The sequence below is a fragment of the Oncorhynchus mykiss genome, chromosome 29, assembly GCF_057628025.1.
Source record: "Oncorhynchus mykiss isolate SJ-2025 chromosome 29, ASM5762802v1, whole genome shotgun sequence".
Lineage (NCBI taxonomy): Eukaryota > Metazoa > Chordata > Actinopteri > Salmoniformes > Salmonidae > Oncorhynchus > Oncorhynchus mykiss.
The window spans coordinates 46,906,861-46,978,949 of record NC_143050.1 but is presented as its reverse complement, the minus strand read 5'-3'; the positions used below and the strand labels follow the sequence as shown (position 1 = coordinate 46,978,949).

At 43.7% G+C, this 72,089-nt stretch overlaps 1 protein-coding gene and 1 pseudogene across 1 annotated transcript; one reads left to right on the top strand and one right to left on the bottom strand.

Annotated features, from left to right (window-relative positions):
* Positions 1 to 29,271: 29,271 nt before the first annotated feature.
* Positions 29,272 to 30,280, top strand: LOC149970623 (uncharacterized; annotated as a pseudogene).
* Positions 30,281 to 31,784: 1,504 nt separating this feature from the next.
* Positions 31,785 to 63,369, bottom strand: LOC110509354 (3',5'-cyclic-AMP phosphodiesterase 4D-like). The gene is made up of 8 exons (XM_090226271.1): positions 63,327 to 63,369; positions 55,656 to 55,768; positions 37,714 to 37,807; positions 36,736 to 36,905; positions 33,597 to 33,696; positions 32,212 to 32,366; positions 31,922 to 32,044; positions 31,785 to 31,793 (listed from the first exon to the last, which is right to left on the bottom strand). Exons 1-8 carry the CDS (start codon positions 63,367 to 63,369, stop codon positions 31,785 to 31,787), a joined length of 807 nt encoding a protein of 268 aa, XP_090082397.1.
* Positions 63,370 to 72,089: the final 8,720 nt, after the last annotated feature.

The window sequence follows — 72,089 nt, the reverse complement described above, 5'->3', positions numbered from 1 at the left end:
CCTTACTCATTTACTAGAGAACCCACTGGCCCACGCTCTTAACCGCTAGGCTACCTGCCGCCCAAATGTCCACTTTAGACATTCTATAACATGGGGTGAGACATTCTTACTAATTTACTAGAGAACCCACTGGCCCACGCTCTTAACCGCTAGGCTACCTGCCTTACTCATTTACTAGAGAACCCACTGGCCCACGCTCTTAACCGCTAGGCTACCTGCCGCCCAAATGTCCACTTTAGACATTCTATAACATGGGGTGAGACATTCTTACTAATTTACTAGAGAACCCACTGGCCCACGCTCTTAACCGCTAGGCTACCTGCCTTACTCATTTACTAGAGAACCCACTGGCCCACGCTCTTAACCGCTAGGCTACCTGCCGCCCAAATGTCCACTTTAGACATTCTATAACATGGGGTGAGACATTCTTACTAATTTACTAGAGAACCCACTGGCCCACGCTCTTAACCGCTAGGCTACCTGCCTTACTCATTTACTAGAGAACCCACTGGCCCACGCTCTTAACCGCTAGGCTACCTGCCGCCCAAATGTCCACTTTAGACATTCTATAACATGGGGTGAGACATTCTTACTAATTTACTAGAGAACCCACTGGCCCACGCTCTTAACCGCTAGGCTACCTGCCGCCCAAATGTCCACTTTAGACATTCTATAACATGGGGTGAGACATTCTTACTAATTTACTAGAGAACCCACTGGCCCACGCTCTTAACCGCTAGGCTACCTGCCGCCCAAATGTCCACTTTAGACATTCTATAACATGGGGTGAGACATTCTTACTAATTTACTAGAGAACCCACTGGCCCACGCTCTTAACCGCTAGGCTACCTGCCTTACTCATTTACTAGAGAACCCACTGGCCCACGCTCTTAACCGCTAGGCTACCTGCCGCCCAAATGTCCACTTTAGACATTCTATAACATGGGGTGAGACATTCTTACTAATTTACTAGAGAACCCACTGGCCCACGCTCTTAACCGCTAGGCTACCTGCCGCCCAAATGTCCACTTTAGACATTCTATAACATGGGGTGAGACATTCTTACTAATTTACTAGAGAACCCACTGGCCCACGCTCTTAACCGCTAGGCTACCTGCCTTACTCATTTACTAGAGAACCCACTGGCCCACGCTCTTAACCGCTAGGCTACCTGCCGCCCAAATGTCCACTTTAGACATTCTATAACATGGGGTGAGACATTCTTACTAATTTACTAGAGAACCCACTGGCCCACGCTCTTAACCGCTAGGCTACCTGCCTTACTCATTTACTAGAGAACCCACTGGCCCACGCTCTTAACCGCTAGGCTACCTGCCGCCCAAATGTCCACTTTAGACATTCTATAACATGGGGTGAGACATTCTTACTAATTTACTAGAGAACCCACTGGCCCACGCTCTTAACCGCTAGGCTACCTGCCTTACTCATTTACTAGAGAACCCACTGGCCCACGCTCTTAACCGCTAGGCTACCTGCCGCCCAAATGTCCACTTTAGACATTCTATAACATGGGGTGAGACATTCTTACTAATTTACTAGAGAACCCACTGGCCCACGCTCTTAACCGCTAGGCTACCTGCCGCCCAAATGTCCACTTTAGACATTCTATAACATGGGGTGAGACATTCTTACTAATTTACTAGAGAACCCACTGGCCCACGCTCTTAACCGCTAGGCTACCTGCCGCCCAAATGTCCACTTTAGACATTCTATAACATGGGGTGAGACATTCTTACTAATTTACTAGAGAACCCACTGGCCCACGCTCTTAACCGCTAGGCTACCTGCCTTACTCATTTACTAGAGAACCCACTGGCCCACGCTCTTAACCGCTAGGCTACCTGCCGCCCAAATGTCCACTTTAGACATTCTATAACATGGGGTGAGACATTCTTACTAATTTACTAGAGAACCCACTGGCCCACGCTCTTAACCGCTAGGCTACCTGCCTTACTCATTTACTAGAGAACCCACTGGCCCACGCTCTTAACCGCTAGGCTACCTGCCGCCCAAATGTCCACTTTAGACATTCTATAACATGGGGTGAGACATTCTTACTAATTTACTAGAGAACCCACTGGCCCACGCTCTTAACCGCTAGGCTACCTGCCGCCCAAATGTCCACTTTAGACATTCTATAACATGGGGTGAGACATTCTTACTAATTTACTAGAGAACCCACTGGCCCACGCTCTTAACCGCTAGGCTACCTGCCTTACTCATTTACTAGAGAACCCACTGGCCCACGCTCTTAACCGCTAGGCTACCTGCCGCCCAAATGTCCACTTTAGACATTCTATAACATGGGGTGAGACATTCTTACTAATTTACTAGAGAACCCACTGGCCCACGCTCTTAACCGCTAGGCTACCTGCCTTACTCATTTACTAGAGAACCCACTGGCCCACGCTCTTAACCGCTAGGCTACCTGCCGCCCAAATGTCCACTTTAGACATTCTATAACATGGGGTGAGACATTCTTACTAATTTACTAGAGAACCCACTGGCCCACGCTCTTAACCGCTAGGCTACCTGCCTTACTCATTTACTAGAGAACCCACTGGCCCACGCTCTTAACCGCTAGGCTACCTGCCGCCCAAATGTCCACTTTAGACATTCTATAACATGGGGTGAGACATTCTTACTAATTTACTAGAGAACCCACTGGCCCACGCTCTTAACCGCTAGGCTACCTGCCGCCCAAATGTCCACTTTAGACATTCTATAACATGGGGTGAGACATTCTTACTAATTTACTAGAGAACCCACTGGCCCACGCTCTTAACCGCTAGGCTACCTGCCGCCCAAATGTCCACTTTAGACATTCTATAACATGGGGTGAGACATTCTTACTAATTTACTAGAGAACCCACTGGCCCACGCTCTTAACCGCTAGGCTACCTGCCTTACTCATTTACTAGAGAACCCACTGGCCCACGCTCTTAACCGCTAGGCTACCTGCCGCCCAAATGTCCACTTTAGACATTCTATAACATGGGGTGAGACATTCTTACTAATTTACTAGAGAACCCACTGGCCCACGCTCTTAACCGCTAGGCTACCTGCCTTACTCATTTACTAGAGAACCCACTGGCCCACGCTCTTAACCGCTAGGCTACCTGCCGCCCAAATGTCCACTTTAGACATTCTATAACATGGGGTGAGACATTCTTACTAATTTACTAGAGAACCCACTGGCCCACGCTCTTAACCGCTAGGCTACCTGCCTTACTCATTTACTAGAGAACCCACTGGCCCACGCTCTTAACCGCTAGGCTACCTGCCGCCCAAATGTCCACTTTAGACATTCTATAACATGGGGTGAGACATTCTTACTAATTTACTAGAGAACCCACTGGCCCACGCTCTTAACCGCTAGGCTACCTGCCTTACTCATTTACTAGAGAACCCACTGGCCCACGCTCTTAACCGCTAGGCTACCTGCCGCCCAAATGTCCACTTTAGACATTCTATAACATGGGGTGAGACATTCTTACTAATTTACTAGAGAACCCACTGGCCCACGCTCTTAACCGCTAGGCTACCTGCCGCCCAAATGTCCACTTTAGACATTCTATAACATGGGGTGAGACATTCTTACTAATTTACTAGAGAACCCACTGGCCCACGCTCTTAACCGCTAGGCTACCTGCCTTACTCATTTACTAGAGAACCCACTGGCCCACGCTCTTAACCGCTAGGCTACCTGCCGCCCAAATGTCCACTTTAGACATTCTATAACATGGGGTGAGACATTCTTACTAATTTACTAGAGAACCCACTGGCCCACGCTCTTAACCGCTAGGCTACCTGCCTTACTCATTTACTAGAGAACCCACTGGCCCACGCTCTTAACCGCTAGGCTACCTGCTGCCCAAATGTCCACTTTAGACATTCTATAACATGGGGTGAGACATTCTTACTAATTTACTAGAGAACCCACTGGCCCACGCTCTTAACCGCTAGGCTACCTGCCTTACTCATTTACTAGAGAACCCACTGGCCCACGCTCTTAACCGCTAGGCTACCTGCCGCCCAAATGTCAACTTTAGACATTCTATAACATGGGGTGAGACATTCTTACTAATTTACTAGAGAACCCACTGGCCCACGCTCTTAACCGCTAGGCTACCTGCCTTACTCATTTACTAGAGAACCCACTGGCCCACGCTCTTAACCGCTAGGCTACCTGCCGCCCAAATGTCCACTTTAGACATTCTATAACATGGGGTGAGACATTCTTACTAATTTACTAGAGAACCCACTGGCCCACGCTCTTAACCGCTAGGCTACCTGCCGCCCAAATGTCCACTTTAGACATTCTATAACATGGGGTGAGACATTCTTACTAATTTACTAGAGAACCCACTGGCCCACGCTCTTAACCGCTAGGCTACCTGCCTTACTCATTTACTAGAGAACCCACTGGCCCACGCTCTTAACCGCTAGGCTACCTGCCGCCCAAATGTCCACTTTAGACATTCTATAACATGGGGTGAGACATTCTTACTAATTTACTAGAGAACCCACTGGCCCACGCTCTTAACCGCTAGGCTACCTGCCTTACTCATTTACTAGAGAACCCACTGGCCCACGCTCTTAACCGCTAGGCTACCTGCCGCCCAAATGTCAACTTTAGACATTCTATAACATGGGGTGAGACATTCTTACTAATTTACTAGAGAACCCACTGGCCCACGCTCTTAACCGCTAGGCTACCTGCCGCCCAAATGTCCACTTTAGACATTCTATAACATGGGGTGAGACATTCTTACTAATTTACTAGAGAACCCACTGGCCCACGCTCTTAACCGCTAGGCTACCTGCCGCCCAAATGTCCACTTTAGACATTCTATAACATGGGGTGAGACATTCTTACTAATTTACTAGAGAACCCACTGGCCCACGCTCTTAACCGCTAGGCTACCTGCCGCCCAAATGTCCACTTTAGACATTCTATAACATGGGGTGAGACATTCTTACTAATTTACTAGAGAACCCACTGGCCCACGCTCTTAACCGCTAGGCTACCTGCCTTACTCATTTACTAGAGAACCCACTGGCCCACGCTCTTAACCGCTAGGCTACCTGCCGCCCAAATGTCCACTTTAGACATTCTATAACATGGGGTGAGACATTCTTACTAATTTACTAGAGAACCCACTGGCCCACGCTCTTAACCGCTAGGCTACCTGCCTTACTCATTTACTAACGGACCTATTTATTATTTTATTTTATTTATTTTATTTTATTATTTATTTTATTTTATTTATATTATTTTATATTATTTTATTTTATTTTTCATCCCCGGATTCCCATCGCAAACGGAACATTTTGAGCTCCTGGGCTACAATATCCAGACCCACGACCGGTCCATCGATGTCACTGCATGAAGAGGAATAAACAGATACCCCCATCGCGACGTCCCCAAAGGCTAACTCTCTAGCCCCTGCTATCTCCTTGCTTGCAAATTCGGCCTGCTAACTGCTAGCTTGTTTAGCCCGGTCCGCTAACTGCTACCGTGTTTAGCACCGTCTACTAACTGTTAACTTGTTAGCACAGGCCTGCTAACCGTCTGAATCGCCGCGTCCCAAACACTCACTGAACCCATATTTACTTTCTATCCCTTTTCGATTTTTAATTTGTTTATACCTTCCGGTAACCTGCCTCACCCAATGTGATACGGAACCGCTATTATCTTTACATTTTTAGAACACACTCAAGAACCTCCAGAAGCTAACCAGCTAACTGGCTACAAGCTATTTGGTCATTGTTAGTTTTCTAACCTGGATAACACTCGCCAGTCCAGCTTCCCTGCCCCATCCACCGCTGCCCCTTGGACACTGATCACTTGGCTACATAGCTGATGCATGCTGGACTGTCCATTAATCACGGTAATCCATTCTGCTTGTTTATGTTTTATCTGTCGGCCCCAGCCGCACTTAGGCTCTGTGTGTAGTTAATCCGACCCTCTCTGCCTAATCAATCGCCATTCTACCTGCTGTTGTTGTGCTAGCTGATTAGCTGCTGTCTCACCTACTGTTTTAGCTAGCTCTCCCAATTCAACACCTGTGATTACTGTATGCCTCGCTGTATGTCTTTCTCAAATGTCAATATGCCTTGTATACTGTTGTGCAGGTTAGTTATCATTGTTTTAGTTTACAATGGAGCCCCTAGTTCCACTCTTTATACCCCTGTTACCTCCTTTGTCCCACCCCCCACACATGCGGTGACCTCACCCATTACAACCAGCATGTCCAGAGATACAACCTCTCTCATCATCACCCAGTGCCTGGGCTTACCTCCGCTGTACCCGCACCCCACCATACCCCTGTTTGCGCATTATGCCCTGAATATATTCTACCATGCCCAGAAACCTGCTCCTCTTATTCTCTGTCCCCAACGCCCTAGGCGACCAGTTTTGATAGCCTTCAGCCGCACCCTCATACTACTCCTTCTCTGTTCCGCGGGTGATGTGGAGGTAAACCCAGGCCCTGCATGTCCCCAGGCACCCTCATTTGTTGACTTCTGTGATCGAAAAAGCCTTGGTTTCATGCATGTCAACATCAGAAGCCTCCTCCCTAAGTTTGTCTTACTCACTGCTCTAGCACACTCTGCTAACCCTGATATCCTTGCCGTGTCTGAATCCTGGCTCAGGAAGGCCACCAAAAATTCTGAGATTTCCATACCCAACTATAACATCTTCCGTCAAGATAGAACTGCCAAAGGAGGAGGAGTTGCAGTCTACTGCAGAGATAGCCTGCAAAGTAATGTCATACTTTCCAGGTCCATACCCAAACAGTTCGAACTACTAATTTTGAAAATTACTCTCTCCAGAAATAAGTCTCTCACTGTTGCCGCCTGCTACCGACCCCCCTCAGCTCCCAGCTGTGCCCTGGACACCATTTGTGAATTGATCGCCCCCCATCTAGCTTCAGAGTTTGTTCTGTTAGGTGACCTAAACTGGGATATGCTTAACACCCCGGCAGTCCTACAATCTAAGCTAGATGCCCTCAATCTCACTCAAATCATCAAGGAACCCACCAGGTACAACCCTAACTCTGTAAACAAGGGCACCCTCATTGACGTCATCCTGACCAACTGGCCCTCCAAATACACCTCCGCTGTCTTCAACCAGGATCTCAGCGATCACTGCCTCATTGCCTGTATCCGCTATGGAGCCGCAGTCAAACGACCACCCCTCATCACTGTCAAACGCTCCCTAAAACACTTCTGTGAGCAGGCCTTTCTAATCGACCTGGCCCGGGTATCCTGGAAGGACATTGACCTCATCCCGTCAGTTGAGGATGCCTGGTCTTTCTTTAAAAGTAACTTCCTCACCATTTTAGATAAGCATGCTCCGTTCAAAAAATGCAGAACTAAGAACAGATATAGCCCCTGGTTCACTCCAGACCTGACTGCCCTCGACCAGCACAAAAACATCCTGTGGCGGACTGCACTAACATCGAACAGTCCCCGCGATATGCAACTGTTCAGGGAAGTCAGGAACCAATACACACAGTCAGTCAGGAAAGCTAAAGCCAACTTCTTCAGGCAGAAGTTTGCATCTTGTAGCTCCAACTCCAAAAAGTTCTGGGACACTGTGAAGTCCATGGAGAACAAGAGCACCTCCTCCCAGCTGCCCACTGCACTGAGGCTAGGTAACACGGTCACCACCGATAAATCCATGATTATCGAAAACTTCAACAAGCATTTCTCAACGGCTGGCCATGCCTTCCGCCTGGCTACTCCAACCTCGTCCAACAGCTCCCCCCCCCCCGCAGCTACTCGCCCAAGCCTCTCCAGGTTCTCCTTTACCCAAATCCAGATAGCAGATGTTCTGAAAGAGCTGCAAAACCTGGACCCGTACAAATCAGCTGGGCTTGACAATCTGGACCCTCTATTCCTGAAACTATCCGCCGCCATTGTCGCAACCCCTATTACCAGCCTGTTCAACCTCTCTTTCATATCGTCTGAGATCCCCAAGGATTGGAAAGCTGCCGCATTCATCCCCCTCTTCAAAGGGGGCGACACCCTGGACCCAAACTGTTACAGACCTATATCCATCCTGCCCTGCCTATCTAAGGTCTTCGAAAGCCAAGTCAACAAACAGGTCACTGACCATCTTGAATCCCACCGTACCTTCTCCGCTGTGCAATCTGGTTTCCGAGCCGGTCACGGGTGTACCTCAGCCACGCTCAAGGTACTAAACGATATCATAACCGCCATCGATAAAAGACAGTACTGTGCAGCCGTCTTCATAGACCTTGCCAAGGCTTTCGACTCTGTCAATCACCGCATTCTTATCGGCAGACTCAGTAGCCTCGGTTTTTCGGATGACTGCCTTGCCTGGTTCACCAATTACTTTGCAGACAGAGTTCAGTGTGTCAAATCGGAGGGCATGCTGTCCGGTCCTCTGGCAGTCTCTATGGGGGTGCCACAGGGTTCAATTCTCGGGCCGACTCTTTTCTCTGTATATATCAATGATGTTTCTCATGCTGCGGGCGATTCCCTGATCCACCTCTACGCAGACGACACCATTCTATATACTTCCGGCCCGTCCTTGGACACTGTGCTATCTAACCTCCAAACGAGCTTCAATGCCATACAGCACTCCTTCCGTGGCCTCCAACTGCTCTTAAACGCTAGTAAAACCAAATGCATGCTTTTCAACCGTTCGCTGCCTGCACCCGCACGCCTGACCAGCATCACCACCCTGGATGGTTCCGACCTTGAATATGTGGACATCTATAAGTACCTAGGTGTCTGGCTAGACTCTAAACTCTCCTTCCAGACCCATATCAAACATCTCCAATCGAAAATCAAATCAAGAGTCGGCTTTCTATTCCGCAACAAAGCCTCCTTCACTCACGCCGCCAAACTTACCCTAGTAAAACTGACTATCCTACCAATCCTCGACTTCGGCGATGTCATCTACAAAATTGCTTCCAACACTCTACTCAGCAAACTGGATGCAGTTTATCACAGTGCCATCCGTTTTGTCACTAAAGCACCTTATACCACCCACCACTGCGACTTGTATGCTCTAGTCGGCTGGCCCTCGCTACATATTCGTCGCCAGACCCACTGGCTCCAGGTCATCTACAAGTCCATGCTAGGTAAAGCTCCGCCTTATCTCAGTTCACTGGTTACGATGGCAACACCCATCCGTAGCACGCGCTCCAGCAGGTGTATCTCACTGATCATCCCTAAAGCCAACACCTCATTTGGCCGCCTTTCGTTCCAGTTCTCTGCTGCCTGTGATTGGAACGAATTGCAAAAATCGCTGAAGTTGGAGACTTTTATCTCCCTCACCAACTTCAAACATCTGCTATCTGAGCAGCTAACCGATCGCTGCAGCTGTACATAGTCTATTGGTAAATAGCCCACCCATTTTCACCTACCTCATCCCCATACTGTTTTTATTTATTTATTTTTCTGCTCTTTTGCACACCAATATCTCTATCTCTACCTTTACATAACCATCTGATCATTTATCACTCCAGTGTTAATCTGCATAATTGTAATTATTTGCATACCTTCTCATGCCTTTTGCACACAATGTATATATAGACTCCCCTTTTTTCTACTGTGTTATTGACTTGTTAATTGTTTACTCCATGTGTAACTTTGTGTTGTCTGTTCACACTGCTATGCCTTATCTTGGCCAGGTCGCAGTTGCAAATGAGAACTTGTTCTCAACTAGCCTACCTGGTTAAATAAAGGTGAAATAAAAAAACTAAAAAAAAACTAGAGAACCCACTGGCCCACGCTCTTAACCGCTAGGCTACCTGCCGCCCAAATGTCCACTTTAGACATTCTATAACATGGGGTGAGACATTCTTACTAATTTACTAGAGAACCCACTGGCCCACGCTCTTAACCGCTAGGCTACCTGCCTTACTCATTTACTAGAGAACCCACTGGCCCACGCTCTTAACCGCTAGGCTACCTGCCGCCCAAATGTCCACTTTAGATATTCTATAACATGGGGTGAGACATTCTTACTAATTTACTAGAGAACCCACTGGCCCACGCTCTTAACCGCTAGGCTACCTGCCTTACTCATTTACTAGAGAACCCACTGGCCCACGCTCTTAACCGCTAGGCTACCTGCCGCCCAAATGTCCACTTTAGACATTCTATAACATGGGGTGAGACATTCTTACTAATTTACTAGAGAACCCACTGGCCCACGCTCTTAACCGCTAGGCTACCTGCCGCCCAAATGTCCACTTTAGACATTCTATAACATGGGGTGAGACATTCTTACTAATTTACTAGAGAACCCACTGGCCCACGCTCTTAACCGCTAGGCTACCTGCCTTACTCATTTACTAGAGAACCCACTGGCCCACGCTCTTAACCGCTAGGCTACCTGCCGCCCAAATGTCCACTTTAGACATTCTATAACATGGGGTGAGACATTCTTACTAATTTACTAGAGAACCCACTGGCCCACGCTCTTAACCGCTAGGCTACCTGCCGCCCAAATGTCCACTTTAGACATTCTATAACATGGGGTGAGACATTCTTACTAATTTACTAGAGAACCCACTGGCCCACGCTCTTAACCGCTAGGCTACCTGCCTTACTCATTTACTAGAGAACCCACTGGCCCACGCTCTTAACCGCTAGGCTACCTGCCGCCCAAATGTCCACTTTAGACATTCTATAACATGGGGTGAGACATTCTTACTAATTTACTAGAGAACCCACTAGCCCACGCTCTTAACCGCTAGGCTACCTGCCGCCCAAATGTCCACTTTAGACATTCTATAACATGGGGTGAGACATTCTTACTAATTTACTAGAGAACCCACTGGCCCACGCTCTTAACCGCTAGGCTAGCTGCCGCCCAAATGTCCACTTTAGACATTCTATAACATGGGGTGAGACATTCTTACTAATTTACTAGAGAACCCACTGGCCCACGCTCTTAACCGCTAGGCTACCTGCCTTACTCATTTACTAGAGAACCCACTGGCCCACGCTCTTAACCGCTAGGCTACCTGCCGCCCAAATGTCCACTTTAGACATTCTATAACATGGGGTGAGACATTCTTACTAATTTACTAGAGAACCCACTGGCCCACGCTCTTAACCGCTAGGCTACCTGCCTTACTCATTTACTAGAGAACCCACTGGCCCACGCTCTTAACCGCTAGGCTACCTGCCGCCCAAATGTCCACTTTAGACATTCTATAACATGGGGTGAGACATTCTTACTAATTTACTAGAGAACCCACTGGCCCACGCTCTTAACCGCTAGGCTACCTGCCTTACTCATTTACTAGAGAACCCACTGGCCCACGCTCTTAACCGCTAGGCTACCTGCCGCCCAAATGTCCACTTTAGACATTCTATAACATGGGGTGAGACATTCTTACTAATTTACTAGAGAACCCACTGGCCCACGCTCTTAACCGCTAGGCTACCTGCCTTACTCATTTACTAGAGAACCCACTGGCCCACGCTCTTAACCGCTAGGCTACCTGCCGCCCAAATGTCCACTTTAGACATTCTATAACATGGGGTGAGACATTCTTACTAATTTACTAGAGAACCCACTGGCCCACGCTCTTAACCGCTAGGCTACCTGCCTTACTCATTTACTAGAGAACCCACTGGCCCACGCTCTTAACCGCTAGGCTACCTGCCGCCCAAATGTCCACTTTAGACATTCTATAACATGGGGTGAGACATTCTTACTAATTTACTAGAGAACCCACTGGCCCACGCTCTTAACCGCTAGGCTACCTGCCTTACTCATTTACTAGAGAACCCACTGGCCCACGCTCTTAACCGCTAGGCTACCTGCCGCCCAAATGTCCACTTTAGACATTCTATAACAGGGGTGTCAAAGTCAAATGGACGGAGGGCCAAATAAAAAAATCAGCTACAAGACGAGGGCCGGACTGTTCGAATGTTCATTGAAAATTTTTTAAATGACGCATATAGTCTAGTGAACCTAATTGAACCTACTGAAAACCTAACAAATATATTACAATATGATCAGATAAATAAAGCAATATTTTCTTATGGCTCTGTCAGTAATCTTTAATTTTCAACAGACACAAAAGACAAATTTCCTTTATATAAATATCCCCATAACATGAACATTAAATGAAAGAAACCGGTATTCAAGGCACCATCAGTAGACTATATTTTCTATTTTAGCAAAAGTGGGCTAAATTTACTTCAAAGAAAAAACAATAATAGCAATTTTCTATCATCCACTCAACTGAAATATTTTTAAAATATAATTGGATTGAAATACAAAAAAATAAAGTGCAAAAATCTATTAATCAAAAACAACACTTTGTTTAAGGAGAAGTAACATGCAGTGAAAACAAATATTAAATTTTAACTTTTAAACTTGAACTGAGTAAAAACTCTAAATATGTGATTGCACAGTAATGTTCACTTGTTTGAGGTTGAGGGTGATACTTGGTGGTGTCCCATCTTTTCCACAAGTTCATCAATGTTCGGGGTAAGGCTCTGAGCTGAAGAAATCCTCAGAATTGAGTGGAGGTGTTCAGCAGTAAGTCGACTTCTGTGTGATGTTTTGTTCAGGTTCATCAAAGAAAACAGTTGTTCACACAGGTATGTGCTGCCAAACATAGACAACGTTTGAGCAGCCTGGATGCGCAGCTGGGGCATTGTGCCGGGGAGGAAACGGGCGAACTCCGCAGCACCCACTGCCGCATATTTTGCCCTCAGTGCATCATTGCATTGGAGGTCAATCAACTCCATTTGGAGGTTTGGTGGTGAGCTTTCCACGTCAACAGCAAATGGGTTACCGAGCAGTTCCAACCTGCTTTTTTGTGCTTCAAAGTCAGCAAATCGGCGTCGAAAGTCAGCGGCAAGCATACCTATTTTATCAGCCAACTGTGTGCTCGGGAACGCACTGGTAGAGAGCTTCTCTTTCATGGTCTGGCAGCTGGGAAAGTGGCTCAAATTTTCTTTCCGCATCTGCGTCTCCCACAGAGTCAGTTTGGTTTTAAATGCCTTCACTGTACTGTACATATCAGAGATGACACGATCCCGACCCTGCAGCTGCAAGTTTATTGCATTCAGATGACTCGTAATGTCACACAGAAAAGCCATTTCACACAGAAACATTTCGTCTCGGAGTTGTGTTGTGTCTTTCCCTTTGCTGTCCAAGAACAGACAAATCTCCTCACGAAGCTCGAAACATCTTTGAAGCACCTTTCCCTGGCTTAGCCATCGCACCTCTGTGTGATAAGGCAAATCACCATGCTCCGTTTCTAACTCCGTCAGAAATGCCTTGAACTGGCGGTGATTCAAACCTTTGGCTCTGATAAAGTTAACTGCGCGTGATGATGCTCATTACATGCTCCATTTTCAAGGCTTTACCGCACAACGCTTCCTGGTGTATGATACAATGATAAGCTGTCAGCTCACCTGTCGCGTTTTCCTCTTGCATCTTTTCCCGTATCTTCGCCACCAGTCCGCTCCTGTGTCCACACATCGCAGGTGCTCCGTCGGTTGTCAAACCCACAAGTTTTTCCCAAGGCAGCTCCATCTCATTTACACATCTTGACACCTCTTCATACAAATCATGCCCCGTAGTTGTGCCATGCATAGGACGTAAAGCCAAAAACTCCTCTGTCACGCTTAGGTTGGAGTCCACTCCGCGGATGAAAATTGACAACTGGGCAATGTCAGAAATGTCGGTGCTCTCATCCACAGCCAAGGAATATGCAATAAAATCTTTTCCCTTTTTCACAAGCTGCTCTTTTAGATTGATGGACAACTGGTCTACTCTCTCGGCAATGGTGTTTCTGCTCAGACTCACATTTAAAAAGAGTTGCCTTTTTTCTGGGCAAACTTCGTCACAAACTTTAATCATGCAGTTTTTGATGAAATCCCCCTCCGTAAATGGCCGGTCTGATTTAGCGATCTCTTCTGCCAAAATAAAACTGGCCTTTTGTAGCCTTTGTTCCATGTCCATATTCTTGTTTTTGTCCGCGTGTTTCGTTTCATAATGTCGTCTCAGATTATACTCTTTCAGTACCGCCACACTTTCTCCACACAGAAGACACACAGGTTTTCCAGCTACCTTCGTGAACATATACTCCGACTCCCACCTTGTTTGAAACCCCCGGTTCTCAGTATCCACCTTCCGTTTTGCCATTTTTGATGGGTATCTGAAAGTTAATTTTACTGTGATGCTGACGACTGCTGTGCCAATAAATATTGAAATGAAGCAGCCTACTGCTCGGTGCGTCACCTTTGCATTGTGGGAAATGTAGTATTGGTGCGTGTAAAAGATCTGCGGGCTGCCGGCTTGCTGCGGGCCGGTTCTAATAATAAATCAAGATCATCCCAGGGGCCGTAAAAAACCTTCTTGCGGGCCGGATGTGGCCCGCGGGCCTTGACTCTGACATATGTGTTCTATAACATGGGGTGAGACATTCTTACTAATTTACTAGAGAACCCACTGGCCCACGCTCTTAACCGCTAGGCTACCTGCCTTACTCATTTACTAGAGAACCCACTGGCCCACGCTCTTAACCGCTAGGCTACCTGCCGCCCAAATGTCCACTTTAGACATTCTATAACATGGGGTGAGACATTCTTACTAATTTACTAGAGAACCCACTGGCCCACGCTCTTAACCGCTAGGCTACCTGCCTTACTCATTTACTAGAGAACCCACTGGCCCACGCTCTTAACCGCTAGGCTACCTGCCGCCCAAATGTCCACTTTAGACATTCTATAACATGGGGTGAGACATTCTTACTAATTTACTAGAGAACCCACTGGCCCACGCTCTTAACCGCTAGGCTACCTGCCTTACTCATTTACTAGAGAACCCACTGGCCCACGCTCTTAACCGCTAGGCTACCTGCCGCCCAAATGTCCACTTTAGACATTCTATAACATGGGGTGAGACATTCTTACTAATTTACTAGAGAACCCACTGGCCCACGCTCTTAACCGCTAGGCTACCTGCCTTACTCATTTACTAGAGAACCCACTGGCCCACGCTCTTAACCGCTAGGCTACCTGCCGCCCAAATGTCAAATGTCCACTTTAGACATTCTATAACATGGGGTGAGACATTCTTACTAATTTACTAGAGAACCCACTGGCCGACGCTCTTAACCGCTAGGCTACCTGCCTTACTCATTTACTAGAGAACCCACTGGCCCACGCTCTTAACCGCTAGGCTACCTGCCGCCCAAATGTCCACTTTAGACATTCTATAACATGGGGTGAGACATTCTTACTAATTTACTAGAGAACCCACTGGCCCACGCTCTTAACCGCTAGGCTACCTGCCGCCCAAATGTCCACTTTAGACATTCTATAACATGGGGTGAGACATTCTTACTAATTTACTAGAGAACCCACTGGCCCACGCTCTTAACCGCTAGGCTACCTGCCTTACTCATTTACTAGAGAACCCACTGGCCCACGCTCTTAACCGCTAGGCTACCTGCCGCCCAAATGTCCACTTTAGACATTCTATAACATGGGGTGAGACATTCTTACTAATTTACAAGAGAACCCACTGGCCCACGCTCTTAACCGCTAGGCTACCTGCCTTACTCATTTACTAGAGAACCCACTGGCCCACGCTCTTAACCGCTAGGCTACCTGCCGCCCAAATGTCCACTTTAGACATTCTATAACATGGGGTGAGACATTCTTACTAATTTACTAGAGAACCCACTGGCCCACGCTCTTAACCGCTAGGCTACCTGCCTTACTCATTTACTAGAGAACCCACTGGCCCACGCTCTTAACCGCTAGGCTACCTGCCGCCCAAATGTCCACTTTAGACATTCTATAACATGGGGTGAGACATTCTTACTAATTTACTAGAGAACCCACTGGCCCACGCTCTTAACCGCTAGGCTACCTGCCTTACTCATTTACTAGAGAACCCACTGGCCCACGCTCTTAACCGCTAGGCTACCTGCCGCCCAAATGTCCACTTTAGACATTCTATAACATGGGGTGAGACATTCTTACTAATTTACTAGAGAACCCACTGGCCCACGCTCTTAACCGCTAGGCTACCTGCCTTACTCATTTACTAGAGAACCCACTGGCCCACGCTCTTAACCGCTAGGCTACCTGCCGCCCAAATGTCCACTTTAGACATTCTATAACATGGGGTGAGACATTCTTACTAATTTACTAGAGAACCCACTGGCCCACGCTCTTAACCGCTAGGCTACCTGCCTTACTCATTTACTAGAGAACCCACTGGCCCACGCTCTTAACCGCTAGGCTACCTGCCGCCCAAATGTCCACTTTAGACATTCTATAACATGGGGTGAGACATTCTTACTAATTTACTAGAGAACCCACTGGCCCACGCTCTTAACCGCTAGGCTACCTGCCGCCCAAATGTCCACTTTAGACATTCTATAACATGGGGTGAGACATTCTTACTAATTTACTAGAGAACCCACTGGCCCACGCTCTTAACCGCTAGGCTACCTGCCTTACTCATTTACTAGAGAACCCACTGGCCCACGCTCTTAACCGCTAGGCTACCTGCCGCCCAAATGTCCACTTTAGACATTCTATAACATGGGGTGAGACATTCTTACTAATTTACTAGAGAACCCACTGGCCCACGCTCTTAACCGCTAGGCTACCTGCCTTACTCATTTACTAGAGAACCCACTGGCCCACGCTCTTAACCGCTAGGCTACCTGCCGCCCAAATGTCCACTTTAGACATTCTATAACATGGGGTGAGACATTCTTACTAATTTACTAGAGAACCCACTGGCCCACGCTCTTAACCGCTAGGCTACCTGCCGCCCAAATGTCCACTTTAGACATTCTATAACATGGGGTGAGACATTCTTACTAATTTACTAGAGAACCCACTGGCCCACGCTCTTAACCGCTAGGCTACCTGCCTTACTCATTTACTAGAGAACCCACTGGCCCACGCTCTTAACCGCTAGGCTACCTGCCGCCCAAATGTCCACTTTAGACATTCTATAACATGGGGTGAGACATTCTTACTAATTTACTAGAGAACCCACTGGCCCACGCTCTTAACCGCTAGGCTACCTGCCGCCCAAATGTCCACTTTAGACATTCTATAACATGGGGTGAGACATTCTTACTAATTTACTAGAGAACCCACTGGCCCACGCTCTTAACCGCTAGGCTACCTGCCTTACTCATTTACTAGAGAACCCACTGGCCCACGCTCTTAACCGCTAGGCTACCTGCCGCCCAAATGTCCACTTTAGACATTCTATAACATGGGGTGAGACATTCTTACTAATTTACTAGAGAACCCACTGGCCCACGCTCTTAACCGCTAGGCTACCTGCCGCCCAAATGTCCACTTTAGACATTCTATAACATGGGGTGAGACATTCTTACTAATTTACTAGAGAACCCACTGGCCCACGCTCTTAACCGCTAGGCTACCTGCCGCCCAAATGTCCACTTTAGACATTCTATAACATGGGGTGAGACATTCTTACTAATTTACTAGAGAACCCACTGGCCCACGCTCTTAACCGCTAGGCTACCTGCCTTACTCATTTACTAGAGAACCCACTGGCCCACGCTCTTAACCGCTAGGCTACCTGCCGCCCAAATGTCCACTTTAGACATTCTATAACATGGGGTGAGACATTCTTACTAATTTACTAGAGAACCCACTGGCCCACGCTCTTAACAGCTAGGCTACCTGCCTTACTCATTTACTAGAGAACCCACTGGCCCACGCTCTTAACCGCTAGGCTACCTGCCTTACTCATTTACTAGAGAACCCACTGGCCCACGCTCTTAACCGCTAGGCTACCTGCCGCCCAAATGTCCACTTTAGACATTCTATAACATGGGGTGAGACATTCTTACTAATTTACTAGAGAACCCACTGGCCCACGCTCTTAACCGCTAGGCTACCTGCCGCCCAAATGTCCACTTTAGACATTCTATAACATGGGGTGAGACATTCTTACTAATTTACTAGAGAACCCACTGGCCCACGCTCTTAACCGCTAGGCTACCTGCCTTACTCATTTACTAGAGAACCCACTGGCCCACGCTCTTAACCGCTAGGCTACCTGCCGCCCAAATGTCCACTTTAGACATTCTATAACATGGGGTGAGACATTCTTACTAATTTACTAGAGAACCCACTGGCCCACGCTCTTAACCGCTAGGCTACCTGCCGCCCAAATGTCCACTTTAGACATTCTATAACATGGGGTGAGACATTCTTACTAATTTACTAGAGAACCCACTGGCCCACGCTCTTAACCGCTAGGCTACCTGCCTTACTCATTTACTAGAGAACCCACTGGCCCACGCTCTTAACCGCTAGGCTACCTGCCGCCCAAATGTCCACTTTAGACATTCTATAACATGGGGTGAGACATTCTTACTAATTTACTAGAGAACCCACTGGCCCACGCTCTTAACCGCTAGGCTACCTGCCGCCCAAATGTCCACTTTAGACATTCTATAACATGGGGTGAGACATTCTTACTAATTTACTAGAGAACCCACTGGCCCACGCTCTTAACCGCTAGGCTACCTGCCTTACTCATTTACTAGAGAACCCACTGGCCCACGCTCTTAACCGCTAGGCTACCTGCCGCCCAAATGTCCACTTTAGACATTCTATAACATGGGGTGAGACATTCTTACTAATTTACTAGAGAACCCACTGGCCCACGCTCTTAACCGCTAGGCTACCTGCCGCCCAAATGTCCACTTTAGACATTCTATAACATGGGGTGAGACATTCTTACTAATTTACTAGAGAACCCACTGGCCCACGCTCTTAACCGCTAGGCTACCTGCCTTACTCATTTACTAGAGAACCCACTGGCCCACGCTCTTAACCGCTAGGCTACCTGCCGCCCAAATGTCCACTTTAGACATTCTATAACATGGGGTGAGACATTCTTACTAATTTACTAGAGAACCCACTGGCCCACGCTCTTAACCGCTAGGCTACCTGCCGCCCAAATGTCCACTTTAGACATTCTATAACATGGGGTGAGACATTCTTACTAATTTACTAGAGAACCCACTGGCCCACGCTCTTAACCGCTAGGCTACCTGCCGCCCAAATGTCCACTTTAGACATTCTATAACATGGGGTGAGACATTCTTACTAATTTACTAGAGAACCCACTGGCCCACGCTCTTAACCGCTAGGCTACCTGCCTTACTCATTTACTAGAGAACCCACTGGCCCACGCTCTTAACCGCTAGGCTACCTGCCGCCCAAATGTCCACTTTAGACATTCTATAACATGGGGTGAGACATTCTTACTAATTTACTAGAGAACCCACTGGCCCACGCTCTTAACAGCTAGGCTACCTGCCTTACTCATTTACTAGAGAACCCACTGGCCCACGCTCTTAACCGCTAGGCTACCTGCCTTACTCATTTACTAGAGAACCCACTGGCCCACGCTCTTAACCGCTAGGCTACCTGCCGCCCAAATGTCCACTTTAGACATTCTATAACATGGGGTGAGACATTCTTACTAATTTACTAGAGAACCCACTGGCCCACGCTCTTAACCGCTAGGCTACCTGCCGCCCAAATGTCCACTTTAGACATTCTATAACATGGGGTGAGACATTCTTACTAATTTACTAGAGAACCCACTGGCCCACGCTCTTAACCGCTAGGCTACCTGCCTTACTCATTTACTAGAGAACCCACTGGCCCACGCTCTTAACCGCTAGGCTACCTGCCGCCCAAATGTCCACTTTAGACATTCTATAACATGGCGTGAGACATTCTTACTAATTTACTAGAGAACCCACTGGCCCACGCTCTTAACCGCTAGGCTACCTGCCTTACTCATTTACTAGAGAACCCACTGGCCCACGCTCTTAACCGCTAGGCTACCTGCCGCCCAAATGTCCACTTTAGACATTCTATAACATGGGGTGAGACATTCTTACTAATTTACTAGAGAACCCACTGGCCCACGCTCTTAACCGCTAGGCTACCTGCCGCCCAAATGTCCACTTTAGACATTCTATAACATGGGGTGAGACATTCTTACTAATTTACTAGAGAACCCACTGGCCCACGCTCTTAACCGCTAGGCTACCTGCCTTACTCATTTACTAGAGAACCCACTGGCCCACGCTCTTAACCGCTAGGCTACCTGCCGCCCAAATGTCCACTTTAGACATTCTATAACATGGGGTGAGACATTCTTACTAATTTACTAGAGAACCCACTGGCCCACGCTCTTAACCGCTAGGCTACCTGCCGCCCAAATGTCCACTTTAGACATTCTATAACATGGGGTGAGACATTCTTACTAATTTACTAGAGAACCCACTGGCCCACGCTCTTAACCGCTAGGCTACCTGCCGCCCAAATGTCCACTTTAGACATTCTATAACATGGGGTGAGACATTCTTACTAATTTACTAGAGAACCCACTGGCCCACGCTCTTAACCGCTAGGCTACCTGCCTTACTCATTTACTAGAGAACCCACTGGCCCACGCTCTTAACCGCTAGGCTACCTGCCGCCCAAATGTCCACTTTAGACATTCTATAACATGGGGTGAGACATTCTTACTAATTTACTAGAGAACCCACTGGCCCACGCTCTTAACAGCTAGGCTACCTGCCTTACTCATTTACTAGAGAACCCACTGGCCCACGCTCTTAACCGCTAGGCTACCTGCCTTACTCATTTACTAGAGAACCCACTGGCCCACGCTCTTAACCGCTAGGCTACCTGCCGCCCAAATGTCCACTTTAGACATTCTATAACATGGGGTGAGACATTCTTACTAATTTACTAGAGAACCCACTGGCCCACGCTCTTAACCGCTAGGCTACCTGCCGCCCAAATGTCCACTTTAGACATTCTATAACATGGGGTGAGACATTCTTACTAATTTACTAGAGAACCCACTGGCCCACGCTCTTAACCGCTAGGCTACCTGCCTTACTCATTTACTAGAGAACCCACTGGCCCACGCTCTTAACCGCTAGGCTACCTGCCGCCCAAATGTCCACTTTAGACATTCTATAACATGGCGTGAGACATTCTTACTAATTTACTAGAGAACCCACTGGCCCACGCTCTTAACCGCTAGGCTACCTGCCGCCCAAATGTCCACTTTAGACATTCTATAACATGGGGTGAGACATTCTTACTAATTTACTAGAGAACCCACTGGCCCACGCTCTTAACCGCTAGGCTACCTGCCGCCCAAATGTCCACTTTAGACATTCTATAACATGGGGTGAGACATTCTTACTAATTTACTAGAGAACCCACTGGCCCACGCTCTTAACCGCTAGGCTACCTGCCTTACTCATTTACTAGAGAACCCACTGGCCCACGCTCTTAACCGCTAGGCTACCTGCCGCCCAAATGTCCACTTTAGACATTCTATAACATGGGGTGAGACATTCTTACTAATTTACTAGAGAACCCACTGGCCCACGCTCTTAACCGCTAGGCTACCTGCCTTACTCATTTACTAGAGAACCCACTGGCCCACGCTCTTAACCGCTAGGCTACCTGCCGCCAAAATGTCCACTTTAGACATTCTATAACATGGGGTGAGACATTCTTACTAATTTACTAGAGAACCCACTGGCCCACGCTCTTAACCGCTAGGCTACCTGCCTTACTCATTTACTAGAGAACCCACTGGCCCACGCTCTTAACCGCTAGGCTACCTGCCGCCCAAATGTCCACTTTAGACATTCTATAACATGGGGTGAGACATTCTTACTAATTTACTAGAGAACCCACTGGCCCACGCTCTTAACCGCTAGGCTACCTGCCTTACTCATTTACTAGAGAACCCACTGGCCCACGCTCTTAACCGCTAGGCTACCTGCCGCCCAAATGTCCACTTTAGACATTCTATAACATGGGGTGAGACATTCTTACTAATTTACTAGAGAACCCACTGGCCCACGCTCTTAACCGCTTAACCATTTTGGATTTAAGGATAACTTTTGTATGACTGATGCCTTTAGTGAGAGGTCTTTTTTGTTCATATAATTTAAAAAGCATGTCACTAGGTGTAGGCAAAAATCATAAGCAAATAGGTAAACTGTGATATGACTAAAGATTTTTCCGTCCATGTTAGCAATAAAAATGGAGTGAGATAATTTCTTTCTTTTGGGATTTGTATACAGAGTATGTCCACATCCTCATCAGACCATTTATTTGCTAAACTACACGGTAATGTAAAATGTGCATTTTTTTGTGATCCAATACGTAATATAGTTACTTAATAGTTAATTCGGTTTTAATTCAGAGAAGTTAGCAAAATTATATCGATCCTCTATGAGGCCGTGGAGAGATTATATTTGTGGTTTTAAAATAAAACATGAATCATCAGCGTACAATGACACCTTAGTTTTTAAGCCACAGATTTCTAATCCCTTAATATTATTGAGAAACTCCCAAATACAGGTGTGCCAAGCGTCATACCCACGAAGAATCTAGGCTGTAATCGCTGCCAAAGTTGCTTCAACAAAGTACTGAGTAAAGGGTCTGAATACTTATGTAATTTATCCTTTTTAAAATTGTTATAAAATGAGCAAAAATGTCTAAAAACCTGTTTTTGCCTTGTCATTATTGTGTGTAGGTTGATTAAGGAAAAAAACTAATTTAATCCATTTTAGAATAAGGCTGTAACTGAACAAAATGTGGAAAAAGTCAAGGGGTCTGAATACTTTCCGAAGGCACTGTATGTATGTATGTATGTATAAATATATACATAAATATTATTACACCCTTATTATTTACGTTTTACACTAAAGAAATCATTAGCTCAAATCCCTTTGTACTTAAGTTTTGAAATTACGAAATATAAAAAATATAAATCATGTGACTGTACTCTAAAGTGTAACAGATATAATTGATAATAGTTTAGTTTAATAGATACAGTTTACCAAGCTAACAGTTACTTCACAATGGAATAATTAAGCTGCACTAAAGCTACCCTTTGTTACTTTGAATTAAAAAAAAATAATAATAATTCAGTTCATCCAAACTACTTGGTGAAAACTTATGTAAATCTGAAATTTCATAGATAACAAATTGCAAGGATATGTTAACCGGTTGTAGAGAATAGTGAACTATATGTAATTCAACTAGTAATTTAACTAGGTTTTGCAGTAGATTACTCGTTGGTTATTACTGCATTGTCGGAACTAGAAGCACAAGCATTTCGCTACACTCGCATTAACATCTGCTAACCATGTGTATGTGACAAATAAAATTTGATTAGACTTAAAACATTTACAAATTGTGTAAACTACAATTTCCTTTCTTTTTCGTCATCAGATCTGCACAATTCTCACTTTAAACATTGTTTTTGTGTTTAATAGGCAAAATTACACATTCTGTTAACACATGACCCCAAAGTGAACTGACCTTGCAATTTAGATTTACATATGATCAATCATCTTTCATAAATTAGTTTGGATGTAGTGAACTACATTTTCAAAGTAATTTTAGTTAAGTAAAATATATTTTATTTTAGCTAAACAAGTAGTGTGTAATTCCAGTAGTTTGCTACACCTGGCAAAAAAGTAATTAACTGCTGAAAATACTACCTAGATTTGAATTTAGTCATACTGCAAATTGTAGTTAAATTACTAGCTGAACTAATTGCAGTTCACTACTCCCCAATGCTGTTGAGAACTACAAATGTTTATGGAGGCTTACTGAAGGTCAATGGGGTTTATTCATAAACCTTAAAGATAGAGTCGGCAAAATGACATTGCCATGAGCAGCACCACAGATATTGCGATGAGCAAGATGCATGACTTCGCTCTCGCACAGTCACACATATTATCGGCGCATCTGCATGAGTTCGCTTCACGCGTTCACAACGTGGTTGCCAAGAGACCAAAACAGCGTTTCAACACTCTTAGTTGTTACGGAAATTAACCCACTTAGCTGTTTACTTTCTGCTTATTGCCAGCAGCATACCACCCTGCATACCACTGCTGGCTTGCTTCTGAAGCTATGCAGAGTTGGTCCTGGTCAGTCCCTGGATGGGAGACCAGATGCTGCTGGAAATGGTATTGGAGGGCCAGTAGGAGGCACTCTTTCCTCTGGTCTAAAAAAAAATATCCCAATCCCCCAGGACACTGCCCTGTGTAGGGTACTGTCTTTCGGATGGGACGTTAAACGGGTGTCCTGACTCTGAGGTCATTAAAGATCCCACGGCACTTATCGCAAGAGTAGGGGTGTTAACCCCGGTGTCCTGGCTAAATTCCCAATCTGGCCCTCAAACCACCACGGTCACCTAATAATCCCCAGTTTACAATTGGCTCATTCATCCCCCTCCTCTCCCCTGTAACTATTCCCCAGGTTGTTGCTGCAAATGAGAATGTGTTCTCAGTCAACTTACCTGGTAAAATAACAAATAAATATATGTCACATTGCTGACTCTACCTTTAACAGCTGAGAAACATGTACCACCTATTTCAAAACATATTTAACAATGTATAGATAGATTGGATAGTCTATTTGGATAGAACTGATCGCTACATGCATCATACTCAGGATGTTTACAAGACATATCATATTCAAATGGAAAAATGGCATACGCACATTATTCATAATTATTATTAGTATAATATTCTTAAGGTCAGTAGTTACCAGCTTCTTTCTGTTTTGAAAAATAAAAACAGGTGGTAAATTTAAACCTGCAGTAAAGTTACAGGAATAACCCCAAAGCTCTCAAGCAGAATACCACACGTTCATATAAGATACCACTATCTGAAATACCTGGGTGAGAAGTTATAAAAGACAACAAAAAAGCAGAGTGAGTGTAAAGACCTTAGTCATATCTACTCAGTACAAGCACACATTGCAGGAAAGACCACACCCATTATGATGCTACACACCTCTTCTCCAAATGGTTGCAATAAATTACAACGATTCTCAATTGAACATCTTCCTCTGCTTTTTCTCTTTCTGTTAGCAAAAGTACAATCTAGAAAAATGTCTGTTTTACGTACAAAACTGAGGTCAAAAACAGCGTTTTGGCTGAATTTTCTACCAGTACGTTTTCAAGGAAGTCGAACTTCAGAAAAAAAGGTATCTTTGAAATCATCTCGCAACATATGTCTTTGTCTCTCCTTATAATATAGGTTTTTATATAGGTTTTATATAGGTTTTAATTTAGGTTTTATATAGGTTTTAATATAGGTTTTTATATAGGTTTTTAATATAGGTTTTTATATAGGTTTTAATATAGGTTTTAATATAGGTTTTAATATAGGTTTTAATATAGGTTTTAATATAGGTTTTATATAGGTTTTATATAGGTTTTAATATAGGTTTTAATATAGGTTTTTATATAGGTTTTATATAGGTTTTAATATAGGTTTTTATATAGGTTTTTATATAGGTTTTAATATAGGTTTTATATAGGTTTTAATATAGGTTTTATATAGGTTTTAATATAGGTTTTTATATAGGTTTTATATAGGTTTTAATATAGGTTTTAATATAGGTTTTTATATAGGTTTTAATATAGGTTTTAATATAGGTTTTATATAGGTTTTAATATAGGTTTTTATATAGGTTTTTAATATAGGTTTTTATATAGGTTTTAATATAGGTTTTAATATAGGTTTTAATATAGGTTTTAATATAGGTTTTAATATAGGTTTTATATAGGTTTTAATATAGGTTTTATATAGGTTTTAATATAGGTTTTAATATAGGTTTTTATATAGGTTTTATATAGGTTTTAATATAGGTTTTTATATAGGTTTTTATATAGGTTTTAATATAGGTTTTATATAGGTTTTAATATAGGTTTTATATAGGTTTTAATATAGGTTTTTATATAGGTTTTATATAGGTTTTAATATAGGTTTTAATATAGGTTTTTATATAGGTTTTAATATAGGTTTTAATATAGGTTTTATATAGGTTTTAATATAGGTTTTTATATAGGTTTTATATAGGTTTTAATATAGGTTTTATATAGGTTTTAATATAGGTTTTTATATAGGTTTTAATATAGGTTTTAATATAGGTTTTTCAGATCGTGTTAGTGGACTGGGGTCACCTTGCAGTCCATCTTTCCCAGTCTTTGTCTGTCCTCCAATGATGCTACAGTTGGGACTGTTCCAAGCATCCTATTTGTTGCCCATGTGCTCAGTCAGGGAATCAAATAACACTTCCTGCACTAGAAGTGAGGAGCTAGAGGAGAGGTGGGAGGTGGAGTTTGGCCTTTGAACTCAAATCCACCGGGCATGGACAGACATACACCTCACTCCAGACAGGCCGAACAAACAAGAACGTAAACAAAAATGGAGGCAATAATGTTGACAAATTTTCTTGAGTGCAAAAGTGTGGGGCTCCAAGGAAGGGAGTCTTAAGGGGAGGGGAGGAGGGGGGTCTGTGCCCCCATATCGCATCTAGTCGGAGTGTAGTGAGGAGAGGCCTGGGCTTGAGCAGGGCAACGTGCGCTTTGGAACTCATGATGACTCAGTGTTACTGACATCATGGCAATTACTAGTATTCACCTCATCCCTTGATGTTGTTGTAACGTGACAGTCTCTCTTTCGCAGTTTGGCAACCCGCACCGTTTTACCTGCTGCTATGTATCAGCTCCTCCTCGCCCTTCTCTTTCCCTTTCCCCTCTCCCTCCACCAACTCCACCATACTCGGTACACGGCCTTCACCCTCTTCCTCCTCTTCGTCCGAGTCCTGCATGCAGAGCGTTTTTCGAGTCACAACTATTCTTCTCCTCTTCCCCCTCCTCCGGTTGACTCCCGCTGTCTTTCTCCGTGTCCGTCTCTGTCCTCCTCCAGTGTGAGCTCAAACTTAAATTTGGCCCCAGGGAGGCAGCCGCTGCTGTGGTCAGATTTGTTCAGGGCGGGCAAGGGGCTCTGGGCGATGGTGCTCTTGTACCACTCCCTGTTTTCCTCCAGAGTCTCCAGGATGTCCTGGGCGTCAGGGTGCACCAGGTCAGCCCAGGTCTCCCACAGTGGGTGGACGATGTAGTCGATGAACCCCACCTGGAGAGAAAATGTGTATCAGCTTGAGTTTGTACTGAAATAAATTGTCAGGTCAGATATTGACTTTCTTTGTGTGTGTGTGGGCGCTCTTGTGCACACTATACAGTGCCTTGCGAAAGTATTCGGCCCCCTTGAACTTTGCGACCTTTTGCCACATTTCAGGCTTCAAACAAAAAGATATAAAACTGTATTTTTTTGTGAAGAATCAACAACAAGTGGGACACAATCATGAAGTGGAACGACATTTATTGGATATTTCAAACTTTTTTAACAAATCAAAAACTGAAAAATTGGGCGTGCAAAATTATTCAGCCCCTTTACTTTCAGTGCAGCAAACTTTCTCCAGAAGTTCAGTGAGGATCTCTGAATGATCCAATGTTGACCTAAATGACTAATTATGATAAATACAATCCACCTGTGTGTAATCAAGTCTCCGTATAAATGCACCTGCACTGTGATAGTCTCAGAGGTCCGTTAAAAGCGCAGAGCATCATGAAGAACAAGGAACACACCAGGCAGATCCGAGATACTGTTGTGAAGAAGTTTAAAGCCGGATTTGGATACAAAAAGATTTCCCAATCTTTAAACATCCCAAGGAGCACTGTGCAAGCGATAATATTGAAATGGAGGGAGTATCAGACCACTGCAAATCTACCAAGACCTGGCCGTCCCTCTAAACTTTCAGCTCATACAAGGAGAAGACTGATCAGAGATGCAGCCAAGAGGCCCATGATCACTCTGGATGAACTGCAGAGATCTTCAGCTGAGGTGGGAGACTCTGTCCATAGGACAACAATCAGTCGTATATTGCACAAATCTGGCCTTTATGGAAGAGTGGCAAGAAGAAAGCCATTTCTTAAAGATATCCATAAAAAGTGTTGTTTAAAGTTTGCCACAAGCCACCTGGGAGACACACCAAACATGTGGAAGAAGGTGCTCTGGTCAGATGAAACCAAAATTGAACTTTTTGGCAACAATGCAAAATTTTATGTTTGGCGTAAAAGCAACACAGCTGAACACACCATCCCCACTGTCAAACATGGTGGTGGCAGCATCATGGTTTGGGCCTGCTTTTCTTCAGCAGGGACAGGAAAGATGGTTAAAATTGATGGGAAGATGGATGGAGCCAAATACAGGACCATTCTGGAAGAAAACCTGATGGAGTCTGCAAAAGACCTGAGACTGTGACAGAGATTTGTCTTCCAACAAGACAATGATCCAAAACATAAAGCAAAATCTACAATGGAATGGTTAAAAAATAAACATATCCAGGTGTTAGAATGGCCAAGTCAAAGTCCAGACCTGAATCCAATCGAGAATCTGTGGAAAGAACTGAAAACTGCTGTTCACAAATGCTCTCCATCTAACCTCACTGAGCTCGAGCTGTTTTGCAAGGAGGAATGGAAAAAATGTCAGTCTCTCGATGTGCAAAACTGATAGAGACATACCCCAAGTGACTTACAGCTGTAATCGCAGCAAAAGGTGGCGCTACAAAGTATTAACTTAAGGGGGCTGAATAATTTTGCACGCCCAATTTTGCAGTTTTTGATTTGTTAAAAAAGTTTGAAATATCCAATAAATGTCATTCCACTTCATGATTGTGTCCCACTTGTTGTTGATTCTTCACAAAAAAATACAGTTTTATATATTTATGTTTGAAGCCTGAAATGTGGCAAAAGGTCACAAAGTTCAAGGGGGCCGAATACTTTCGCAAGGCACTGTATGTGTGTACTGTACTTACCTGGTTCTTCTGGACAGACGTGTTGTGTTTGTCACACATGGGGCTGATCTCCATGCCTCTCTCCCTCTCCCTGTCCCCCTGGCTGAAGAACTCTTCCATAATGCGGTTGGTCCACTGGCGGTACAGCTGCAGGGGCTTGGTGGGATTACTGAGGTCTGCACAGTGCACTATGTTCTGGAGTACCTGGAGAGAGAATTAGAATAGAAAATCCCCTTTATGCAAACACATTAACAACCATCACATGTCAGCCCTCACATATGTAAAACAGCAAAAGAAGCAATGATTAAAAGATCAACTGTAAACCTCTCCTATTATCAACGGCACAAAAAACATTCTGCAGGCCCCAAGAGAGAGGAAGGGAGAGAAGGAGAGGGTCAGGTAAAGATGTAGTCACAAAATTAACATATGTTCTTAGTTTGACCCCCTCAAATTCAAGTCCCGGCAGCTTGACAACCACTGGCTAGCTACTTGAATGACTGAATGATGGAGAATGCTAGTGAGGGGCTTTTAAATGGCAAATTCAATTTCAGATCCCTCCCAGATGGCTCTCTGGATAAAGTACATCAAGTCTTCATTGTCATTTAGAAGCGATACACACTGTTGACGCCGGCAATACAAGTAATGTTACTAGTAGCAATGGAGGACGTCTATGGCAGGCTTAGCTAGAAATGTTTGCGCGCCGGAGGCCTATGGACATGTCGACGAGCAGCAAGCTAGCACAAGCTATAGACAAGTGGATAGCTACAGTTTGCAGGCCAGTCCACATTGTGGAGGACAAAGGCTTGAGGGACATCATTCAGATCGCATCAAACGACTCAACTTATGAGTTACCCTCGAGAGCCACCGTCGTTACAAGAACACACGAGCTGTACGAAAGCGGAGCAGTTGAAACATGCAACAGCTGTTGCTCTCATGGGAGAGCACTGGACTTTGGTGAGTAACCACAACTCGCTTGGGGTTACTGCGCACCACATTGAGGAATTCACACGCTCTGGCCGTATTCAAGACAGAAGAGAGGTACTATGCTGAAAAGTGTTCCGACCATTTCATGGATGTTGCAAAGCAGTCAAACATTGGAAAAAAAAGTTACCACACTTTGCACAGACAGTGCACGGAACATAATTGCAGCTGCGAGACATCTGCCTATTGAACACCTGTCCTGCACTGCGCACAGTCTCCAAAGGTCCATCACAATGTTGGGTTCGACAAGGCCTTAGTCAAATGCAGAAAACAATGTGTGCATTTCCAACACAGCCCACCAAATTCTGCAGAGCTAGGACAACAGCAAGTTACACATGGGTCACTCACAACAAGATGTAATTCCACTCTGGAAATGGTCAAGCGTGTCCACAGAAACCAACAACCACTGAGAGATGCTCTGGCCCAACAGAAAACAAACATCACCATGCCAACCACAGCTGAACTGGAGAAACTGCAGAACCTGGAGACACTACTGGAGCCCTGCAGGTTATCTTCTTTCTCACACTATTAATGTTCTAATATGATTGTGTGTGTCAGTGGAGGCTCTTCAGAGGCAGAAGGGGAGGACCATCCTCCTCAGTGAATTTCATAAAAATTTAAATTGTAAAACATTAAACAAGTTATTCAATACAAAACCTAGGAGGCTCATCGTTCTCACCCCTTCCCATAGAGTTACACAGTAAGAGCACTTGACATGTCCACCCAATCAAAGGATCAAATAATTAATCTAGTACTGAAAGCATAAGCCACAGATAGCTAGCACTGCAGTGTATAAAATGTGATGAGTAGTTGACTCAAAGAGAGAGAAAAACAATAGTTGAACAGTTTTGAGTAAATTCATTTCTTCCAAAATGAAGAAGCCAGAGAGAAAGATTTTGTCATTTCACTTATTTAGCTAGCAAATGCAGCTAGCTAGTTTAACCTACTGAAACACCCTGCTCAAACAGAGGGATGCTATGTTAGCTAGCTGGCTATGACAGAGGGATGCTATGATAGCTAGCTGGCTATGACAGAGGGATGCTATGTTAGCTAGCTGGCTATGACAGAGGGATGCTATGTTAGCTAGTTGGCTATGACAGAGGGATGCTATGTTAGCTATGACAGAGGGATGCTATGTTAGCTAGTTGGCTATAACAGAGGGATGCTATGTGAGCTAGCTGGCTATGACAGAGGGATGCTATGTTAGCTAGTTGGCTATAACAGAGGGATGCTATGTTAGCTAGTTGGCTATAACAGAGGGATGCTATGTTAGCTAGTTGGCTATGACAGAGGGATGCTATGTTAGCTAGTTGGCTATAACAGAGGGATGCTATGTTAGCTAGCTGGCTATGACAGAGGGATGCTATGTTAGCTAGTTGGCTATAACAGAGGGATGCTATGTGAGCTAGCTGGCTATGACAGAGGGATGCTATGTTAGCTAGCTGGCTATGACAGAGGGATGCTATGTTAGCTAGTTGGCTATAACAGAGGGATGCTATGTGAGCTATGCTGGCTATGACTATCCAACACAACACTGGAACCCTTCCAAGTCAAGGTAAGCTTTTGGTGTTACTCATTTATTTCCACCGGGGCCCCCCGGTGTAACTGCTTACTGACTATACACTTTAACGTTACTGCATGATTGTAGCTGGTTTACAAACGCGTTAGTTCTATTATCTATGCTGACTAGGACGTTACTTTAGCTAATATGGTGACAATGATGTAGGCTGTGTGTAGCGGTTTGGCTTGGAAAGGTTTTCGCCTGGTCACAGAGCTGATGTGTTGTGCATTGAAGTCCACAAGAGAAGGGACAAGGTGAGAGAAGGAGAGAGCATTGAAGGAATACAACGTGGCTACTATGAAAGTGAACTGCTGTGTTTACGTGTGATCAGGGGTGTTGAAAAAAATTCTGTTGAATTTTTTCTTATTTTTTTAAATCTGAAAAACGGAAGCAAACTGAACAAAACGGGGATAAACATATCTGAATTTGTCCAATAGAAACACTGGTTTGCAACTGTTGGACTAATGATTACACCCTATTTCAGCTAGAAGCAGGAAAGAGTGTGCAAGCGGTATTCAATGACACTTTCTACAACCTGACCATGACATTACAAAAGACGTAATTGCGACCAGTTTTGCCTGCAGGGTGACGATATGTGAAGTAGCAGCCAACCTGTAGCCTGTCATTGTAGTTATCTAGTAGTAGAACTCCAGAGCTGGTGACTTTCTTGGTCTCCACCATGGTCTTCAGGTCCGCCAGAAGATTCACGTGCTTGGACATGTCAGTAGCTAGTACCTACAGGGACAAACAACAACATGTTGAATTGGGTGCTAAACTGGAACTCACTCACTTTCATTTGACAAATATTTTGCAATATTCATATCTGTATCACTCACTCATTAATTAATTAATCCCTTTACTAGCTAGGTTCATCCACCCAACCACCCATCCATCCCACTCACTATGTCTATGACCATTTTCCGGAGCGACTGACGCTGTTTTTTGGTCAGGTTCTGGAAGATGTCACAGTTCTCTTCCTGCAGCAGCTTGAAGCCCACGGCCAGGTGGTGGTTCTCCAGGACTGACGAGTCATTGTACAGGAGGGCCAGCTCTGAGTCTGGAGAGAAAACACACAGATAAAAGCAAATGGTTAGAAAGCAGTTTTTCGGACATCATTTTGAATATTAGAGTAACATACTTCAGGGTAATATTCATTAGGTATTTCTAGAGAAGCACGTCCATTTTTGCGAGTGTGTGTGTGTCTGTAGATTTGATATCTCACTCCCTCTCTTTGCCACAATCATGCACATTGCATATTGAATAAAGTGAATCAAGTAGTCAAAGAAACATATTGGGACACTTTTACTACACACGCACGCACAAGCGCGCACTCTCAGACACAACACACAATGCCTACTACTCTGAGTAATCCCTACCTCATTTGACAGAGACAAGTCAAATATATATCTCTATCTATTGCACATACGCAGGCGCACAGTCACACACACAAAATCACACACACGCGTGTTCACGCAAGCTCACATGGATTCCAAAGGATGGGTCCAATTAATTTGTTGCCATGGTGGCTAGGCTAACACATGTTATGTCATATCAGGATTGCTTAACTGGTCAGGATCAAAATCCGCTCCCAGTCAATCAGCCTAGAGAACAGACAGTCCAATCCCAACATTGTATAATCTTATACTAAGACAATGAATCCGGTTTCAATATGAATCAATGTACCCTTCATTCTATCTACAATACCATTTAGTTTGAACTGAGTTCATTTGTCTTGCAAGGCAATATTTTCTAGCCTGGTCCCAGATCTGTTTTTGCTGTCTTGCCAACTATACGGTCATTGTCACGCTAAAGTTGTTCATGTCCATAGGAGATGATTATACAGCACAAACAGATCTGGGACCAGGCTACATGTTTTTCCCATTGGTAGATAACTGTATGTATTTATAACCGTGAGTACCATGTCTCCCAGCCAACTAACTCACTCACACTCTCGGAATGATAGAAATCTCTTTGTGTCCTCCACAATGAACTCATATGGAGTCATCGCCTCCTGTCTGCGTGTCTAATGAAGGGGATTCCCCGAAGTGCAATGGATCCAATTCTTTTACACACTATGTTTGTAAAATAATCACTCAAACACAAGCATTTCGACACACCCGCAATAACATCTACTAAATATGTGTATGTGAAAATTAAAAAATGTATTTGAAGAGAAAAGCTCATCTTAAAACAGCCATCTACTTTAGCACTGCGATAAAAGGCAAAAACGGCATGTCATGTGAGGTCGAAAAGCTCATAACTGCAAAGCATGGGAAAGACCACTCACTGGTACTGATGAGAAACTGGTTGGAGACCCCCGGGTGGTCTACGTCATGAATAGCACTGGCAAAGATGGCAGCAAGGATTTCCAGGTCTGTGAACACAGCCTGCGAAGACAAGAGGTGTAACATTACTATATGAGCACAACAAAACAATGAACACAATCTCACTGTATGAACTTCACTGTTCAATCCATCAAAACCAGGGTCATTCAAAAGGGAAGAAAACGGATTGGAACAGAGAGGGACTACCTGGACTTGTCGAATAAGAAACTATGATCTTTGTTATCCATTGCAAAATGTTTTAAACCGTTTTCTGTTGCCTGCCCTAATGAACACAACTTAGGTTACATTTAAAGCAAGTTTTAAACAAGACAAATATAAAAACAGATATAATTGCTGTGTTAAAAACACAATATTATTAACAGAACATAAGCAAAAAAGTTAAGAGGTGGCCATATTGACAGTATCAAATCCTACCAACAAAGTTTCCCCCCCATAAAGAAACGGAGATGGTACATTCCCCTACCTCTAGAACAGGCGTGGACAGAAGCACGTGAGTGGATTGGGTGACATCAGCAGCATGGATGTTATTGTGATAGGCTAAATCGCCATGGTAATAGTCTTCTAGAGTCATCAGGTAAGTTATAAAGGTGTCTAATGGTATTTTGAATGTTTTAAATAAATGTCTTTCCTGAAAATGAGAGAACATGAGACATAATGTCAGCATTATGGGTCAACTGACAGCTATTCACACATACTACTCCGACACACACACACAGTAAATTCGTATAAACATTCTTACCTGAAAAATTGTGTGCATCATTACTGTTAAAGGCCGGTTCCCCGAAAGCTCTGTGACTTTGAAAAGATTAAGACCCCATTTATTGATGTCCTCAAGCTCCTGAAATCAGACATCATGGCCCGTTTTAGACACACCACTTTCCTCCAAACATACACTACATGGCCAAAGGTATGTGGACACCTGCTCAGCAAATATCTCATTCCAAAATGATGGTTTCCACTAGATGTTGGAACATTGCTGCGGGGACTTGCTTCCATTCAGCCACAATAGTAGTAGGCTCACAGTCAGCGTTCCAATTAATCCCAAAGGTGTTCGATGGTGTTGAGGTCAGGGCTCTGTGCAGGCCAATCAAGTTCTTCCACACCAATCTAGACAAACCATTTCTGTATGGACCTTGCTTTGTGCACGGGGGCATTGTCATGCTGAAACAGGACAGCGCCCCAAACTGTTGCCACACAGTTGGAAGCACAGAATCGTCTAGAATGTCATTGTATGCTGTAGTGTTAATATTTCCCTTCATTGGAACCAAGGGGCCTAGCCCGGAACATGAATAACAGCCCCAGACCATTATTCCTCCTCCTCCAAACTTTACAGTTGACACTATGCATTGGGGCATGTAAGGTTCTTCTGGCATCCACCAAACCCAGATTCGTCCATCGGACTTTCAGAATGTGAAGCATAATTCAGATGGTGCAGCGTTTCCACTGTTCCAGAGTCCAATGGAGGTGAGCTTTGCACCACTCCAGCCGACGCTTGGCATTGTGCATGGTGATGTTAGGCTTGTGTGAGGCTGCTCAGCCATGGAAACCCATTTCATGAAGCTCCCTACGAACAGTTATTGTGCTGATGTTGCTTCCAGAGGCCGTTTGGAACAAGGGTGTTGAAACTGAGGACAGATGATTTTTACATGCTACGCCCTTCAGCACTCGGCAATCCCATTCTGTAAGCTTGTGTGGCCTACCACTTTGCGGCTGAACAGTTGTTGCTCGTAGACGTCTCCACTTCACAATAACAGCACTTACAGTTGACCGGTACAGCGCTAGCAGGGAAGGAATTTGATGAAGTGACTTGTTGGAAAAGTGGCATCCTATGACGGTGCCACGTTGAAATTCACTGAGCCCTTCAGTATGGGACGTTCTGCCGATGTTTGTCTATGGAGATTGTATGGCTGTGTGCTTGATTTTATACACCTGTCAGCAATGGGTCTGGCTGAAATAGCAGAATCCACAAATTTGAAAGGGTATCCACATACTTTTGACATCTAGTGTATTATAAGGAGAAATGATATACATTAATACACAATTACACATTTTCCATGACAAAAATGCATAACTCCGGTATAGTCTGGAATTCAACCAAAACAACATTGTAGGTTTATCCATACTGCGCTGTACAAAATCACATTCTAAGTAAAGATGTTTCGAGACAATGTCTGTATCACAGTCTAACAACAGACAATTAAGAGACAAATAACGCAAAGCCAGTATCATCACAGCTACTTCGTTACTTTTCTGGATTGGGTATTCACACCACATAGCATGTTTGGTTGAATCCAGCCAATCTCCCGTATTACCACATGCCCTGTATGCAAATCAGCAATCCACTGTGGCGTAGCATTATATAGGTGACCCTTTAATTAAAGCCATTCTATTTCCTGGATCTCAATAGAATCAATTTAGTCCATATCACTATATGGGAAATTTACTGAGGTGACACTTTTAGGCATCCTATCACCAGCAACTTGATTGATTTTGGCCTAAATCTGAAGTGGTGATCTGTGCTAGACGTTTAATAAGCACAAGAACATGGGTTAGCTCTGGTGGTCATCTCCAGCTAGCTACGATGGTGCTGTAAAGTACTATAATGGAACTATAGTAGGGAAAGTACTATAGTACTGTAGGAGGGAAAATGACTAGAATAAACATTTCCATACTAGTCCCCCGTGGGATTTGAACCCACAACCCTGGTGTTGCCAGCACCATTCTCTACCAACTGAGCCACATGATATGTTCCACATTGTAACAACAACATTAAATGTGTGTGACATGTTACAAATTCCAATTTGTACAATATGTTAGGATTTTGTAAGTGCTTAAGATCCCAGACTGCATCTTTAAGTTCCTTCCTCAAGGGCACAACAGTATTTCTTTCCTAAGTTCATAACAGATAAATAGTTGACTTTAGTCTGTAAAACAAAAGCGCCACCAAAAGACTGCTCCTATATCTGATTGTTTTATCTACCTTATTTGAATACCCTGATTGTAAGTCGCTCTGGCTAAGAGAAGCAAAGAGCGTCTGCAAAATGACTAAAATGTCAATATAATGTCAAAATGCTCCTTCACCGTTGCCAGTTTGTCGTCTGTCCCGGCCTTGACCCCAAAGGGGGGTATATTAGAGTTGGAGAGGCTAGTGGTCTTCACACCACTCATCTGAATCATGGGCTTGGCATTCTTCTTGTCCGTCTTCACCTTCTGCATCTCGGGGCATGGCCTCTCCGCGCTATGCTGCTTGTCTGGGGAAGAGTGAATGAAGGAGGGGATAGATATAGGACGAGAGGGAGGGACTGTTAGACAATACACAAAGTTATTTGTTGTTGTTAAATATTTAATGCTTGTTGGCTGAAGCCTAACTTGAGATCACACTCTCCAATAAATCATGTATTGATGTCAATTGGGGACTTGATTTTCACACCCTGATCTCAGGTTAGGATTGGTCCTCATTGACTAAACAAACATGTTTACATTTTATCAAACGATATGGATTGTTATAGGGCAATTCCGTAACGGATTTACACTGAGAATGGTATACCAAAAAGTATACCAAACAAAAAACATTGATTTCAAAGTTTAACAAACCACAGAACTCTACGGACTACTTAACAATTTCACCGATTTAAAAAAAAATGAAAAACACATTTACAGGAAGAACTGTGCAGATACAAATTTGGGTAACAGATTAAAAAAAGGATATTTTACCATCATTCTGTTACTAAACTTTGCATCTGCATATTTTTCCTGTAATTGTTAATTTGTTTTACTGTGTAAAATGTTGAAAGTAGTCATTGTGCATAGAGTTGTATGGTTTGTTAAACTTTAAAAGCAATGTTTTTTGTTTAACATACATTTTAAAGTGAAAAATCAGAGTCTCAGTGTAATTCTGTTATCGTGGAATTGCCCAATACCCAAATTATTTGGAGGCTTTTCGGCTATTGGGAGTTTCAGTTTCAGGGGACATTTTTGTGGACTGAGTGATTGAGACTCTTTACATGTACTTGTTGTTATAAGTACTGACAACCAAACAGCAAGGGCAGTCAGTCTTACCTAAGAAGGTTCTGGAGATGAACTCAGAGACCTGGGTCCCCGAGCAACTCATCTGAGACAGGTTAGACAGCTCCCTGTTCAACATCTTCTTGAACTGGACACAGAAAGAGGGAAGAGAAAGAAAATGAGATAGAGAGGGGGGGATTGCTCCTGTGCATATATGACATTGTGTAGAATATAAAAGGTAAATAATAGCATACTTAGCATACATACAGTGGGGAGAACAAGTATTTGACACTGCCGATTTTGCAGGTTTTCCTACTTACAAAGCATGTAGAGGTCTGTACATTTTATCATAGGTACACTTCAACTGTGAGAGACGGAATCTAAAAAAATCCAGAAAATCACATTGTATGATTTTTTAAGTAAATAATTTGCATTTTATTGCATGACATAAGTATTTGATACATCAGAAAAGCAGAACTTAATATTTGGTAGAGAAACCTTTGTTTGCAATTACAGAGATCATATGATTCCTGTAGACCTTGACCAGGTTAGCACACACTGCAGCAGGGATTTCGTCCCACTCCTCCATACAGACCTTCTCCAGATCCTTCAGGTTTCGGGGCTGTCGCTGGGCAATACGGACTTCCAGCTCCCTCCAAAGATGTTCTATTGGGTTCAGATCTGGAGACTGGCTAGGCCACTCCAGGACCTTGAGATGCTTCTTACGGAGCCACTCCTTAGTTGCCCTGGCTGTGTGTTTCTGGTCATTGTCATGCTGGAAGACCCAGCCACGACCCGTCTTCAATGCTCTTACTGAGGGAAGGAGGTTGTTGGCCAAGATCTCATGATACATGGCCCCATCCATCCTCCCCTCAATACGGTGCAGTCGTCCTGTCTCCTTTGCAGAAAAGCATCCCCAAAGAATGATGTTTCCACCTCCATGCTTCATGGTTGGGATGGTGTTCTTGGGGTTGTACTCATCCTTCTTCCTCCAAACACGGCGAGTGGAGTTTAGACCAAAAAGCTCTATTTTTGTCTCATCAGACCACATGACCTTCTCTCATTCCTCCTCTGGATCATCCAGATGGTCATTGGCAAACTTCAGACTGACCTGGACATGCGCTGGCTTGAGTAGGGGGACCTTGCGTGCGCTGCAGGATTTTAATCCATGACGGCGTAGTGTGTTACTAATGGTTTTCTTTGAGACTGTGGTCCAGCTCTCTTCAGGTCATTGACCAGGTCCTGCCGTGTAGCTCTGGGCTGATCCCTCACCTTCCTCATGATCATTGATGCCCCACGAGATGAGATCTTGCATGTAGCCCCAGAACGAGGGTGATTGACCGTCATCTTGAACTTCTTCCATTTTCTAATAATTGCCCTCTCACCAAGCTGCTTGCCTATTGTCCTGTAGCCCATCCCAGCCTTGTGCAGGTCTACAATTCTATCCCTGATGTCCTTACACAGCTCTCTGGTCTTGGCCATTGTGGAGAGTCTGTTTGATTGAGTGTGTGGACAGGTGTCTTTTATACAGGTAACGAGTTCAAACAGGTGCAGTTAATACAGGTAATGAGTGGAGAACAGGAGGGACTCTTAACGAAAAACTAGCAGGTCTGTGAGAGCCGGAATTCTTACTGGTTGGTAGGTGACTTTTTTCATTAATCTTTTTCACCCCAGACGCTTTATCTGGATATGGTTTTACAGGACTTCCCGCCAGTCGAAAGCTAAGTAGTAACATTAACATTATGCCGTCTAATTGCAGTCTCTGTACTCATAATATACGGCATAATGTTTATGTTACTACAAGAGGGCCACCATTGTCCCTGTTCCCAAGAAAGCTAAGGTAACTGAGCTAAACGACTACCACCCCGTAGCACTCACTTCCGTCATCATGAAGTGCTTTGAGAGACTAGTCAAGGACCATATCACCTCCACCCTACCTGACACCCTAGACCCACTCCAATTTGCTTACCGCCCAAATAGGTCCACAGACGATGCAATCTCAACCACACTGCACACTGCCCTAACCCATCTGGACAAGAGGAATACCTAAGTGAGAATGCTGTTCATCGACTACAGCTCAGCATTTAACACCATAGTACCCTCCAAACTCTTCATCAAGCTCGAGACCCTGGGTCTCGACCCCGTCCTGTGCAATTGGGTACTGGACTTCCTGACGGGCCGCCCCCAGGTGGTGAGGGTAGGTAACAACATCTCCACCCCGCTGATCCTCAACACTAGGGCCCCACAAGGGTGCGTTCTGAGCCCTCTCCTGTACTCCCTGTTCACCCACGACTGCGTGGCCATGCACACCTCCAACTCAATCAAGTTTGCGGACGACACTACAGGTGTAGGCTTGATTACCAACAACGACGAGACGGCCTACAGGGAGGAGGTGAGGGCCCTCGGAGTGTGGTGTCAGGAAAATAACCTCACACTCAACGTCAACAAAACTAAGGAGATGATTGTGGACTTCAGGAAACAGCAGAGGGAGCACCCCCCTATCCACATCGATGGGACAGTAGTGGAGAGGGTAGTACGTTTTAAGTTCCTCGGCGTACACATCACGGACAAACTGAATTGGTCCACCCACACAGACAGCGTCGTGAAGAAGGCGCAGCAGCACCTCTTCAACCTCAGGAGGCTGAAGAAACTGGGCTTGTCACCAAAAGTACTCACAAACTTTTACAGATGCACAATCGAGAGCATCCTGTCGGGCTGTATCACAGCCTGGTACGGCAACTGCTCCGCCCACAACCGTAAGACTCTCCAGAGGGTAATGAGGTCTGCACAACGCATCACCGGGGGCAAACTACCTGCCCTCCAGGACACCTACACCACCCGATGTCACAGGAAGGCCGTAAAGATCATCAAGGACAACAACCACCCGAGCCACTGCCTGTTCACCCCGCTATCATCCAGAAGGCGAGGTCAGTACAGGTGCATCAAAGCAGGGACCGAGAGACTGAAAAACAGCTTTTATCTCAAGGCCATCAGACTGTTAAACAGCCACCACTAACATTGAGTGGCTGCTGCCAACACACTTACTCAACTCCAGCCACTTTAATAATGGGAATTGATGGAAATTGATGTAAAATATATCACTAGCCACTTTAAACAATGCTACTTAATATAATGTTTACATACCCTACATTACTCATCTCATATGTACAGTGGGGAGAACAAGTATCTGGTCTTGGCCATTGTGGAGAGGTTGAAGTCTGTTTGATTGAGTGTGTGGACAGGTGTATTTTATACAGGTAACGACTTCAAACAGGTGCAGTTAATACAGGTAATGAGTGGAGAACAGGAGGGACTCTTAACGAAAAACGAACAGGTCTGTGAGAACCCGGAATTCTTACTGGTTGGTAGGTGATCAAATACTTATGTCATGCAATAAAATGCTAATTAATTACTTAAAAATCATACAATGTGATTTTCTGGATTTTTGTTTCAGATTCCGTCTCTCACAGTTGAAGTGTACCTATGATAAACATTACAGACCTCTACATGGTGGAAGTCGGAAAACCTGCAAAATCGGCAGTGTATCAAATTCTTGTTCTCCCCACTGTATATGCATATGCTGTACTCTATATCATCTACTGCATCTTTATGTAATGCATGTATCACTAGCCACTTTAAACTATGCCACTTTGGTTTACATACCCTACATTACTCATCTCATATGTATATACTGTACTCGATACCATGTACTGCATCTTGCCTATGCCGTTCTGTACCATCACTCATTCATATATCTTTATGTACATATTCCTTATCCCTTTACACTTGTGTGTATAAGGTAGTAGTTTTGGAATTGTTAGGTTAGATTACTTGTTGGTTATTACTGCATTGTCGGAACTAGAAGCACAAGCATTTCGCTACACTCGCATTAACATCTGCTAACCATGTGTATGTGACAAATACATTTGATTTTGATTTGATTTGATATACAAGAAATCTATAATCTCATGGTGAGGATAGCCGTGCTGCAAGCCCAGCTTCAGACGCACTCGTAAGGCACTCGTAAGGCTAAGGGTAATTTAAGTGTAGGAAAAGAGAGAGAGTAGTAAAATCCGCAAAAAAATAAACGTCCCTTTTTCAGGACCCTGTCTTTCAAAGATAATTCGTAAAAATCCAAATAACTTCACGGATCTTTATTGTAAAGGGTTTAAACACTGTTTCCCATGCTTGTTCAATGAACCATAAACAATTAATGAACATGCACCTGTGGAACGGTTGTTAAGACACCAACAGCTTACAGATGGTAGGTAATTAAGGTCACAGTTATCAAAACTTAGGACACTAAAGAGGCCTTTCTACTGACTCTGAAAAACACAACAAGAAAGATACCTAGGGTCCCTGCTCATCTGCGTGAATATGCCTTAGGCATGCTGCAAGGAGGCATGACGACTGCAGATGTGGCCAGGGCAAAAAACTGCAATGTCCGTACTATGAGACGCCTAAGACAGAGCTACAGGGAGACAGGACGGAGAGCTAATCGATCGTCCTCGCAGTGGCAGACCACGTGTAACAACACCTGCACAGGATCGATACATCCGAACATCACACCTGCGGGATAGGTACAGGATGGCAACAACAACTGCCCAAGTTACACCAGGAATGCACAATCCCTCCATCAGTGCTCAGACTGTCCACAATAGGCTGAGATAGGCTGGACTGAGGGCTTGCAGGCCTGTTGTAAGGCAGGTCCTCGCCAACGTCGCCAATGGGCACAAACCCACCATCGCACAAACCCACCATCGCTGGACCAGACATGAGGCAAAAAGTGCTCTTCACTGACGAGTAGCGTTATTTTCTCACCAGGGGTGATGGTCGGATTCGCGTTTATCGTCGAAGGAATGAGCGTTACACCCGAGGCCTGTATTCTGGAGCAGGAACGATTTGGAGGTGGAGGGTCCGTCATGGTCTGGTGTGGTGTGTCACAGCATCATCGGACTGAGCTTGTTGTCATTGCAGGCAATCTCAACACTGTGCGTTACAGGGAAGACATCCTCCTCCCTCATGTGATACCCTTCCTGCAGGCTCATCCTGACATGACCCTCCAGCATGACAATGCCACCAGCCATACTGCTCGTTCTGTGAGTGATTTACTGCAAGACAGGAATCTCAGTGTTCTGCCATGGCCAGCGAAGAGCCCGGATCTCAATCCCATTGAGCACATCTGGGACCTGTTGGATCGGAGGGTGAGGGCTAGAGCCATTCCCATCAGAAATGTCCGGGAACTGCAGGTGCCTTGGTGGAAGAGTGGGGTAACATCTCACAGCAAGTCCATGAAGAGGAGATGCACTGCAGTACTTCATGCAGCTGGTGGCCACACCAGACACTGACTGTTACTTTTGATTTTGACCCCCCACCCTATGTTCAGGGACACATTATTCAATTTGTTAGTCACATGTCTGTGGAACTTGTTCAGTTTATGTCTCAGTTGTTGAATCTTGTTATGTTCATACAAATATTTACACGTTTTGTTTGCTGAAAATAAACACAGTGAGAAGATGTTTCTTTTTTTGCTGAGTTTATCAATAGCCTCGCAAAGTCGCCGCAGCCAGACAATTTTCTCATGGATGCTGTCCGAATGTTCAACCGGTGTCGCTCATTCAGCCGACAGAAACTTTTAAGAGTCTCCTCCACCCGTTACGGGGTCTGAGCCACCAAAGACTCCCACCATTAGCTCTAACAAATTGAAAACCCTAGTCATTGGCGGCTCCATTACCCGCAGTATTAGACTTTAAAAGAATCAGCGAGCGAACATACACTGTTTACCAGGGGGCAGGGCTTCTGACGTAAAGGCTAATCTGAAGATGGTGCTGGCTAAGGCCAAAACTGGCAAATTTAGAGAGTATAGGGATATTGTTATCCACGTCGGCACCAATGATGTTAGGATGAAACTGTCAGAGGTCACCAAGTGCAACATAGCGTCATCATGTAAATCAGCTAGAAAGATGTGTCGGCATCGTGTAATTATCTCTGGCCCCTCCCAGTTAGGGGGAGTGATGAGCTCTACAGCAGTCTCACATCTCAATCGCTGGATGAAAACTGTTTTCTGCCCATCCCAAAAGATGATGGACTCCATCCTAGCTGGAGCGGTGCTCTCATCTCATCTATGAACATAAACATAGACAGGGCTCTAACTCCTCTAGCTCCACAATGAAATAGGGTGCAGGCCAGGCAGCAGGCTGTTAGCCAGCCTGCCAGTTTAGGGGAGTCTGCCACAAGCACAGTCAGTGTCATCAGCTCAGCTATCCCCATTGAGACTGTGTCTGTGCCTCGATCTAGATTGAGCAAAACAAAACATGGCGGTGTTCGCCTTAGCAATCTCACTAGGATAAAGACCACCTCCATTCCTGTCATTATTGAAAGAGACTGTGATATCTCACATCACAATTTAGGGCTACTTAATGTTAGATCCCTCACTTCCAAAGCAGTTATAGTCCATCAACTAATCACTGATTAAAATCTTGATGTGATTGGTCTGACTGAAACATGACTTAAGCCTGATGAATTTACTGTGTTAAATGAGGCCTCTCCTCTTGGTTACAGTAGTGACCATATCCCCCACGCATCTAGCAAAGTCAGAGGTGTTGCTAACATTTACGTTAGCAAATTTCAATTCACAAAAAAAATGACTATGTTTTCGTCTTTTGAGCTTGTAGTCATGAAATCAATGCAGCCTACTAAGTCACTTTTTATAGCTACTGTTTACAGGCCTCCTGGGTCGTATACAGCGTTCCTCACCGAGTTCCCTGAATTCCTATCGGACCTTGTAGTCATGGCAGGTTATATTCAAATTTTTGGTGACTTTAATATTCACATGGAAAAGTCCACAGACCCACTCGAAAAGGTTTTCGGAGTCATCATCGACTCCAACATGTCTCTGAACCTACTCACTGCCACAGTAATACACTGGACCTAGTTTTGTCCCATGGAATAAATGTTGTGGATCTTAATGTTTTTCCTCATAATCCTGGACTATTGGACCACCATCTTATTACATTTGCAATCGCAACAAATAATCTGCTTAGACCCCAACCAAGGATCATCAAAAGCCATGCAAAAATTCTTAGATGCCCTTCCAGACTCCCTCCACCTACCCAAGGACGTCAGACTACAGAAATCGGTTAACCATCTAACTGAGGAACTGAATTTAACCTTGCGTAATACCCTAGATGCAGTCGCACCCCTAAAAACAAAAAACATTTGTCATAAGAAACTAGCTCCCTGGTATACAGAAAATACCTGAGCCCTGAAGCAAGCTTCCAGACAATTGGAACAGAAATCGCGCTCCACTCAACTGGAAGTCTTCCCACTAGCTTGGAATGTCAGTACCGCGCAGTATCGAAGAACCCTCACTGCTCCTTGATCATCTTATTTTTCCAACTTCTTCGATATAGGGGGCGCTCTTTTAATTTTTGGATAAAAAAACATTTCCGTTTTAAACAAGATATTTTCTCACGAAAAGATGCTCGACTATGCATATAATTGACAGCTTTGGAAAGAAAACACTCTGACGTTTCCAAAACTGCAAAGATATTATCTGTGAGTGCCACAGAACTGATGCTACAGGCGAAACCAAGATGAAATGCCCCAGATTTTGAAGGCGCTGTGTTCCAATGTCTCCTTATATGGCTGTGAATGCGCAAGGAATGAGCCTACACTTTGTCGTTTCCCCAAGGTGTCTGCAGCATTGTGACGTATTTGTAGGCATATCATTGGAAGATTGACCATAAGAGACTACATTTACCAGGTGCTCGCTTGGTGTCCTCCGTTGCAATTATTGCGTAATCTCCAGCTGCGTGCATTTTTCCATTTGCTTCAGAGGAGAAACCCAACTGCCACGAATGACTTATCATCAAATAGATATGTGAAAAACACCTTGAGGATTGATTCTAAACAACGTTTGCCATGTTTCTGTCAATATTATGGAGTTAATTTGGAAAAAAGTTTGGCGTTGTAATGACTGAATTTTCGTTTTTTTTTCTTAGCCAAACGTGATGAACAAAACGGAGCGATTTCTCCTACACAAATAATATTTTTGGAAAAACTGAACATTTGCTATCTAACTGAGAGTCTCCTCATTGAAAACATCCGAAGTTCTTCAAAGGTAAATTATTTTATTTGAATGCTTTTCTTGTTTTTGTGAAAATGTTGCCTGCTGAATGCTAGGCTTAATGCTATGCTAGCTATCAATACTCTTACACAAATGCTTGTGTAGCTATGGTTGAAAAGCATATTTTGAAAATCTGAGATGACAGTGTTGTTAACAAAAGGCTAAGCTTGTGAGCCAATATATTTATTTAATTTCATTTGCGATTTTCATGAATAGTTAACGTTGCCTTATGCTAATGAGCTTGAGGCTATGATTACGCTCCCGGATACGGGATTGCTCGATGCAAGAAGTTAATTGAGGAGGATAAGAATAATCCAACATTTATTTTTGATACTGTCGCTAAGCTAACTAAAAAGCAGCATTCCCCAAGAGAGGATGGCTTTCACTTCAGCAGTGAAAATTCATGAACTTCTTTGACAAAAAGACCATCATTAGAAAGCATATTACCGACTCCTCTTTGAATCTGCATATTTGTCCAATGCTAAGTTGTCCTGAGTCTGCACAACACTGCCAGGAACTAGGATCAAGGGAGACACTTAAGTTTTTTAATACTATATCTCTTGACACATTCATGAAAATAATCATGGTCTCTAAACATTCAAGCTTCATACTGAACCCTATTACACCTAAACTACTGAAAGATCTGCTTCCTGTGCTTGGCCCTCCTATGTTGAACATAATAAAATGGCTCCCTATGCACTGGATGGGTACCAAACTCACTAAAAGTGCCAGTAATAAAGCCTCTCTTGAAAAAGCCAAACCTTGACCCAGAAAATATAAAAACCATCAGCCAATCTTCCATTCCCCTCAATTTTTTTTAGAAAAAGCTGTTGCGCAGCATCTCAGTGCCTTCCTGAAGATAAACTATTTATACAAAACGCTTCAGTCTGGTTTTAGACCCCATCATAGCACTGAGACTGCACTCCTGAAGGTGGTAAATTACCTTTTAATTGCATCAGACCAAGGCTCTGCATCTGTCCTCGAGCTCCAAGACCTTAGTGCTGCTTTTGACACCATTGATCACCACATTCTTTTGGAGAGATTGGAAACCGAAATTGGTCTACACGGACAAGTTCTGGCCTGTTTTAGAACGTATCTGTTGGAAAGATATCAGTTTGTCTCTGTGAATGGTTTGTCCTCTGACAAATCAACTGTAAATTTCGGTGTTCCTCAAGGTTCCATTTTTAGGACCACTATTGTTTTCACTATATATTTTAACTCTTGGTGATGTAATTCGGAAACATAATGTTAACTTTCACTGCTATGCGGATGACACACAGCTGTACATTTTGAAGAAACATGTTGAAGCTGTCACGCCCTGACCTTAGAGAGCCTGTTTATTTCTCTATTTGGTTAGGTCAGGGTGTGATTTGGGTGGGCATTCTATTTTTCTATTTTTTTGTTGGCCGGGTATGGTTCCCAATCAGAGGCAGCTGTCTATCGTTGTCTCTGATTGGGAATCAGACTTAGGCAGTCTGTTTTCCACCATGCTTTGATGAAACAAAAAAAATAGAACTGTTTGGCCATAATGACCATCGTTATGTTTGGAGGAAAAAGGGGAGGCTTTGCAAGCTGAAGATCACCATCCCAACCATGAAGCATGGGGGTGGCAGCATCATGTGGGGGTGCTTTGCTACAGGAGGGACTGGTGCACTTAGCAAAATAGATGGCATCATGAGGAAAGAAAATGATGTATATATATTGAAGCAACATCTTAAGATATCTGTCAGGAAGTTAAAGATTGGTCGCAAATGGGTCTTCCAAATGGACAATGACCCCAAGCATACCTCCAAAGTCCTGACCTCATCCTATAGAAAATTGGTGGGCAGACTGAAAAAGCATGTGTGAGAGCAAGGAGGCCTACAAATCTGACTCAGTTACACCAGCTCTGTCAGGAGGAATGAGCCAAAATTCACCGAACCTATTGTGGGTGCTTGTGGAATGCTACCCGAAACGTTTGACCCGACTTAAACAATTTAAAGGCAATGCTACCAAATAGTAATTGAGTGTATGTAAACTTCTGACCCACTGGGAATGTGACCTCACAGTGAAATGCTTACTTACAGGCTCTAACAGTGCAAAAAAGGCATTAGGTGAACAACAGGTAATTAAAGAAATAAAAACAACAGTAAAAAGACAGTGAAAAATAACAGTAGCGAGCCTATATACAGGCACCGGTTAGTCAGGCTGATTGAGGTAGTATGTACATGTAGATATGGTTAAAGTGACATATGCATATATGATAAGTAGAGAGTAGCAGTAACGTAAAAGAGGAGTTGACGGGTGGTGGGTGGCGGGACAATGCAGATAGCCCGGTTAGCCAATGTGCGGGGTAGGTCAGGCCAATTGAGTTAGTATGTACATGAATGTATAGTTAAAGTGGCTATGCATATATGATAAACAGAGAGTAGCAGAGGTGTAAAAGAGGGGTTAGGGTGGTCACACAATGCAAATAGTCTGGGTAGCCATTTGGTTACCTGTTCAGGAGTCTTATGGCTTGGGGGTAAAAACTGTTGAGAAGCCTTTTTGTCCTAGACTTTGCACTTCGGTACTGCTTGCCATGCGGTAGTAGAGAGAACAGTTTATGACTGGGGTGGCTGGGGTCTTTGACAATTTTTAGGGCCTTCCTCTGACACCACTATGTGTAGAGGTCCTGGATGGCAGGCAGCTTAGTCCCAGTGATGTACTGGGCGGTACGCACTACCCTCTGTAGTGCCTTGCGGACAGAGGCCAAGATATTTCCATAACAGGCAGTGATGCAACCAGTCAGGATGCTCTCGATGTTGCAGCTGGGGGGGGGGGGGGGGGGATTATTGTAGTCCACAATAATCTCCTTAGTTTTGGCTATGTTGAGGGCTAGGTTGTTATTCTGGCACCACCCAGCCAGGTCTCTGACCTCCTCCCTGTAGGATGTCTTGTCATTGTCGGTGATCAGGCCTACCACTGTTGTGTCCTCTGCAAACTTAATGATGGTGTTGGAGTCGTACCTGGCCATGCAATCGTGGGTGAACAGGGAGTACAGGAGGGGACTGGGCAAGCACCCCTGGGGGGCTCCATTGTTGAGGACCTACCCGTCAGGAAGTCCAGGATCCAGTTGCAGAGGGAGGTGTTTAGTCCCATAATCCTTAGCTTAGTGATGAGCTTTGAGGGTACTATGGTGTTGAACACTGAGCTGTAGTCAATGAATAGCATTCTCACGTAGGTGTTCCTTTTGTCCAGGTGGGAAAGGGCAGTGTGGAGTGCAATGGAGATTGCATCATCTGTGGATCTGTTTGAGCGGTATGCAAATTGGAGTGGGTCTAGGGTTTCTGGGATAATGGGGTTGATGTGAGCCATTACCAGCCTTTCAAAGCACTTCATGGCTACGGACGTGAGTGCTATGGGTCTGTAGTCATTTAGGCAGGTTGCCTTCGTGTTCTTGGGCACAGGGACTATGGTGGTCTGCTTGAAACATGGTCGTCCTGGTAATCCGTCTGGTCCCGCAGCCTTGTGAATGTTGACCTATTTAGAGGTCTTACTCACGTCGGCTACGGAGAGCGTGATCACACAGTCTTCCGGAACAGCTGATGCTCTCATGCATGCCTCAATGTTGCTTGCCTCGACGCGAGCAAAGAAGTGATTTAGCTCATCTGGTAGGCTCGTGTCACTGGACAGCTCGCTGCTGTGCTTCCCTTTGTAGTCTGTAATAGTTTGCAAGCCCTGCCACATAAGACAAGCGTCAGAGCCGGAGTAGCACGATTCAATTTGCCTGTTTGATGGTTCATTGGAGGCCATAGCAGGATTTCTTATAAGCTTCCGGGTTAGAGTCCCACACCTTGAAAGCGGCAGCTCTACCCTTTAGGTCAGTGCGAATGTTGCATGTAATCCATGGCTTCTGGTTGGGGTATGTACGTACAGTCACTGCGGGGACGACGTCCTCGATGCACATATTGATAAAGCCAGTGACTGATATGGTGTACTCCTCAATGCCATCAGAAGAATCCCTGAACATGTTCCAGTCTGTGATTGCAAAACAGTCCTGTAGTTTAGCATCTGCTTCATCTGACTACTTTTTTATAGACCGAGTCACTGGTGCTTCCTTCTTTAATTTTTGTTTGTAAGCAGGAATCGGGAGGATAGAATTGTGGTCGGATTTACCAAATGGAGGACGACGGAGAGCTTTGTGCGCGTCTCTGTGTGTGGAGTACAGGTGATATAGAATTTTTTTCCCTCTGGTTGCACATTTAACATGTTGATAGAAATGAGGTAGATCTGAATGCACTGTATGTGTGTGATGACTTGGCCGGGTTTAGTAAAGAGCATTCTTGCAGAGACACTCCCCAGTTACTCATTCTTACTTAACTGCAATACAGCTGAACTCATGAACTCTATTATGTGATGTGATGCATGTAACGGTGACTAACCCCATTCTGTACAAATTTGCACAACAGCGACATTCAAACGAGGCTGCAATGAAAACTAATGGGACTGTAGCGACTGTGTTGACATCAACATCTGGGGTGTGAACTAGGTTTCTATTCAAGCGTTGATTGACATGGTAATGGCTCGATACTATTGGAGAAAAGTGGAAAAACGGACCCCTCTGACGCTGTACGTTAAATTGTTGAGTGTCATGACATAAAGCAACTCATTCTGTCATACATCCTCTCTCCACCAGGTGTAGCACACCAATCACCGTTTAAAAACAAGAAAGGGACAGGGTAAGGGGGATACCTAGTCATTTTTTGCATCATAACTGAAAGCTATCATGACTCTCAAAAGCCTCTGTTTACATCTGAAGATCACATTAGCACCGGCCTAAAACCCTGATTCAAATTCGACACAAACCTTCAAATGTGTATATAAACTCTTTATAGTGTTTTATTTACATTTTAGAGGTGATAAGGTGGACAAAAAGTTATTTCCCCACATGGCTCATCTCCCCCTTTCACTATCACGCAGTAGGTTTCGCTTCCCCACCCGCCATTTTTAAAAAGACCCGAAGGAGCTCATTGCCTTCTTGAATCATGCAGAGATGGGCATCATCTCGTCATTGATTTTCTTGGAAAAGGGTTGGAAAAGGGGAGAAATTGTGCTTAACAATGGTATTGACATTACAGTTGATCTGGATGTATTACGTTTTTGGGGCGCTAAAATAAGGTCAATTGTACGGACCAGCACGATGTACAAAAGTGAGTTAGTTCATGCTAGGTGAGTCAAGTTGGAATCCAAATGAGAAAAAGGGCACTGGATCAGCACAGAGGTGTATGTTATGGTATGGTCTCTAATAAAGTAGTATAATCAAACTGTGACCTTATGTGATGAATGCAATCACATTAAGGAATATTTAACATAACTGCTAAGAGAGAGACAGACGCACACGCAGTATCCACAGTCTTGTCTCCTGTCTCTCTCTCCCTCTGGCCACTGTTGCTGCTCTCACCCAGAGCACAGGGCCGGGATTGAATTGATGTCAGGGTTTGCAGGTCTGTGCACAGTGTGAATGTGTGTGCTATCATCAGTATGCAGCTGGGCAGAGCGATGCAGATGAGTCAGGCGCATGCTCAGTGCAGCGGGAAAAACAATCACAAGAAAACAAAGTGATGGGGAAAGGAAGGGTTGAAAGAGAAAGGGGTCATATTGCACTTCTTAAGGCTTCCACTAGATGTCAACAGACTTTAGAACCTTGTTTGAGGCTTCTACTGTGAAGTGGGGGCGAATGAGAGGGGATTGAGTCAGATGTATGCCGGAGAGGCATGAGCTGACCACGCACGTTCACGGAATTCTCCGGTTGGAACATTATTGAAGATGTATGTAATGTATGTATGTAAGATGTATGTTAAAAACATCCTAAAGATTGATTCTATACATCGTTTGACATGTTTCTATGGACTGTAACGAAACTTTTTGACTTTTCGTCTGCACCTAGTGATCGTGCGTCATGAATTCTGCTTTTTGTGACTCCTCTCTCCTCTTTGGCTGGAAAAATGGCTGTGTTTTTCTGTGACTTGGTTCGAACCTAACATAATCGTTTGGTGTGCTTTCGTCGTAAAGCCTTTTTGAAATCTGACACTGTGGCTGGAGTTACAACAATTGTATCTTTAAAATTGTGTAAAATACTTGTTTGTGGAATTTTAATTATGGGATTTCTGTTGTTTTGAATTTGGCGCCCTGCAGTTTCACTGGCTGTTGACGAGGTGTCCCACATACCCTAGTGAGGTTAAGGGAATGTTCTCCTAACTTTAAAACCAAAAAACATTCTGAAAGGGTTTTTACTAACATACATGGAATATTTCCCTTACAGCAGCCATCTAACGAAGCATCGGGGAGTGCTGGCGTTCTCATTGATGGTGACGCCGGCCCTTCTTTGGACACTGTGTTAACAACCCTCCAGGCAAGCTTCAATGCCATACAACTCTCCTTCCGTGGCCTCCAATTGCTCTTAAATACAAGTAAAACTAAATGCATGCTCTTCAACCGATCGCTACCTGCACCTACCCGCCTGTCCAACATCACTACTCTGGACGGCTCTGACTTAGAATACGTGGACAACTACAAATACTTAGGTGTCTGGTTAGACTGTAAACTCTCCTTCCAGACCCATATCAAACATCTCCAATCCAAAGTTAAATCTAGAATTGGCTTCCTATTTCGCAACAAAGCATCCTTCACTCATGCTGCCAAACATACCCTTGTAAAACTGACCATCCTACCAATCCTCGACTTTGGCGATGTCATTTACAAAATAGCCTCCAATACCCTACTCAACAAATTGGATGCAGTCTATCACAGTGCAATCCGTTTTGTCACCAAAGCCCCATATACTACCCACCATTGCGACCTGTACGCTCTCGTTGGCTGGCCCTCGCTTCATACTCGTCGCCAAACCCAATGGCTCCATGTCATCTACAAGACCCTGCTAGGTAAAGTCCCCCCTTATCTCAGCTCGCTGGTCACCATAGCATCTCCCACCTGTAGCACACGCTCCAGCAGGTATATCTCTCTAGTCACCCCCAAAACCAATTATTTCTTTGGCCGCCTCTCCTTCCAGTTCTCTGCTACCAATGACTGGAACGAACTACAAAAATCTCTGAAACTGGAAACACTTATCTCCCTCACTAGCTTTAAGCACCAACTGTCAGAGCAGCTCACAGATTACTGCACCTGTACATAGCCCACCTATAATTTAGCCCAAACAACTACCTCTTTCCCAACTGTATTTAATTTATTTATTTATTTTGCTCCTTCGCAACCCATTATTTTTATTTCTACTTTGCACATTCTTCCATTGCAAAACTACCATTCCAGTGTTTTACTTGCTATATTGTATTTACTTTGCCACCATGGCCTTTTTTGCCTTTACCTCCCTTCTCACCTCATTTGCTCACATTGTATATAGACTTGTTTATACTGTATTATTGACTGTATGTTTGTTTTACTCCATGTGTAACTCTGTGTCGTTGTATCTGTCGAACTGCTTTGCTTTATCTTGACCAGGTCGCAATTCTAAATGAGAACTTGTTCTCAACTTGCCTACCTGGTTAAATAAAGGTAAAATAAATACAAAAATAAAAAAAATAAAACGCCGGGTCTGGGGGCTGCCGCCTATAGAACCGGGGGTGCCTAAGCCAGCACGTCTGGCTTCCACGCCCTAGCTGGCTCGAGAGGTTTTCTTGTCCCGGTTGGCTCAGCAGGTGCCCATCCCACGTCAGGTCTCAGCCGGCTCACCAGGCGTCTACGCTTCAGCCGGCTCATCAGGCTCCCACCTGCCAGCGGGATCATCAGTCTGTCACGCCTTAACTGGGTAGTCAGGCTCCCACGCCTCAGCCAGTTCGCCAGGCTCCCACGCCTCAGCCAGTTCGCCAGGCTCCCATGCCCCTACCGGTTTGTTGGGACTGGGTATACCCAGTTGTTTGTGCCTGTCTTGTTTCATGCTTGTTCCTCATTAAATGTTGACTCCCCGTACCTGCTTCTCATCTCTAGCGTCGGTCCTTACACTCTCAGAATTGTTAGCTGGGTTTTGCTTCCCATTGATAAATTGAGTAGAAATCGTGCACCAATAACATGTTATAAGCCTGTTATTAATTGTGATTTTTTAATATAGACAATATGAAAGTTGTTAAAATGTTAAAATTAGGGAAAATCTCTCTCTATTTTTTTACCATTCTGACATTCTCCAGTTGCGTTCGAATTTGACCATTGTGACATGGATCAATGCATATCCACTTTCTATGTTGTGGAGGACCAAGGCAGTCAGCCCACGACTGGCATATTCACACACTCTGGCCCAGATCTGTGGCATCGGCCCAGGGAAAAAGAGCCGCACACAGGAAGAGCCGGACTGGTTTACCAGGCTACCCGGACTGGCCCCGACCTTCTTTCCAGCACACACACACACACACACACACACACACACACACATCAGTCGGCAACACACACACTTAATAAAAAAATCACTCTGTCAGAAAAATTAACCCTTACATACACACATATTATTATCCGCACAAACACACACATATACACACACTGCCATAAAAATACTGGGCCGTAGATTATTGCTATAATCAATTGATATCTTCCAGTCTAACAAATACAAGGTGTTGCAGTAATGGGCAACATATGTGTCACATACTGGAATAAACAGTCGTTTGCACGCTAGAGGTCAAACCAGAACCTGTTACAAAAACAGCAACAAAGCACACACACGCACACACAAACTGCCCCAAACATAGTTCCCTCGCGATACACAGTGACAAAACTACTCAGGCAGAAACACATTCTGCTGCCTTTCATTCCTCTTCGACATGGTCGACATGGTCGAGCATACTAATGACATCAGTTATCGACTGGAGACAACTCCGGAGTCTCCCTGAGACTGGCTCCCTGCGACGGACATCTTGGATCTAAGTGAGGTGCTATCCAAGAGCCTGTCTAGCTGCTGCTACGTTAGCTGATCAACAGTGGGGCAGCGAGTCTGACTCTGTGTGTCTCGCTAGGCTAGTTATTAGCTGCTCCCAGGGGGAACACACGGGTAAAAGACTGAATAAAATAACTATTTATTAGCTACACTTAAGAGACCTACACCCCATAGGGCGAGCAAGGGTTAACTAACAGCGCCATCAAATAAGCAGCCGCTTGGAAAGCAGCGAGCAGGAAGTGATATAACCAGAAACAGCAGTACTGTACGCATGTTCAACTGAAACACCCCTATAATAAGGAATTCAACCTGCAGTATTACTGTTCTTTCCAACAAACCTCATCCTCTGCAAGACAGTCAACAATCCATCCACCTGTAACCTTCATATATGTAATGTGACTGTGGACAAAAAGAGAATTGCTCATAGGTGAAATCGTCAGTGCATATCGTGCCTGGTACACAACATGAGTACTGTGCATTTGGGTGCAATAATTAAATATGCAGGAGATTTTTGACCCTTGAGATATAACCTAAGGCTGTAGTTGTGTTATTGTCATATGTCTCATGATGGTGCTGATGTTCTTTGTACATTTCAGTATCTTACTGGGCTCAGAGAGAGAGAGAGAGATGTGACTGGTCACTTATGATCACACTCTGTGTCCTCTCTCCATCCCGTTTTGAGACTTAGACCTAGGTCACAGACCATGTAGGCTTGCTGTAGAGCGCTAGCTCAACCAAATCCACTAGAACGTCATGCCTCTGCCCTGTTGCTCACACTCTTTCACCCAAAGCATACGCACCTAGAACATGTGAGCCTACTGTAAAGAGCTATCTCAAAATACACTAGCCAACACCATGCCCACTGCCATGTGGCAGTTGGTCTCACTCTTTCAAACAAAGCGTATAGCGAGTATTGTGAAGATAGCTACTACTTCATTATTACTACTAATACTAAGTAGATAGTGGTCTTACCTTGGTGGAGGCCATCTCGCTGACAGAGTGTCTGGTCTGCAGGGTCTCCAGCTGGTCCAGGCACCAGTCCAGCTCCTCCAGCATCTCCGTGGCCAGCTTCTGGTTGGCCTCCTCTGGAAGAGGGAGACAGGGGACAGGGGGACAGGGACAGGGAGCGGTGGTGAGTGGTGGTGGTCAGTTTTGAGGGGCTTGACAGGGCTGTGCGATGTCATCTCTTGTGTTTCATCGGTGATGACTCCGTAGACAAGCACCATGCCCAGGTTGCCAGTGTGAAGCATGGGTGACACTTCATAGTAAGGGAAGCTTAGGGGGCAAAATCTGGCAATGGTGATGATAGCGTCTCCACAGAGAGAGATTTAAAAGGGGGAAAAACTTGTCTCTGAGATGGTCTCTAGTTGCAGCTAAGTGTCTTTGATAACCCCTAAAGCGTCAATCACCCATCTGTCCCTCTCCTGATAGTAGTTACAGTAGTAGAAGTAGTTCTAGAATCCCAAGGAGCGAAAGTTCCACTGAGGGCAGTTATAGTATTCACAATGCACAGTTCTACAATCCAGAGTGAGAGGTTCTAGAATCCACAACATACAGTTTGAGTATCCACAGTTCTAGAATCTAAGGGGGAAATAGTTATATAGTGTCACAATAGAATGAGTCCAGCCTTCCAAAAACACAGTAAAGCAGCCCCCCTGCTCCACGAGTAGAAAACAAAACACACACGCATGAAATCCAGTGGTTACACACAAATCTTTCAACGGTCCGGATGGAGATGTGCTTTATCCAGCCCAAAAGATTCCCAGATCTGGGATAGCAGGAAAATCTGTGTCATGCATCACTCCATGATCCACACCAGGCTACCCAGACTGGACGGGAGTCACAGATTCAAATCTGAAAATGTTTGAAGTTGCCTCTAACTACTGAACCAGGGTCAGATGTCTACTGAACCCCCTAATGGTTAAGGTTGGGCTAAAATGAGGGTAACCTGGTTCTAGGTCTTTACCACAGGTGCAACACAGACAGATACAGTGCCTTGCAAAAGTATTCATCCCCCTTGGTGTTTTTCCTGTTTTGTTGCATTTACAACCTGTAATTGAAATAGATTTTTATTTGGATTACATGTAAATGGACATACACAAAATAGTCCAAATTGGTGAAGTGAAATGAAAAAAATTACTTGGTTCAAAAAATTAAATAAAAAATTCAAATGGAAAAGTGGTGCGTGCATATGTATTACCTTCAGAAGTCACTTAATTAGTTAAATAAAGTCCACCTGTGTGCAATCTAAGTGTCACATGATCTGTCACATGATCTGTCACATGATCTCAGCATATATAACCCTGTTCTGAAAGGCCCCAGAGTCTGTAACACCACTAAGCAAGGGGCACCACCAAGCAAGCAGCACCATGAAGACCAAGGAGCTCTCCAAACAGGTCAGGGACAAAGTTGTGGAGAAGTACATATCAGGGTTGAGTTATAAAAAAATATCAGAAACTTTGAACATCCCACAGAATACCATTAAATCCATCATTAAACAATTAAAATAATATGGCACCACAACAAACCTGCCAAGAAAGGGCCGCCTACCAAAAATCACAGACCAGGCATGGAGGGCATTAATCAGAGAGACAACAAAGAGACCAAAGATAACCCCGAAGGAGCTGCAAAGCTCCACAGCAGAGATTTAAGTCGTACACTCCACAGAGCTGGGTTTTACGGAAGAGTGGCCAGAAAAAAAGCTGTTGCTTAAAGAAAAAAATAAGCAATAAACATTTGGTGTTCGCCAAAAGGCCTGTGGGAGACTCCCCAAACATATAGAAGAAGGTACTCTGGTGAGATGAGACAAAAATTGAGCTTTTTGGCCATCAAGAAAAGCACTATGTCTGGCGCAAAACCTGAACTTGCTTCCCGACTCTCAGCGCACACCTTCCATCACCCCGAGAATACTATCCCCACAGTGAAGAAATGGTTGTGTCAGCCTCATGCTGTGAAGATGTTTTTCATTGGCAGGTACTGAGAAACTGAATTGAGGGAAATAAATACAGGGAAATTCTTCCAGAGATTTGAGACTGAGACGAAGGTTCACCTTCCAGCAGGACAATTTTTTTTTTCTTTATTTAACTAGGCAATTCAGTTAAGAACAAATTCTTATTTTCAATGATGGCCTAGGAACAGTGGGTAGAATGACAGATTTGTACCTTGTCAGCTTGGGGGTTTGAACTTGCAACCTTCCGGTTACTAGTCCAACGCTCTAACCACTAGGCTACCCTGCCGCCCCTGTTGACTCCAAGCATACTGCTAAAGCAACACTCGAGTGGTTTAAGGGGAAACATTTAAATGTCTTGGAATGGCCTAGTCAAAGCCCAGACCTCAATCCAATTGAGAATCTGTGGTATGACTTAAGTATTGCTGTCCACCAGCGAAACCCATCCAACTTGAAGGAGCTGGAGCAGTTTTGCCTTGAAGAATGTGCAACAATCCCAGGGGCTAGATGTGCCAAGCTTATAGAGATACCCCAAGAGACTTGCAGCTGTAATTGCTGCAGATGGTGGCTCTATAATATTGACTTTGGGGGGGGGGTGAATAGTGATGCACGCTCAAGTTCTGTTTTTTTGTCTTATTTCTTGTTTGTTTCACAAGAAAAAATATTTTGCATCTTCAAAGTGGTAGGCATGTTGTGTAAATCAAATAATACAACCCCCCCCAAAAAATCTATTTTAATTCCAGGTTGTAAAGGCAACAAAATCGGAAAAATGCTAAAGGGGTTGAATACCTTCGCAAGCCTCTGTATGTCCTGTTCTAAGACTTTGACTAGTTGTTCTGATTGTTAAAAACATACAAAGAAAACATGATGACACACACAACACTCAGAGTATTCCGCCAGTGGGATTATGAATGGTAGTGAGTCAGCCTGAATATTCTCACGATTAAGCCGCATTAGTAAAAAATGATGCAAGGGGCATTTTCGCTGAGCCACATGCAGTGCCTTGCGAAAGTATTTGGCCCCCTTGAACTTTGCGACCTTTTGCCACATTTCAGGCTTCAAACATAAAGATATAAAACTGTATTTTTTTGTGAAGAATCAACAACAAGTGGGACACAATCATGAAGTGGAATGACATTTATTGGATATTTCAAACTTTTTTAACAAATCAAAAACTGAAAAATTGGGCGTGCAAAATTATTCAGCCCCTTTACTTTCAGTGCAGCAAACTCTCTCCAGAAGTTCAGTGAGGATCTCTGAATGATCCAATGTTGACCTAAATGACTAATGATGATAAATACAATCCACCTGTGTGTAATCAAGTCTCCGTATAAATGCACCTGCACTGTGATAGTCTCAGAGGTCCGTTAAAAGCGCAGAGAGCATCATGAAGAACAAGGAACACACCAGGCAGGTCCGAGATACTGTTGTGAAGAAGTTTAAAGCCGGATTTGGATACAAAAAGATTTCCCAAGCTTTAAACATCCCAAGGAACACTGTGCAAGCGATAATATTGAAATGGAAGGAGTATCAGACCACTGCAAATCTACCAAGACCTGGCCGTCCCTCTAAACTTTCAGCTCATACAAGGAGAAGACTGATCAGAGATGCAGCCAAGAGGCCCATGATCACTCTGGATGAACTGCAGAGATCTACAGCTGAGGTGGGAGACTCTGTCCATAGGACAACAATCAGTTGTATATTGCACAAATCTGGCCTTTATGGAAGAGTGGCAAGAAGAAAGCCATTTCTTAAAGATATCCATAAAAAGTGTTGTTTAAAGTTTGCCACAAGCCACCTGGGAGACACACCAAACATGTGGAAGAAGGTGCTCTGGTCAGATGAAACCAAAATTGGAACTTTTTGGCAACAATGCAAAACGTTATGTTTGGCGTAAAAGCAACGCAGCTCATCACCCTGAACACACCATCTCCACTGTCAAACATGGTGGTGGCAGCAGCATGGTTTGGGCCTGCTTTTCTTCAGCAGGGACAGGGAAGATGGTTAAAATTGATGGGACGATGGATGGAGCCAAATACAGGACCATTCTGGAAGAAAACCTGATGGAGTCTGCAAAAGACCTGAGACTGGGACGGAGATTTGTCTTCCAACAAGACAATGATCCAAAACATAAAGCAAAATCTACAATGGAATGGTTAAAAAATAAACATATCCAGGTGTTAGAATGGCCAAGTCAAAGTCCAGACCTGAATCCAATCGAGAATCTGTGGAAAGAACTGAAAACTGCTGTTCACAAATGCTCTCCATCCAACCTCACTGAGCTCAAGCTGTTTTGCAAGGAGGAATGGGAAAAAATGTCAGTCTCTCGATGTGCAAAACTGATAGAGACATACCCCAAGCGACTTACAGCTGTAATCGCAGCAAAAGGTGGCGCTACAAAGTATTAACTTAAGGGGGCTGAATAATTTTGCACGCCCAATTTTTCAGTTTTTGATTGGTTAAAAAAGTTTGAAATATCCAATAAATGTCGTTCCACTTCATGATTGTGTCCCACTTGTTGTTGATTCTTCACAAAAAAATACAGTTTTATATCTTTGTGTTTGAAGCCTGAAATGTGGCAAAAGGTCGCAAAGTTCAAGGGGGCCGAATACTTTCGCAAGGCACTGTATTCCCTGTGTTTTTACTTAATCCCAGATTAGGGCAGACAATGCTCTAGACATCTGTAAAATTGATACATCTAAAATGTGTGGTGAAACGAGTATGTGACACACACCATTTTCTGTGTCTTTACAAATTATAGTAATTTACCAACAGTATTCTGATGTCCTCATGAGTTGTGAGGCAAAAGCAAATGAACACCACAAATTGGTGTAGATAATCTTTTAAAAGGCTCCGAAATACCCTGCCATGGTGACTCAAGTATGAAAAAAATTCACTAGTGTAAATCTGTTACCTTTTAGGACAAATGGCATTCTACTAAAATGTGTCCCAGCATCAGCTTGCAAAGGTAGTTATGGTGCTATGTCTTGAGGTACAGTACCAGTCAAAAGTTTGGACACATCTACTCATTCAAGGGTTTCTTATTTTACTATTTTCTACATTGTAGAATAGTGAAGACATCAAAACTATGAAATAACACATATGGAATCATGTAGTAACCAAAAAAGTGTTAAACAAATCAAAATGTATTTTACATTTGAGATTCTTCAAAGTAGCCATCCTTTGATGACAGCTTTGCTGGTAATGTATGTTATTTGTTGATATTGCGATAGTATTTGTGCTACACTAAGTCAATCGTCAGCAAACAATGTCGCTTGGTAGAATTAGCTAAAGGGCTACCTAGTACGATAACTTTGGATTTCCAAAATCTCTGCCCAAGTACCCCCAGTAATTCCATTCCCCTTGTTTTATTGCTATACTATTGCACATGTGATTTAGCTAATCAAGGATTAGTTGACTCAAGGAGAGGTTTGGGAAACCTTACCATAGGTTCCAAACCTTTACCATTCCGGGGACCACCAAATCACTGTCAAAAGCTCTTTATGACCACCATTTGCGGAGTCTCAGAATTCTTTACACATAAAATATCTTGGCAGTCAAATTTGGACCATTTTAGCAGTGAATGTAACAAATTAAAGGTCTATTATTATTATCATTGACATTGTAAAGTAATGTAAAATTGACCTGGTAAAGTAATGTAAAATGTACATTGTAAAGTAATGTAAAATTGCTTATAGGACTGTTTATACTTCCAACTGTTATTATAATTTTGTACATTAATTATTTTTTTACATCAAAATTAAATAATCAGAAAATATTAAGTACGGAACACCTGCAGTACCCCCTCAAAACCAGCAGTGGTCCGCAGACAAGCATGTGCGCCTCATAAATTGAACAATTCCACTGGTTTTTTGATTGAAAATACGTTAAAAAAGGTTTTCATCCGAGTTTGATGGAAGACAACATGATATGGGTCATGGGATGAGGCGACGTGATCAACTGATGAATTCATGAAGAGATCCGACTTAGAATAAGATTTCTCTTTATGAATCTAATTGAATGTAGGCTTTGCGATATGACGTAGGTGCACAAAGTAAACCGCATAATGGGTCAATTTTCGCAACAACTAAGAGTGTTGAAGCGCAAGGTTAAACTTCTCCGCTGTTATGGTTCAGTAACTACCACGCTCTAACAGCTTGAGGTGAACCCAACCCAACCCAGCTCATGTCAACTTCATTTCACTGCCTACCTTTAAACGTACAGTAAGTATTGTGGTCATACACCAGTATTGCAACATTGCTGAAACGAGGAAACATGGCCACATATTTCCACTATTATTGGAAAGAAAAAAGGGGACTGTTACGGCTTCTATGAATGGTGGGTGGAGGAGTCAAGCGCAGAGAGCAGGTTAGTTCCTTAGGTGGATCTTTATTCCAATGACTGCGGAAAAACGGACATGCAAAACACAAGGGCGCATGAAACAACCCGTCCAAACAAACAGGACTAAAACTGTCCGGAAAAATAGAGACCACAAATTAAACCAAAAACAGAGAACAAGCCCGCACAATAGCCAGCGGGCCTAGTGCCCTTAAATAGCCTACAAACAAAACTAAACTCAAAACAGGTGCAACCAATTAGACCACCGAGCGCCGTCCGAACAGGAAGAGGCACCATCTTCGGCGGGATTCGTGACAGGGACTGCACCCTGGCTATTTTTAGCCGGGTTCTCAATATAGAACACCTCCTCCTCATAATCAAGTCGGATCAATCAGTCAGGTGCCAAGGATGAGGCTGGGTCTTGATTGCTCTAGTTAATGGGATCTAATGGAGGTATTATTTTTCCCAATGGCTCCCTTTCCAGCTCCTTCCCGACCAAACACACACATATGTGCAAAACACACACACATATGTGCAAAACACACACACGCATGTACACACACTTTAGATGTTCATGATAGGCCTAGTATAACATAGCAAGTGGTGTTCAAGCTAAAATCTATATTACAGTCGTGCAGGAGTGAAAAACTACCAGCTGAATTAAGACACGAAACCAATCTTAAAGACCATACTATCTTTTGAATATTCACTATTAACTTAAAAGATCATTCATCTAGAAATATCTTAATGGCCTGCTTTGGAAACCACAACAACAAACCACCACAGGGCACCAATGTGTAAAACATGCCCTTTGTCTTCCTCTGCTGTACATATCTGGTGCTAGTGTTGCACCACCATCACTCACCATGTAACTCCAATGCACTGCAAGATTCACCACAGTCCCAATACACTTTAAACATCCCTCCTTTTCTCTTTTCTTCCATAGTGTAATCACTGACTCATGCATGAATGGATAAGTGAAAGACTAACTAATCCAACCCTCTCAGATCCAGATCTGTAATCAATACAAGGAATGGAGAAAGGGATTAGGGAACAGACATTTGAACAGAGCCAGACATGCAACCTGACGTAAGACACAACAACAAGTGGGTCGTGTTCATTAGGCACAAACCAGAAGAAAACAGACTTAAACCGGGAGAGACTAACTGAACTGGTACAATAAGAAATGCTTATTTCTGTTTTCTGTTGCATGCCCTAATGAACACAAGCTTGGATTGAGGCCAACTGAAGCTTTGTCCTCTAGCACGGCTCAATAGATAATACACTTCAAAAGTGTGTGTGTGTGTGTGTGTGTGTGTGTGTGTGTGTGTGTGTGTGTGTGTGTGTATTGGTCTTACCTGAGTAAGAGGACTTGATGATGGGTGGTTGTTGGTTACACATAGGGGACCACCTGGTGAAGGAAACCACAGATAAATAAGTGTTTGATCAGGAATGCCTTTCCTTCTCCCAACAGAAATAAAGAATATATGTCAAATGTTTTAACTATTTTGCTCAATAACAAAAAATACAACGAAATACAACGATTGTGTTTTCTTTGTTTTAGTGTTGGTCAGGACGTGAGCTGAGTGGGCATTCTATGTTGTATGTCTAGTTTGTCTATTTCTATGTTTGGCCTGATATGGTTCTCAATCAGAGGCAGGTGTTAGTAATTGTCTCGGATTGGGAACCATATTTAGGTAGCCTGGGTTTGTGTTGGGTTTTGTGGGTGATTGTCTTCTGTCTTTGTGTCATTGCACCAGATAGGACTTTCGGTTTTAACATTTGTTGCATTGTGTAGTGCCTTTCCTACGCACTTCTCAGTAGTTGCTATTCAGATTTACCTTATGTAGGTGCATGACAGACTTTGCAGGCATGGTTTCCTTGCGCACGCTGAATAAATGTTATTCAACCTCTAAAAAACCTCCCAATTCATGGCCAACAGATTTTCTTGTGGACTTTTTCATTCAATAGGGTTTTCGGTACATTTATCTCAAACAATCCTTTTAAATACGGTGGACCTTCAATTAGAATTTTGTCAACAAATATATGCATATTCGTCTTTTTCAGCACCAAGTGGTTGATTTAAAAATACTCTGATCTTGATTATTTAGGCAAATTTCAAGGTTAGGAAAGTGTGTTTGAATGCGATTTAATCAGCCTACATGGCTTATTTTTTTTATATTATCAAATGTTACAAATGATCCTCAGCAACAACCAAATGGCTGTGATATAGCTAATTTACTGGTAGTTCAGTTGGTAAAGCCTATTGTTATTAGGACTACTGACATGCGATATTGGTAGTGGCCAATATCTACACCCTACTTTTTCGAACATTCTGTTAAAAATCGCGCAACATTTCAGTGTCCTGCTACTCATGCCAGGAATATAGTATATGCATATGATAGAAATGTGTGGATAGAAAACTCGAAGTTTCTAAAACTGGTTAAATAATATCTGTGACTATAACAGAACGTGAACAGCAAGCGAAAAACCTGGTCACAAAAACCACAGAAAAGTATTAATCCGCCAGTCTGAATTGTTTATTGCAAGCAAAAATATATAGCTGGGAGCTTGCAGTTCCTACAACTTCCACACGATGTCGCCAAAAACGTCATTTTCATTGACAAAAATCCTTTGTGTAATGACAAATAGATCCTTAATTTCGTCCAGCATACAGGAATTGATTTTGGAAGAGAGACAAAGGACAACGTTTTCTTGAGTAGCTGCTGATCGATTATTAACGTTTACAAATATCTAAAGTTGGGTTACAAAAGTAGGTTTTAGTGTTTTGTAAAATAATATAGGCAACTTATATAATTTTAAAAAATGACGTTGCGTGTTGGAAGGGAACTTTTTTCCTGAACCAGACAGGCTATACAAATGGATATTTTGGGCATACATGGACGGATTTAATCGGGAAAAAGACCCAATTGTGATGTTTATGGAACATATAGGAGTGCCAACAAAGAATATCATCAAAGGTAATGAATGTTTTATATTTTATTTCTGCGTTTTGTGTAGCGCCGGCTACGCTAATTCTTTTGTTTACGTCCCCTTCAGGTATATTGGGGTGTTGCATGCTCTCATGCTTTCGCCGAAAAGCATTTTAAAAATCTGACTTGTTGGCTAGATTCACAACGAGTGTAGCTTTAATTCAATACCCTGCATGTGTGTTTTAATGAACGTTTGAGTTTTAACGAGTACATTTAGCGTAGCGCATTTGCATTTCCAGGTGTCAAGATGAGACGTCTGCGTCTCAGGTGGGAGCAAGAGGTTTTAATATGCTAGAAATCGGAAAGAGAAAATCGGGTCAGCCAATAATTAAGACATTCAAGAGTGCCCAGCCCTACCTGTTAGAGCTCTAGGGGCGCTATTTCATTTTTGGATAAAAAACGTTCCCGTTTTAAGCGCGATATTTTGTCACGAAAAGATGCTCGACTATGCATATTCTTGACAGTTTTGGAAAGAAAACACTCTGAAGTTTCAGAATCTGCAAAGATTTTGTCTGTAAGTGCCCCAGAACTCATTCTACAGGCGAAACCAAGATGATGCATCACCCAGGAATTAGCAGAATTTCTGAAGCTCTGTTTTCCATTCTCTCCTTATATGGCTGTGATTGCGCAACGAATGAGCCTACACTTTCTGTCGTTCGCCCAAGGTCTTAGCAGCATTGTGACGTATTTGTAGGCATATCATTGGAAGATTGACCATAAGAGACTACATTTTCCAAGTGTCCGCCTGGTGTCCTGCGTCGAATTCGGTGCGCAATTGCCAGCTGCTTCTACTTTACCATTTGATTCAGGGGAGAAAGCATGTGTCCAAGAACGATGTATCAATGAAGAGATATGTGAAAAACACCTTGATGATTGATTCTAAACAACGTTTGCCATGTTTTCAGTCGATATTATGGAGTTAATTTGGAAAAAAGTTCGCGTTTTGAGGACTGAATTTTCGGATTTTTTTTGGTAGCCAAATGTGATGTATAAAAGGAGCTATTTCTAATACACAAGGAATCTTTTTGGAAAAACTGAGCATCTGCTATCTAACTGAGAGTATCCTCATTGAAAACATCAGAAGTTCTTCAAAGGTAAATTATTTTATTTGAAGGCTTTTATGTTTTTGTTAATGTTGCGTGCTGGATGCTAACGCTAATGCTAACGCTAAATGCTAAGGCGAAATGCTAACGCTAGCTAGCTACTTTTACACAAATTATTGTTTTCCTATGGTTGAGAAGCATATTTTGAAAATCTGAGATGACAGTGTTGTTTACAAAAGGCTAAGCTTGAGAGATGGCATATTTATTTCATTTCATTTGCGATTTTCATAAATAGTTAACGTTGTGTTATGCTAATGAGCTTGCTGATAGATTTACACAATCCTGGATACAGGGGTTTTTTCATAGCTAAACGTGACGCAGAAAACGGAGCGATTTGTCCTAAACAAATAATCTTTCAGGAAAAACTGAACATTTGCTATCTGAGAGTCTCCTCATTGAAAACATCTGAAGTTCTTCAAAGGTAAATGATTTTATTTGAATGCTTTTCTGTTTTTTTGTGTAAATGTTGCCAGCTGAATGCTAATGCTAAATGCTACGTTAGCCATCAATACTGTTACACAAATGCTTGTTTTGCAATGGTTGAGAAGCATATTTTGAAAATCTGAGATGACAGTGTTGTTAACAAAAGGCTAAGCTTGAGAGCTAGCATATTTATTTCATTTAATTTGCGATTTTCATGAATAGTTAACGTTGCGTTATGGTAATGAGCTTGAGTCTGTATTCACGATCCCGGATCCGGGATGGGGAGATCAGAAAGGTTAAAAGCTTGTAGAATTAAAATTCTGCAAAATGACGCAGCATTTCATAAACTTTACTGTGGGGAAGTTGATACACTATATACAAGAGTATGTGGACACCCCTTCAAATTTGTGGATTCAGCTATTTCAGCCAAACCCATTGCTGACTGTTGTATAAAATCGAGCACACAGCCATGCAATCTCCTTAGACAAACATTGGCAGTTGAAGGGCCTTACTGAAGAGCTCAGTGACTTTCAAGGTGACTTTAAAGGTGGCATCATAGGATGCCACCTTTCCAACAAGTTAGTTCGTCTAATTTCTGCCCTGCTAGAGCTGCCCCGGTCAACTGTAAGTGCTGTTATTGTGAAGTGGAAACATCTAGGAGTGATAACGACTCAGTCGCAAAGTGGTAGGCCCCATAATCTCACAGAACGGGATCGCTGCATGCTGAAGCATGTGGCGTGTAAAAATCATCTGTCCTCGGTTGCAGCACGCACTACCGAGTTCCAAACTGCCTCTTGAAGCAATCTCAGCACAATAACTGTTCATCAGGAGCATCATGAAATGGGTTTCCATGGCAGAGCAGCTGCACACAAGCCTAAGATCACCATGCGGCTGGAATGGTGTAAATCTCGCAGCCAATGGGCTCTGGAGCAGTGGAAAGGAGTTCTGGAGTGAGGAATCACGCTTCACCATCTGGCAGTCCGGCGGGCGAATCTGGGTTTGGCGGATGCCAGGAGAACGCAACCTGCCTTAATGCATAGTACCAACTGTAAATTTTGGTGGAGGAGGAATAATGGTCTGGTGCTGTTTTTCATGGTTTGGGCTAGGCCCCTTAGTTCCAGTGAAGGGAAATCTTAACGCTACAGCATACAATTACATTCTACATGATTCTGTGCTTCCAACTGTGGCAACAATTTGGGGAAGGCCCTTTCCTGTTCTAGCATGACAATGCTAAAACCATTATTTGCACAAAGCGAGGTCCATACAGAAATGGTTTGAATGAGATCGGTGTGGAAGAACCTGCACAGAGCCCTGACCTCAATTGGAACACTGACTGCGAACCAGTCCCGATTGCCCAACATAAGTGTCTGACCTCACTAAGTCCCTGCAGCAATGTTCCAGCATCTAGTGGAAAGCCTTCCCAGAAGAGTGGAGGTTGTTATAGCAGCAAAGGGGAAACCAACTCCATATTAATTACCCTTTCGGCAATGACTGGTTTCACGCCTCCATAAGGTAAAATAGATTTAAAACAAGTGAAATTTAAATATACAATTCCTTTATCCAAACGGATTGCTAATTTACCTAGCTCTTATAAATAGCTCTTATCAAGTTGTAAATTACAGTGCATGGAGAATGATGTTATTTCTATTGGAAAAAATTGAGTATATGCTTTTTCCACTTGGAACCCGGCAGGTTTGCTCTTCTTTGGGTTAGGAGGCAGTATTTTCACGTCTGGATGAAAAGCTTGCCCAGAGTAAACGGCCTGCTATAAAGCCATAAAAGCTAGAATATGCATATTATTAGTAGATTTGGATAGAAAACACTCTGTTTCTAAAACTGTTTGAATGATGTCTGTGAGAATAACATAACTCATATGGCAGGCAAAATCCTGAGGTTGGTTGATTTTCAACTCAGCTCCTATGGAAGATATAGTGGGATATTGGTAATGTTGCACTTCCTAAGGCTTCCACTAGATGTCAACAGTCTTTAGAACCTTGTCTGATGCTTCTACTGTGCAGTGGGGCCGAAGGAGAAGGGAATGAGTAAGGTCTGCCATGAGCTGACCATGCTCTGGCCATGCGCGTTCACATGAGATTGAGCTCTGTTCCATCGCACTTCTGAAGACAATTTGGTTGGAATATTATTTAAGATTTATGTTAAAAACATCCTAAAGATTGATTCAATGCATCATTTGACATGTTTCTACTGACTGTTACGGAACTTTGACATTTCGTCTGTTTTTAGTGAACGCGCTTCGTGACTTTGGATTTGTTTACCAAACGGCCTAACAAAAGTAACTATTTGGACATAAATGATGGACATTATTGAACAAAACAAACATTTATTGTGGAAGTGGGAGTCCTGGGAGTGCATTCCGCCGAAGATCAGCAAAGGTAAGTGAAGATTTATAATGCTATTTATGACTTTTGTTGACTGCATAATATGGCGGATTTATGTGTGTCTTGATAGGGCTCTGAGCGCCGACTCATATTATTGCATGGTTTGTTTTTTCCGTAAAGCTTTTTTGAAATCTGACACAGCGGGTGCAGTGGAACTAAAATTCCATGCATAACACGTGTATCTTTTAGCAATGTTTATTATGAGTATTTCTGTAAATTGATGTGGCTCTCTGCAAAATCAAAGGATGTTTTGGAACTATTGAACGTAACGTGTCAATGTAAACTAAGATTTTTGGATATAAATATGAACTTTACAGAACAAAACATACATGTATTGTGTAACATGAAGTCCTATGAGTGTCATCTGATGAAGATCAAAGGTTAGTGATGAATTTTCTCTCTATTTCTGCTTTTTGTGACTCCTCTCTTTGGCTGGAAAAATGGCTGTGTTATTCTGTGAATAGGCACTCACCTAACAATTGTTTGGTTTGCTTTTGTCGTAAAGCCTTTTTGAAATCGGACACTGTGGCTGGATTTACAACAAGTGTATCTTTAAAATGGTGTAAAATACATGTATGTTTGAGTAATTTTTAGTATGCGATTTCTGTTGTTTTGAATTTGGCGCCCTGCAGTTTCACTGGCTGTTGAAGAGGTGGGAAGCTACCATCTCATGTACCCTAGAGAGGTTACGTCAAGGTCAGAATATGGCGTATCTGTAGACAGCCACACCTTCATTTCTTAGATCTCCACCCAGAACGAATAGCAGGTGAATAGCATGCTATTGTTGTGCTGAAGTTCAAGGTCAGAATACAAATGGAGAGCAAAATGCATAAAAAGGAATAACATTCAATTTAAGGGTACTTAACTCAGGTCGGAGTGGGGCCATAATGCACAGTTCTACTCACTTGTTTGAAGCTCTATCTTGCTGCAAGTTGGTTAGTGCAGCAAGGTTATTCCGTAAGGTTCTCAAACTTGCCAGTACCTACACAGGGCAGGATGCAGTTTGGAACATCAGACACTATGTGAGATACAGTATTGTCAACAGCAATACATATAAACTAAGAAATTAATTTGTTTACACACAATGTCTTAGTTTACCCCAAACATTTTGTTGTTTACCTCATAGTAATACACTGCTCAAAAAAATAAAGGGAACACTAAAATAACACATCCTAGATCTGAATGAATGAAATATTTTTATTAAATACTTTTTTCTTTACATAGTTGAATGTGCTGACAACAAAATCAAATGATCAATGGAAATCAAATTTATCAACCCATGGAGGTCTGGATTTGGAGTCACACTCAAAATTAAAGTGGAAAACCACACTACAGTCAAAATGAGGCTCAGTAGTGTGTGTGGCCTCCACGTGCCTGAATGACCTCCCTACAATGCCTGAGCATGCTCCTGATGAGGTGGCGGATGGTCTCCTGAGGGATCTCCTCCCAGACCTGGACTAAAGCATCCGCCAACTCCTGGACAGTCTGTGGTGCAACGTGGCGTTGGTGGATGGAGCGAGACATGATGTCCCAGATGTGCTCAATTGGATTCAGGTCTGGGGAACGGGCGGGCCAGTCCATAGCATCAATGCCTTCCTCTTGCAGGAACTGCTGACACACTCCAGCCACATGAGGTCTAGCATTGTCTTGCATTAGGAGGAACCCAGGGCCAACCACACCAGCATATGGTCTCACAAGGGGTTTGAGGATCTCATCTTGGTACCTAATGGCAGTCAGGCTACCTCTGGCGAGCACATGGAGGGCTGTGCGGCCCCCCATAGAAATGCCACCCCACACCATGACTGACCCACCGCCAAACCGGTCATGCTAGAGGATGTTGCAGGCAGCCGAACGTTCTCCACGGCGTCTCCAGACTGTCACGTGTGCTCAGTGTGAATCTGCTTTCATCTGTGAAGAGCACAGGGCGTCAGTGGCGAATTTGCCAATCTTGGTGTTCTCTGGCAAATGCCAAACATCCTGCACGGTGTTGGGCTGTAAGCACAACCCCCACCTGTGGACGTCGGGCCCTCATACCACCCTCATGGAGTCTGTTTCTGACCGTTTGAGCAGACACATGCACATTTGTGGCCTGCTGGAGGTCATTTTGCAGGGCTCTGGCAGTGCTCCTCCTGCTCCTCCTTGCACAAAGGTAGCGGTCCTGCTGCTGGGTTGTTGCCCTCCTACGGCCTCCTCCACGTCTTCTGATGTACTGGCCTGTCTCCTGGTAGGACCTCCATGCTCTGGACACTACGCTGACAGACACAGCAAACCTTCTTGTCACATCTCGCATTGATGTGCCATCCTGGATGAGCTGCACTACCTGAGCCACTGGTATGGGTTATAAACTCAGTCTCATGCTACCACTAGAGTGAAAGCACCGCCAGCATTCAAAAGTGACCAAAACATCAGCCAGGAAGCATAGGAACTGAGAAGTGGTCTGTGATCCCCACCTGCAGAACCACTCCTTTATTGGGGGTGTCTTGCTAAATGGCTATAATTTCCACCTGTTGTCTATTCCATTTGCACAACAGCATGTGAAATGTATTGTCAATCAGTGTTGCTTCCTAAGTGGACAGTTTGATTTCACAGAAGTGTGATAGACTTGGAGTTACATTGTGTTGTTTAATTGTTCCCTTTATTTTTTTGAGCAGTGTATATAGTACCAGTTAAAAGTTTGGGCACACCTACTCATTCAAGGTTTTTTCTTTATTTTACTATTTTCTACATTGTAGAATAATAGTGAAGACATAACTATGAAATAACACATATGGAATCATTTAGTAACCAAAAAAGTGTTATGCAAATCAAACTACATTTTATATTTGAGATTCTTCAAAGTAGCCGCCTTGATGACAGCTTTGCACACTCTTGGCATTCTCTCAACCAGCTTCATGAGGTAGTCACCTGCAATGCATTTCAATTAACAGGTGTGCCTTGTTAAATGTTTATTTGTGGAATTTCATTCCTTCTTAATGCGTTTGAGACAATCAGTTGTGTTGTGACAAGGTAGGGGTGGTATACAAAAGATTACCCTATTTGGTAAAAGTCCATATTATAGCAAGAACAACTCAAATAAGCAAAGAGAAATGACAGTCCATCATTACTTTAAGACATGAAGGTCAGTCAGTATGGAAAATGTCAAGAACCTTGAAAGTGACGTCGCAAAAACCAGCAAGTGCTATAATGAAACTGGCTCTCAGGAG

Bases quoted from the DNA above. Each gene is read 5' to 3' on its own strand.
- LOC110509354 (XM_090226271.1), bottom strand. From the start codon at position 63,369: ATGTGTAACCAACAACCACCCATCATCAAGTCCTCTTACTCAG. The intron at 37,808-55,655 runs GTAAGACCACTA...TTCTGTGTCCAG, and splicing joins GCGAGATGGCCTCCACCAAG to TTCAAGAAGATGTTGAACAG. The intron at 33,697-36,735 runs GTGAAGGAGCAT...TTGTCTTCGCAG, and splicing joins CAGACGACAAACTGGCAACG to GCTGTGTTCACAGACCTGGA.